Genomic DNA, 72,089 nt, shown 5'->3' with positions numbered 1-72,089 from the left:
GTGGCCAACAATATAAACACACACACACACACACACACACACACACACACATATTATCTTAATCTTTAGACGTCAATGGCTTAGTGTGGACACCAGGTCCATCTTACCCATCTTACCTCAAAAAGGTTAGGTTAAGGTTATTTGTTCTTGTGTATACACAGGCCAATAGGTTTAACATATTATCAAAACATTTGCACCTCTTAGTTATCACAATTAAAACACATAAGATTTTATCTATTTCATATTCCCATTGTATAGAACTATGAGGCAGACTGTATCCATATAGACTGAAAGATGCTGAGGGATCATGCCTAGAACTCCTGCATCTTCCTAAAGTTTCAGTTACAATGGCACACATACAATTCAAGCTAAACAAAGAATTCTCACCTGAGGAATACCGAATGGCTGAGAAGCACCTGAAAAAATGTTCAACATCCTTAATCATCAGAGAAATGCAAATCAAAACAACCCTGAGATTCCATCTCACACCAGTCAGAATGGCTAAGATCAAAAATTCAGGTGACAGTAGATTCTGGCGAGGATGTGGAGAAAGAGGAACACTCCTTCATTGTTGGTAGGATTGCAAGCTTGTACAACCACTCTGGAAATCAGTCTGGCGGTTCCTCAGAATATTGGACGTAGTACTACAGGAGGATCCCGCAATAACTCTCCTGGGCATATATCCAGAAGAAGTTCCAACCGGTAAGAAGGACACATGCTCCACTATGTTCATAGCAGCCTTATTTATAATAGCCAGAAGCTGGAAAGAACCCAGATGCCCCTCAACAGAGGAATGGATACAGAAAATGTGGTACATTTACACAATGGAGTACTACTCAGCTATTAAAAAGAATGAATTTATGAAATTCCTAGGCAAATGGTTGGACCTGGAGGGCATCATCCTGAGTGAGGTAACACAATCACAAAAGAACTCAAATGATATGTACTCACTGATAAGTGGATATTAGCCCAGAAACTTAGTATAGCGAGATATAAGATACAATTTGCAAAACACATGAAACTCAAGAAGAACGAAGACCAAAGTGTAGACACTTTGCCCCTTCTTAGAATTGGAAACAATCACCCATGAAAAGAGTTACAGAGACAAAGTTTGGAGCTGAGACAAAAGGATGGACCATCTAGAGACTGCCATATCCAGGGATCCATCCAATAATTAGTCTCCAAACGATGACACCATTGCATACACTAGCAAGCGTTTGCTACAAGGACCCTGATATAGCTGTCTCTTGTGAGACTATGCCTGGGCCTAGCAAACACAGAAGTGGATGCTCACAGTCAGCTCACAGTCACAGGGCCCCCAATGGTGGAGCTAGAGAAAGTATCCAAGGAGCTAAAGAGATCTACAACCCTGTAGCTGCAATAGTATGAACTAACCAGTACCCCGGAGCTCTTGTCTTTAGCTGCATATGTATCAAAAGATGGCCTAGTCGGCCATCACTGGAAAGAGAGGCCCATTGGACATGCAAACTTTATATGCCCCAGTACAGGGGAATGCCAGGGCCAAACATTGGGAATGGGTTGGTAGGGAAGTGGGGGGGAGGTTTTGGGGGACTTTTGGCATAGCATTGGAAATGTAATTGAGGAAAATACGTAATAAAAAATATATGTATTAAAAAAAAAAACGAAATGAAAAGAAGAGAAAAAAAATTCAGGACTATTCAGATCTGTTACCCTCACACTCCCAAGGGGGTAAAAAACAAATTAGAAATAAAAAGTCACAACTTTGTGTATGATTCAAATTGGTTATCAGATTATAAACTGGTACATCAAGTTGTCTAATTAAGATATTTTAACAATCATTTAAAAAATTCTTGGGCAAAATATACTAATTTTTAAAAACATCCCCAGATTTCTTTAAAAAAATATTTGTGCTATTCAACTTATCAGAACCCTAATATCACTTCACTGGGTTTTAACCAAGATATTTCTGTACCAAATAAAGCAAAACAAAACTAAAGGAAATGAAAGAAAGAAAGGGAGGGAAAAAAAGCCGAAATCTAACTTCCACTTACAATTTAGAACTTACTAATGCATCAAAGATTTGTATGAAATTAAATTAAGGCTTCCTCTATGTAGTCATTTGTGTCGTTCTCCTTTTACATGGCCAACTGTGAAGATGTGAAGTTATCAGTGTTAACACTGCTACTGAGCATTGCACTGGCAGCGAGCATGTTACTTGCCACCTCAAATAATTACATTGCTGCTACTTCTATGTTGAAGCATGCATTTGAAACACAGTAGTCATTCAATATTTACAACATTTATCATTTAAACTTCATGTAAAAGCACAAATATGGCTGTCTGACATTAATATAAACACCATACTTGGGATTCCCCCCCCAAATGAAATGTAATATACATTTTTGATAGCCAACACTTTTAAAGTTTTAAAAATATTTCTTAATATGGACCACCAAGAATCATTTGAGAAACTTCTATGATGCTGGTCCCTATTCAGGCTGCAAGCTTTCAGTCTGGCTTCATTTTTTTTAACATAAGAAAATAAAGTATTTCTTCCACAGCGATTCCCACATCATGGACTTCTTCTGAAATCACACTTTTACCTGCTGATTTCTATGTGGTTTACCTCACAGATGGGAGGGGAGTATCAGAATTCAGGATGAATGATGTGATTCTAAGTTTTTCAAGATACTCCCTTTTTTGCTCTTTTAAAAACACAGTGAGTTAAAATACTGAACAACAAGTTAAAAATGGAACAGTGTCTAAAGACCAAAGCATATTACCCATTTATCCTATTATATCAAAATTTATAGTGAGAATTTTCTTTATTGACTTTATTTTAGTTTTTTTGTACACAAAGAAAAGTCATGTTCATATCCATCATGATCAAAAACTTCAAAAGGCAGAACTAGAAGACACAAGTCCTTCACCAAGCTAAGCTGTGCTAAAGGTTCCAAACATTTCAATTTTTAAAATTAATATTTTCATTTTCTGATGTTTACTTTACATGTCTTCAGAGTGTGACAGGAGATTGCAGCCTGTGATGTTAGTTGTGTTTAGAGTCCCAGCTCACTGTGTAGGGAAACTTGACATTCCATACCCAGCTTGGTTTGGAGGAGGTATTATTACAGGGGGAGGAGCTTGTTCTTTCGGAGGCTGAGTACCAAATCTATCCATCCAAGCAGCAGAAGGTCTACTCCAAACCCTTGTTGGTTCCATGGCTGCCCATATACTCCATAGGGAGGTACTTGCTACCAATTTGCCATATACTGTCTGTACTGGCTAGTTTTGTGTCAACTTGACACAGCTGGAGTTATCACAGAGAAAGGAGCTTCCATTGAGTAAATGCCTCTATGTGATCCAACTGTAAGGCATTTTCTCAATTAGTGATCAAGGGGGAAAGGCCCCTTGTGGGTGGAACCATCTCTGGGCTGGTAGTCTTGGTTCCATAAGAGAACAGGCTGAGCAAGCCAGGAGAGGCAAGCTAGTAAAGAACATCCTTCCATGGCCTCTGTATCAGCTCCTGCTCCCTGACTGGTTTGAGTTCCAGTCCTGACTTCCTTTGGTGATGAACAGCAGTATGGAAGTGTAAGCCGAATAAACCCTTTCCTCCCCAACTTGCTTCTTGGTCATGATGTTTGTGCAGGAATAGAAACCCTGACTAAGACAAATTGGTACCAGCAGAGTGGGGTATTCCTGTGATAACCTGATCATGTTTTGGGGAGATCTGTGGAAGGACTTTGGAACTTTGGGCTTGAAGATCCATTCGTTGTTAAGAGCTCTGTCAGATGTGTAGGAACTTGGAAGATAATGTTGAGAACAGTGCAGAAGATGGAGGTCTGGTTTGTGAAATTTCAGAGGGAAAATTAATGACACTTTTCAGGACCATTGCTGTTTTGATTGTGAAGATTCTGTGGTTCTGGTTAGCTGGGGCTGAAGAATCAGCTGTGATTAACAAGACACCAGAACTACTAAAGCAAAAACTTTGCATTACTGGGACTGTTGATTCTGGTTAGCTGGAACTAAGAAATTAGCGGTGATTAAGAAGAGACCAGCATCATTGTGGTGACATTTGGGAAGTGTTTTCTGAAAGCACAAAGAGGCTGTGTTACAGAGATAGCCAAGGTTGTACTCCTACTGCAGCGGGATTTGGTAATATGTAAGCGTCACCCAGGTGGTACTGGTTTTGAAGGCATGAAGGGGTCACGAAGAGCAGCTGAGATTCAACACTCTGAGAAGCCATGGAAGGCCATTGGTGAAGGTGCAGCAGCAGTTGCAATTGAAGACCCAGGATTGAAGGGGTCATGCAGTGTTTTGGAGATGCCAGTACTATGAGATGACCACCAAGAGCAGCAGCAGCAGTGGAGTACAGGCATTTGGAGCCTAGAGGATGATGCGTGTGCTACAAAGGGCATGGCTGAAGAAGTGACCCAAGCCCTTGGAGGAGCCTAGAAGATTGTGAGTTGGATCCCAGACATGGGAAGGTTGGAGATTGATTTTTTTGCTTTTGATTGTGACTGTGCCCTGATATTTTCCCTCTTGAAGGAAGAAACTATTTTAGTGGAGCCCACAGTTAAGAGACTTTTAATTGTAAAAAAGACTTTGAATTTTAAAAGAGATGGATATTTTAAAGAGATTGAAAATTTAAGAATATGTAAAGCCTGTGGGATATTTAAAGTTATTTAGACCTTGGGGATGAATAAGAATGTAAGGGTTGAGGCTTACTAGTGATGTGTTTGTGTGTCAAGTTGACAAGGGGTCAATTGTACTGGATAGTGTTGTGTCAACTTGACACAGCTGGAGTTATCATAGAGAAAGGAGCTTCAGTTGAGTAAATGCCCCCATGAGATCCAACTGTAAGGCATTTTCTCAATTAGTGATCAAGGGGAAAAGGCCCCTTGTGGATGGGACCATCTCTGGGCTGGTAGTCTTGGTTCCATATGAGAACAGGCTGAGCAAGCCAGGAGAGGCAAGCTAATAAAGAACATTCCTCCATGGCCTCTGCATCAGCTCCTGCTTCCTGACCTGCTTGAGTTCCAGTCCTGACTTCCTTTGGTGATGAACAGCAGCATGGAAGTGGAAGCCGAATAAACCCTTTCCTCCCCAACTTGCTTCTTGGTCATGATGTTTGTGCAGGAATAGAAACCCTAACTAAGACAGGGCTAAAGCTGGGTGTGGTGGTGCACACCTTTAATCCCAGCACTTGGGAAGCAGAGGCAGGCAGGTTTCTGAGTTAGAGGCCAGCCTGGTCTACAAAGTGAGTTCCAGGGCAGCCAGGGCTATAGAGAGAATCCCTCTCTCAAAAAACAAAACAAAACAAAACAACAACAACAAAATGATGGGGATATATCCAGGCTGCAGGGAGAGCAGCTTATTTCTTTTGAGAAATAATTTTTGAGATAGTATGACGGATCTCAAAAATGAGGAGGAAGACTGCTTGAGGCTTTGACTAAGGGAAGGCTGTTTCATAGTGAAAAGCATTTCCCAAGGGAAAATGATAATCCCACAGGAATCAAGAGAAGACAACTGCTATACCTGTGTTGGAATGTGTGTGTGTGTGTGTGTGTGTGTGTGTGTGTGTGTGTGTGTGTGTAATTCTGTGCATTTGTGTATGTGAGTACATCTAAAATGGTAGGACCCACTTGTTCAACTCTCTTTTCTTAGGACTCCTTTCCTTAGCATGTAGTCCAATTCTATGATTAAAAAAAAAAACTACATAAAGGCACCTTGTGTGTTTTCTTTGAGGATGCCAGGACTGTGCTTAATGAGTCAGGGGCACACATGTAGTGGTGTATTCCTTGCTGGAGTCCTGAAACCTGGAGTCATACATGCTAGGCAATCACTCTACCAGTGAACTACACCCTCAGCAGATAACATTACATATAGAAGGTTTATAAATGCAGGCAGATTAATACTGACATTATATTAAAGTGCACAATTTTATTTCTAAAAGACTCTATACATCTTGGATAATGATGCCAAATTCATATTTAACCATCTCTTGCCACCACAGAATAAAACCTGAAAAGATCTGAGGATTAGACATGGGCAATATAATAATGGTATTGATGCTTTTAATATCATGTAAAATATTTGGTGTATTGGTTTTTAAAAACTGAAGCGGCTAACATTTCTATTAATATACGCTGTTTGGAAATGATATTTGAATGACAATACTGTGATTACTCTGTCAATTTAGAGCACATTAAACTAATGACACAGCTATTTCATATATCATATTGGTTAACTGTATTTTAAAATAATGCATTTTTTTCTGTGTAGTCTTTTGAGAAAAGCTCATTGACTATAGTTTCCAGTCATATGTTACTTTCTTAACTTGTGATTATTGAAATGTCCTCTCATAAAGAGTTAAATAATGTCCAAACCAAGAGTTCATTCCCACTTCTATAAGTTCACTTTCAACCATCATTTCTCTCAGTCTCTCTAAAATCAAAGCCATCAGTTTTCTGGGGTCTCTAAATGATTACAGCATTCAGCAAATCTGATTCTTCCAAAATGAGCACCTAATCTAGAAATCCAAGGAAAGGAAAAGCTGTTGCCAAGGCAATGGGATGGCTTCATGAGATCAATGTTATGTTTAAATGAAGACTTTGATGTGGCTCACCTTATGAGAAATTAATATTTAGACAGTCCTTTGTCCATTCACTAACCTGATATAGATACCAGTGATTGGTTCTAAATTGCTCAGTAAAATAGCTAAGTACTTTTATTTTCAATTTTGACACTCTTTGCTTTAGAAATTATTTTAGATTTAGCACTTCCTAGTCTGTGACCCTGACCTGACAAGGGCATAGAGTATTATTTTTTTTTTGATCTTTGACTTTAACTCTACATCCTTTGTATCAACAATTTTTCATAATTCTGAAGGTATTCTCCACCCCCTTTTGATGGATTTCTGAAACTGCTGTCTTGCACTTTAGAAGTCAGAGTAACTTCTAAAATAATCTTTGAGTCCATATTCCCACAATTTTATATTTACATCTCCCTGTTTCTTCTGTTTAGTGGACAAGCATTTGGCACTAACCTTCTCTGCTTCCTCAAAAAGGCTTTCAAAAATTATTCACAGTCCTTTGTTGATTATCTTTGAGGGGCAAATTATCTGGAAGTTCTGTTTCATGAGCCCATATTTCTTTTATACTTTCAAGATTATCTACTAATTTTTTCTTCCTGCTACTCAGAGTGTGGCTCTGTAGCCGAGTCTTCAGGCCACTGTAGGCAACAAATGACACCCTGGTTGTTAAGCTGAAGCCCCTCAGTCCAGGGGTGCCTAGAGACCCTCTTGGCATCAGCAGACTTGCAGCAGAGCCAGAGTTGATTTTTGAGGCAAATGATTTTATTGCATGCTGCAGCTCCCTTCCTTCTACATTCTTTGTTCTGTAGAACATTGGCTGCAGCATGGATACAATATCAGTATACCTTTTGCATCCTAACTTCCCTGTGCTTCACCATTGACGCTGGGGATAGGATGAGAGCTGAGGATCTTGAACAAATGCAAAAGTCTAAAATTTGCCAATATGAAGTCAGGCACTTGTGCACATCTTCTGCCTCAGGTTCTATTGTATTAGTTCTGAGGTTTCTGACCTATATTATAGCTAGGAATGGGGTTTCTTTAGTGTTATTGCATTCGTGGTTCTAGTGCACAGTGGAGGTACTATTTCCATAATGGAGTATCTTTATTCAATGCAAATGAGGACCCTCTTGTGCTTTTGATCCTTTGGGCAGATACTGTGTCTCAGGCTGGGGATCACACCTCTGCCTAGAAACAGCTAAGTTATTGTGTCACAACCTTGTGGCAGATAACTGCTGGAATTTTTTTTAAGGCAATACTGCACTAAAGTGGATTTTAATTGCTCATGCACTCAATAGATCCTCATGGTTTTCTTAGCATGCTTGTGAACCAGCCTACTATATTTCCTAAAGAACAGTGTAGTGGTTTCCTGCACTCTTTGGTGTCCTGGAGAGCCAAGGTCCTGATGACTAATGATGATCTGTGTCTGTAAGCTCCAGTGTCACTTAGGAATTCTGAGCTCATTACTTGTTAGAAAAAGGAAACATAGGAGACACTGAAATTCATATTTGGCATGGATATGAGTTGCTTACTGCCCAGGAGTCTGCATCTGGGCCTGAGACATATGGGGACTTGCATAGACTTCCTTCCTGTTATAAAAGAAAGCATGTGAGTTCCCGCTACACTAGGCTTTATACAACATTCCTAGATATCTGAGCCTCCTATGTAACCTCCTTTAGCCTAGATAGGCTGGTTCAGACCATATGCCTCTGAGGCAGGGCCACCTGCTGTGCTGCTTCTCATCACTCTCCTTTGATGTTATACTGCCTGCCACCTGTCCTGAGGCTGAACTGGTTCTCCAAGATAGACTGTTCTGAAAATTTCACATCTCTATATCAAGAAACTTGGCGTGACTAGGGATGGGCTTCCCTCTTTATAAACACAAATTTTATTATTAAACATTTGAACCTTGAGCAGACTAGCTTGTCTTGGTTCTATTATTTCTCTACCCACCTAGATTCCCTCTTCTCTTTCAGCTCCAAGATGCCTCCCAGGCTCGAACCTGGACATGAGAGCTGCAGGCCGGCCCCAACAATTTGGAAAACTAACACAGGACCTGGGAATAGCTGAGGATGCTGGAAGAAACACTGCTGGTATAGAGATAGAAAATTCATACAGGAACCTGGAGAAGCAACGGGCAAAAGGTTGCTAAGGTGTGGTATGGTCTGATCTGGATCCACTCAGATTCATCAGTGATATCAGGATCTAGGAACATAACAGGCAGTCGGCTGCAGCTTCCAGAAGCTGCTTTTTAGGTGAGAGAAATAAAAGGGTTTAATAAACGGGATTAAATAATCAGGCAGATTGGCTGCTGTTGGAAACTGCATCAGGTGGGAGGAAAATGTTCCAGAGGCAGAGAGAAATGTTAGGGGACACCCTGCCTTTTTCTCTCTAGCCCTTACAGTAGTAGCTCTCTGCTCTCTGTGTTGTCTAGTGTCTAATGTCTGGTGCACTGGTCTGTTCACATGTTCAATTCATGTGTGTTCTTGTCTAGTCATCTGAATGACTGAATGTTTTGTGTTTCATGTTGGAAAAATAAAAGATGGCTAAAAATTTCTCTGCTGGTATAGCAAAGCCGAGAGTGGCTGACACTTTGACTGAGAATCAGGTACAGCAGGAGGGCTCCTGCTGGAAAAACTGTTTTTTAAGAAAGGGAATCTGCAGCTTCATGGTTTGGGGTCGAAAAAGCTGATAGGTATTTTTTTTCCTAAGAAAATTTCTCTACAATCGTGATTATTGCATTTAGCTAATGACAAAGTGCTTTATATTTTATAATTATAGCCAGAAAAAATAAAATTCTCTGATTGGTCTAAGTGTAGCCAATTCATTTGGTATCAGCTCATAAGTTATTGGTTAGGATTAAATAATTGTAACATTGGTAACAGAAGGTTAGCCTTAAGTTGGCAACTCAAGAGTCTTGTCAAACACATGGCATAAACGGGCCAAAAAACTGGGCCTCCTAAGATTCTTCTAGCTGAGATAATATTTAATGTGATTTTTATCCCAGAAAGTAGAATTAGATAAATTTAAAGCAATGTCTCTTTAATGAATCATTAAAGCTTGCACTGTCATGCATTCATAGGTATAAGTTGGCAGCCAAATCTTGCAATGTGGTTGTGAAGATTTAATGCTGATTCTAAAGTGATATATTGCTTTGAAATTGGGTATTGCTTTCCCAAGGCTGTAGATATTATTCTAATGTTGCATAAGAAACTTAAAAATCATGGTTAAAAATTGCCAGTGTTCCTTTAACTGCAGCTGGCAGTTTGATGGCAAATTTAAGATTTTATACTCACCCATATACTGTTAATTAAGATAATTACAAGAGTAATTATCTTATGAGAGCACTAAAACAGCTCTCTGTGGCTATACTGCCATACAAAGCTCAGGGAAGCCTCAGCAAGGTTTGTGTGACTTTCTTTTGTTTTGAAAACGGTGTGCCTAAGGAAGTTCTTGAAAATTGCCTCTCCTTGCCTCCAGGGGAATTTTCTTTTAGCTAAAAGAGCACTTTTGCAGATCTAGCCAAATGCTGTTTTAATAAAGTTAAAATTCAAAGTTTATAAAGGGTCAATCAGACTATAGAATTTATAAAGGCATTACAGGGCTGGTGAGGTGGCTCAGTGGATAAGAGCACCCGACTGCTCATCCGAAGGTCTGGATTTCAAATCCCAGCAACCACATGGTGGCTCACAACCATTCGTAACAAGATCTGACTCCGTCTTTTGAAGTGTCTGAAGACAGCTACAGTGTACTAACATATAATAAATAAATAAATCTTAAAAAAATAAAGGCATTACAATCTGGCTTGCCTACTTCATGTAAAGTTATTATAGGTTTAAAGTAACTGTTGCTCCAGAAAAGATTCTGAGGTAATATCTTTTTTAATATCTAGGGTTTTAGTTTACTACAGAAGGCTTTGCAGAAAATGAAAGCTTTTATAATTGTTCTCAATTATAATCAATGGTAATTAAATATTAGCTGCCCATTTTAGTTAATGGTTATTAAATGTGCCCACAGCAATTCTTTATCAGGCTGCATTGTGACTAAATGTGTGAAATCCTTAGCTGTCATTAAGCTGACCCTAAGCGGAGCAGCTTTATCCTTACTGTAAACATTTATCTGGTTCCTGTACATCCTTTTGAAGTCATTTTTTTTTTGTTTGTTTGTTTCATGTCAGGTAACTTCAAGGTACTTTGCCTGCTGTGACTTCTTACCCCTTTTATTTTCTGTATTTTTGGCAAGAGAAGACATTATTCTTATCCTCCCGGCCAGCAGGCTACTGGCTTCTGCAGGGTGGGGCCTTGGGACATGCAGCTTTCCCTGAGCATGGTGGCGTGGGAGGCTGCCAGAAAGCAGGTGGCTTTGGAGCGAACTCAGGGGAGGGCCGAGCTTGCCATTGCCCCCATGAGACTCCTCCCGTCCCTGCCAGGGTAGCCGTATATTTCCCACTAAGACTCGGGGTGCTCTGCCGCCCTCGCTTGGGCTTTCTAGCCTACAACAGATTGGGCTGCCTTCATCCCCTTCCACCTGAGAGAAAGGCCAAGGGTAGGTGCGGCCAAGGTGGCGCTCACCTCAAAGCACAGTTTCAGCATGCTATTAAAACTGCTATGGTGCTAATAACAAATTGTAAGATATATTCGTGTATTTTAGAAAACTTATAACAAAAATTGTGTCTTAACAGCCTAAGTGTCTGTTCCTTGTTCAAAACAGCAATTAAATTGGTTATTACAGAATATTTATAATTGATCTAATGCATACCATCATTTTGAATAAAATTGACAATCAATAACCCAAAGGTAAGTTAAAAATTGTTTTTATGCATGCTTCTGTATCTTCTATAAATTCATGCATGCATGCATTCCATTTACTCTGTTTAAAAACAACCCCTCTATGAGAAATAAGTAAATGTGAATTAGATCACACGCTTATTCTTTTCAGCTTCCCCCTGTTTCAGCACAGATAATTAAGTTGTGTGCTGTGGATGGTATTTAAAAATGCTGAACAAGCAAACCTTAATTTGTATATTAATAGGCAATATATCTCAGAGCTCACAATTGCTTAAGATTGTTTGTCCCTTGGATGCTATTAATTCTCAAATTTGCAATTGCTTATGCATATACAACTCATAAGTAAAAATGCTAGATTTATATCTCAGGCAATCTATAGGACCTACATATAATATAGATTGGATATATAATATCGTTATTTATATATTCAAAACAGTTATGGTTTAAGATAATAATTTAGTATTCTTGGAAATTGTGCATGTCAAATCGTAAAAAATTCGTTGCTCTTAGTGTCCTCAGTTACTACTTGTTTCCACATAATAGTGTTAATTCTTAAGGACTTATACTTTATAAACTGCTGCAAATAAATGCTCTTATTTATGAGTTAATAAATAAATAAATTAGACACATGTAACTATAAACAACTTTTCAAGCATTCTAGTTACAACTGCTCTTCAAGAGAAACAATTGAAAGTGCAATTAGTCACTGCCCATGTTACATTAATACTGACTATAACAGTCAAGTATTTGAGATGTTTTGTCAACATATTACTAATTAATTCTCAAGGACAAGGTATTGTGGAACTTTAAAACTCTAGATTCTTAAAAGACAAAGAAGGGGGAAATTATATCCTTGTACATATTATTTAGTGTATTCCCGTGCACATTATTTAAATCATACTTTTATTTTAGAATTTTGAAATTTGGATGTCAAAGAATTTAATAAATACCTTATAGTATCTTAAAAGGATCTACTTATTGGCATATGGCTTGATCCTGAATAGTTACCTTATTAAGAAAGGGAAAAGCATAGGTTTTCTTCACAGAACGCTGCAGAAGCATGATGGCTAATTCGTGTGACAAGCTGAGAGGTAAGGTCGCTCAGTGCCCTGACTTTAGTGACAAGGAAGCTGAATTGGGTACATGTTTTCGACCCATCCTTGCTTGCCATTTTTCCAGTTTGGACAAGCAAAGCTGCCTTGCTTCAAGTTTTTTAACCTTATGGTAAAAAGAACATCAGAGACTGTGTAATCTGACTTAGATTAGTCATATAACAAGAGTCATAGTGATCCTTCTCTTTCCCTCATTGTGACTAGTTATTCTAACTCAATCTTAGACTGGCCTAGTAATAATTCCAATATTAGAGATTCCTATTGAAGCTAGTTAAAATTCTTAGTTACGTAGCACAGTTAATTTGGAGCACAGCCTCCACTTCCACAGAATCTCTGGCTTTTCTGCTAATTCTCAAAGCCAGCTCCCCCACACTCACTGGGAGGCCAGAGTTTGATCGTTTCTAATTTGAAACTGAATAAAGTACCTGGGCTTCCACAAAGAAGCTTTTATACTGTTGTTTTTCACTACCCCACCTTTGTTTCTCAAGCAGGTCAGCCACTCCATTCAGCCTGACTGCAGCAGATGTAAAGCTTCACCTCCAACAGTGCAGGTGGCAGTTATTAATCTTCATCAAGAAGCATTTTAAGTACATATTGTGGCCTTTGTCTGATTTGGGATTAAGGTGTGCTTTGAGGGTGGGTTAGTCAATGATGGGCAACCAGATTTTGGAGCCATACCAATCTAAGACAGAGGTACATTCCAAAAGGCCGAGGCTGTTGATAATACATCACAGAGCCATGTTTTGTGTGTAATAAACAAAAACTAGCTGCACATAGCCTCCAAGACGGAATTGGATGGTTCGGGAAAATCTGAGATCCTAAGGCAGGCACAGCTGCCAGCCACCATAACTCCCAGGCAGGACTATAGAGCATAAATAAATTTTATGCCTCAGTCCAGTTTTGTTTACTATTATTTAAAGGGGGCAAATGTAACCACCTTCAGCCTAGATAGGCTGGTTCAGACCATAAGCCACTGAGGCGGGGCCACCTGCTGTGCTGCTTCCCATCACTCTCCTTTGATGTTATGCTGCCTACCACCTGCCCTGAGGCCAAACCGGTTCTCCAAGACTTTCCGGAGTTAACTGCAAACTGTGAATTTGGCTAGTTTCTGCTAAAAGGCTCTTCTGACAACTTCATATCTACATCAAGAAACTTGGCATGACTAGGGATGGGCTTCTCTTTTTAAGCGCAGATTTTATTATTAAACATTTGAACCTTGAGCAGACTAGCTTGTCTTGGTTCCATTATTTCTCTACCCACCTAGATTCCCTCTTCTCTTTCAGCTCCAAGATGCCTCCCAGGCTTGAACCTGGACATGAGAGCCACAGGCCGGCCCCAACACTCCTCAACTCCATACACAGCTTACTTCTTGCAGTCACATCCTGCCTTTGATATTCTTGCTTCTTCCCAAAGGATTGTGAAAATACCGATTACCCCATGCAACTCTCTTAATTGCTTATCCTGCCTTCCTACTAATTTCTCATTCATTATCCATTCTTTATCTTTTTTCTACTACAATCCATATGGTTCCAACTTAATCCTCTGTGTTACCATGGCACAAGTACAGACACAACTACTGACAAGATAGTACCCATCTCCTCTTGGATGCTGACACTTCTTGCCAACTGTGCCCACCTCCAGCCATCCTGTCTGATGGCTATCACCCTCAAACACATCATCATCATCTGTAAGACCACATCTTGATCCCAATCTAAGTGAATTGGAAAATATTGCAATGATGGAATGAACCTAGATGTACACATTTCGTTGGTGTACAGCAGCAAGCATTAAAGCACAGTATCTTTACTTTGGATGAATATGCATAGAAGCAGCAGTGATTAAAAAGAAAACAAAGAAGAAATACCACAGTCTAGTTGTAACCTGCTGTGTCTGGCATGGACAATGACACTGACCATCTCTTTGGGATCTCCAAGAAACCACTATGGTCTTAGTTTATTTCACAATCTCTTACTCCTCCCTGCCTCAACAAATCAATGTTTTCTTTTTAATCTCTAGGTCAGGATCTTCTTCAGCAGTGGTTTTCATCCTTTCTAATGCTGAAGCCCTTTAATGAAGTTCCTAAAAAAATTAGTCCATAACCATACAATTATTTTGATTGATACTTAATCACTGTAAGATTTCTGCAACTATGAGTCATAATGTAAATATCTGTTATGCAGGATATCTGATATATGACCCCTAATGGGGTGGCAGAAGAACCACTATTCTACAGCTTGTCTTTCAGAAGATATAGGGAGCTAGGGTAGTTGGCTTCAGCTTTTAGCCCAGTTCTCAATGAAGTTACCTGATGGCACAGTCTGTGATCTGTATATAAGATGTCCAAATAGTAATGACTTTTCTCTGTCTGAACTCTAGACTCTTACCTGAGAATCTGAAAGCCGGAAAGGTACACATACCTGGGTAAGTTTTTTTTTCCTCTGTTCATATCAGATCTGCCATCTGCCTAGTTTGAAGGCATTATTGGAGCTAGCCCCATGTTTAGATGGGTGCTAGTTTCTCCTATAGCAGCTTTCCACATTTTTCCATGTCCTTCTCTCTCTAGAATCTTGGTTAGGGCATGAGTACAAAGTGTAAGTATACCCTTGGCAGCCCTGACCACCCTGTTTCACTCTTGAACATAGGTTCCTGTGAAAATGCCTATTCAGAATGTTGGCATGGTGCAGTGATAGTACCAGAGTTCATCCCTATGCCCAGTGCCCATTATTTTTTTTTTTATGCTTTAACATGACTTCAAAATATTTTAAGCATCCCATACTATATATAGTGATCTCTTACTAATCTGGGCTCAGCCCCTGAACCCATTGTTTTATCTCCCCTGGGTCACTGGATTCCTCTTTAATCTTAAGAAAAGGTTCCTTGTATGTACTTCTCTGTTGACTTGAGTCCAGTGAAATTGACCACCATGTGATATATTTGACCCATAGGCTGGATCCCTTGTTTAAGATTAGGGGGAATTATCAGGCCAAGGTATGCAAAGATATGGGGACCCAAGTGGGAATCAGATGGCAGGAAAAATTTAAGGTGTATATGTGCATCAAAGATCTTGGAGAGTGAACTTGGGGCAAGGGTAACTTGGCATTCTTGGTGCAGCAATGCCTTGAAGCAGCGTTGTCTTGATAATTTCCTACACACAATATATCTTTGTGATTTTCTTGGCAAGACCTCTGAGCTTAGTTCAGGATTCTAAGGCAAGTTTGGGAGGTTGAGGTGGGTCAGAGTTATATGAGATATCTGTGCCCTGAAGGCCTCCAGAGCTCTTGATCTGGATAATATCAGAAACTCATGCTTCTAGTTACAGTTCCGTTCTCTCCAATGTCTGGCAGGAACCCCAGGTGCTCACAGCCCAGGAATCTGTGTTTGATCCTCAGTGAAGTGAGTAACTTATCTGAATTATCTTCCCTTCTTCCTATCACAGTGATTCTTAACCTTCCTAATGCTTTGACCCTTTAATATGCAGTTCCTCATGTTGTGGTGGCCCCCCGCCCCATCACACAATTGTTTATATTGCTACTTTATAACTTTAATGTTGCTACTAATATGAAGCATAATGTAAAAGATATAATATGCAGAATATCTGATATGTGACCCCCGTGAAGCCCTTCACCCAAAATGTTGTGATCCACAGGTTGAAAAACACTGTCATATCAGCAAGCAAGATAATGTCTAAATATAGAGGCACAATATACAGTCCATAGCTGTTTTATGGACTTCTTATCTCCACACAAAGCATATTTTATGGAACCTGAAATATTTATGGGTCTTTGGTGCATGGTAGTCACTTGGGTTTTCTGCCATGTTCCTTCTGTAATCATAGAAAGAAGGGTGTAAAGAACCACTCAAAGAAGAAATTAAAGTATCAATTGGAGGGCAAGTTAAGGAAATAACAGGATCTAAACTGAGATAGAGGGCATGAAAGGATCATCCACATGACAATAAAAGTAGTTTAGATCATGGAGATCCCAAACAATAACAGTTACTGACGTGAGTCAGAGACCAATGTGACAGATAATTCAGAGTTCATTCAGAGACCCTTGGTGTCTTTTACATAGTAGTAACACTTATAGGCCTCACCCTGACAGTAAGTTACAGATTGAAATGGGGAAAATGAATGAAAATGAGAAACCATTAGAAGAGACAATGAGCTCCCACCAATGGAATGACAGGGACTCCAAGGGTGGTTCTCTGACCTGGCCAGGAGGGATATTTATAGGGTCCTAGGGCCCCTTCCCCCTCCAATTTCTTCCTTAGGCTTCCTTTGTACAGGTTCTATTTGAATGTTGACCATTTTATAACAGTTGTAAGTCCCTGAAGGAGTGGATTAACGCTAGATCATTGCACAAAGGGGCCAGAGAGAAGCCCAAGATTCCTTAACTCTGCTTCAATAGAGGGATAATTATATGTGGATGGAAGAGTGCCCAAAGGAGGCAAGCCAATATCAGTAGTTACGTTTCACTCTCTATGGCTCCAATACCAAACACACTGTAAGAGCTGACCCATGTATTGCTAATTATATGTAGAGGAGCACCTATTTCCTAGGTCATCTTGCTCACAGTCCCTGCTAAATGTCTAGATTTTCTTTTAGGAAAGACCTTCAACTCATCTTTCCCTTGTCAAGAAAACCCTGTTACTGAGCTGCTCTTGATCAGAAGTTGAGTAATGGGTAGGGGCTAAATTAAGCATGTGGAAGTGGCTGGAATTTAGTTGGTGACAAGAGGAAGGGCCATAGATTCTGTGTGTCATCCTGGGGAGGAAGTAAGGCCTCATAGAGTACAGAAGCCACAGCAGCAACATACCACATGCATAGAAAGAGTATAAAGACAGTCCTATGTTCACACAGAGAAGGACGTTTGGATTGTATTAGAAGCATTTTGAGACTCCCAACCAGGGGCCATTTGGGCAGAAGTGGAAATTAGTGCTTGGATTCCAGAGGATAGGCAACCAATCTTGCCAGTGAGTTGGTGTTTGTGCCCATGGCTAGGTTGTTCATGGTAGGCTGTAAACCACATGGGCTGTGGCAGGCCAGTCTACACAGTCTGTGGCATGTTGATGGTTAAAACTCAGAGGATATCGACTTCCAGAGAACATGTTTGTCAACACAAGAGGGGCTTAATGGACTGAGATTTATAGAGAAGAAGAGAAGTAAATCAGTGACCAGGCTGTCCCTATGCCACAGGGTTTTCCTCTGGATAGCAAACAATGTCACAACAATGAGAAGATAGAGTAAGCATCTTATTGAGTGGTAAAATGCATTTTCCAAGTGAAAATATTAATTATCCAGGAATCCAGAGAGGACTTTCTGCCCAGGTTATCACCCACAGAGATTCCATGTGTGCCTTAAAATGTATGTCTATCTGGTCAACAACAATCCAAAGTATGAAGTCACATCTGGAAGAAGGAAAGATATTTGTACACCAATTGCTTTCAATGACTATGTCCCTTGCCCATAGGGAAGAACACCTTGAGATAAAACTAAATGAAAGAAAACTTTTATGATTTCTTTGAAAATACAAATATTTGTAGGGAAAGGACAGAGTAATATAGAGAGAGATATACATGTGCTCTTGCGATCCTTGCAAGAGAAAAGAGAGCTAGGATCTCTGGAATATGTCTGTGTGTATGTCAGTCTACTTAAGTGGCAGCAGAATGCCTTCCTTTGTATAGCCATTGAACTGGAGACATTTGGAATAGGGTGACCCACAGAGGACAAAGATAGTTAGAGTTCCCAGAAGGAACTGGATTTCTTTGAAGAAATTAAATAAAAAAATATACTGAAGACCATGCATCCATTGACTGTGGTGATGGGGTTTAGAGAGGAGAGAGATTGTAATAGACAGAAAGATCACAAATGGTTGCCCAGTAATCTCAAGAAGATGGTTGGGGCCTATGTCCATGATCAAGCCAATGGTCTATATGAATGGTGCCAGCTTGAAATTTCTTGTCCCCAGATTACAATAATTTACAAGCTATAGTTTGTGCATAGACTGGTTGAGACTGCTTGGAAATCAGCCACAGCCTGAAAATTGTATGATGTTGGTTGATTTCATTTGAACCCATGGCAGTGATAATTGTCCAATATGTAGATGAATGTACATGCATCCAACACCATATTTGGCCACTATCTTCAAAATCGAGCTAAACACCCAAAGATATTGTTTAAAAAGCAACCACTCCCATCCAGAAGCAGAAAACAAAATAACCCTATTAAAAACGGGGTACAAGAGACAAAGTTTGGAGCTGTGATGAAAGGATGGACCATCAAGAGACTGCCATATCCAGGGATCCATCCCATAATCACCTTCCAAACGCTGAGACCATTGCATACACTAGCAAGATTTTGCTGAAAGGACCTAGATATAGCTGTCTCTTGTGAGACTATGCCGGAGCCTAGCAAACACAGAAGTGGATGCTCACAGTCAGCTATTGGATGGATCACAGGGCCCCCAATGGAGGAGCTAGAGAAAGTACCCAAGGAGCTAAAGGGATCTGCAACCATATAGGTGGAACAACAATATGAACTAACCAGTACCCCGGAGCTCTTGTCTTTAGCTGCATATGTATCAAAAGATGGCCTAGTCGGCCATCACTGGAAAGAGAGGCCCATTGGACATGCAAACTTTATATGCCCCAGTACAGGGGAATGCCAGGGACAAGAAGTGGGAGTGGGTGGGTAGGGGAGTGGGGGGGAGGGTATGGGGGACTTTTGGGATAGCATTGGAAATGTAAATGGGTAAAATACCTAATAAAAATATTTAAAAAACAGGGTATATAACTAAACAAAGAATTCTCAACTGAGGAACACTGAATGGCTCAGAAGCACCTGAAAAAAATTCAACATCCTTAAACATTAGAGAAATGCAAATAAAAACAACACTGAGATTCCACCTCACACCAGTCAGAATGGCTAAGATCAAAAATTCAGGTGACAGCAGATGCTGGCAAGGATTATAGAAAGATAAATACTTCTCTATTGCTGATAGGATTGCAAGCTGGTACAACCACTCTGGAAATCAGCTTGGTGGTTCCTTAGAAAATTGGACATAGTACTACCGGAGGATTGAGCAATACCTCTCCTTGTCATATACCCATAAGATGTTCCAACTGCTAATAAAGACACATACTCCACTACGTTCATAGCAGCCTTATTTATAATAGTCAGCAACTGGAAAGAACCCAGATGTCCCTCAACAGAGTAATGGATACAGAAAATGTGGTACATTTACACAATGTTTTACTACTCAGCTATTAAAAACAATGAATTTATGAAATTCTTGGGCAAATGGATGTATCTAGAGGATATCATCCTGAGTGTAACCCAATAACAAAAGAAGTCACTTGATGTGCACTCACTGATAAGTGGATATTAGCCCAGAAAGTTAGACTACCCAAGATACAATTTGCAAAACACATGAAAATCAAGAAGCAGGAAGATCAACGTGTGGATACTTCATTCCTCCTTAGAATAGGGAATAAAATACCCATGGAAGGAGTTACACAGACAAAGTTTGGAGCTAAGACGAAAGGATGGACCATCCAGACACTACCCCACCAGGGGATCCATCCCATAATTAGCCACCAAATGAAGACAGTATTGCACATGCCTGCAAGATTTTGCTGAAAGGACCCTGATATAGCTGTCTCCTGTGAGGCTATACCAGTGCCTGGAAAATACAGAAGTGGTTGCTCACAGTCATCTATTGGATGGAACACAGGGCCCCTAGTAGAGGATCTAGAGAAAGTATCCAAGGAGCTGAAGGGGTCTCCAACCCTATAGGTGGAACAACAATATGAACTAACCAATACCACCAGAGCTCATATCTCTAGCTGCCCATGTAGCAGAAGATGCCCTAGATGGCCATAATTGGGAAGAGAGGCCCCTGGTCTTACAATCTTTATATGACCCATTACAGGGGAACACCAGGGACAATAAGTGGGAGTGAGTGGGTAGTGGAACAGGGCAGTGGGCAGGGTATAGGGGACTTTCAGGGTAGCATTTGAAATGTAAATGAAGAAAATATCTAATAAAAATTGAAAAAAAGAAAACTTTAGACCACCTTCCCTTATGAACTTCAATGCAAAAATAAACAATAAAATCCTCACGAACTGAATCTAAGAATACATCAAAATGACCATCCGTCATGATCAAGTAGGCTTCATCCCAGGGATGCAGGGATGGTTTAATATACAGAAATCCATCAATGTAATCCACTATATAAACAAACTCAAAGACAAAAACCGCATGATCATATCCTTAGATGCTGAGAAAGCATTTGACAGAATCCAAAATCTATTCATGATAAAAGTCTTGAAATGATCAGGAATTCAAGGCCATAATAAACATAATAAAAGCAATATACAGAAAACCAGTAGCCAACATCAAGCTAAATGGAAAGAAACTTGAATCAATCCCACTATAATCAGGGACTAGACAAGGCTGCCCACTTTCTCCCTATCTATTCAATATCGTACTTGAAGTCCTAGCCAGAGCAATTAGACAACAAAAGAAGATCAAGGGGATATAAATTGGAAAGGAAGTCAAAATATCACTATTTGCAGATGATATGATTGTATATATATAAGTGACCCTAAAAATTTCATCAGGGAATTTCTAAACCTAATAAACAGCTTAAGTGCAGTAGCTGGATATAAAGTTAACTCAACCAAATCAGGGGCCTTTCTCTACACAAAGGATAAACAGTCTGAGAAAGAAATTAGGGAGACCACACCCTTCACAATAGTCACAAATAACATAAAATACCTTTGTGTTACTCTAACTAAGGAAGTGAAAGAGCTGTATGATAAAAACTTCAAGTCTCTGAAAAAAGAAATTGAAGATCTTAGAAGATGGAAAGATCTCCCATTCTCATGGATTGGTAGGATTAATATAGTCAAAATTGCTATTTTGACAAAAGCAATCTACAGATTCAATGCAATCCCCATCAATATTCCAACTCAATTCTTCACTGAGGTATAGAGGGAAATTTGTCAATTCTAGAATAACAAAAAACCTAGGATAGCAAAAACTCTTCTCAACAATAAAAGAACCTCTGGGGGAATCACCATGCCTGAACAAGTTGTACTACAGAACAATTGTGATAAAACTGCATGGTATTGGTACAGCAACAGACAGATAGATCAATGTAATAGAATTGAAGACACAGAAATTAACCCACACACCTATGGTTACTTGATCTTTGACAAGGGAGATAAAACCATCCAGTGGTAAAATGGCAGCATTTTCAACAAATGGTGCTAGCACAACTTGTGGTTATCATGTAAAAGAATGCGAATTGATCCATTCTTATCTCCTTGTACAAAGCTCAAGTCTAAGTGGATCAAGGAACTCCACATAAAAACAGAGACACTGAAATTTATAGAGGAGAAAGTGGGGAAAAGCTTCAAAGATATGGGCATAGGGGAAAGTTCCTGAACAGAATAACAATGGCTTGTGTTGTAACATCAAGAATTGACAAATGGGACCTCATAAAATTGCAAAGATTTGTTAAGGCAAAAGACCCTGCCAATAAGACAAAAAGGCCAACAACAGATTTGGACAGGATTTTTACCAATCCTAAATCTGATAGGGGACTAATATCCAATCTATACAAAGAGCTCAAGAAGCTGGACTCCAGAAAATCAAATAACCCCATTGAAATGGGATACAGAGCTAAAGAAAGGATTCTCAACTGATTAATACTGAATGGCTGAGAAGCACCTGAAAAAATGTTCAACATCCTTAATCACCAGGGTAATGCAAATCAAAACAACCCTGAGATTCCACCTCACACCAGTCAGAATGGCCAAGATTCAGAAATTCAGGTGACAGCAGATGCTCATGAGGATGTGGAGAAAGAGGAACACTCCTTCATTTTTGTTGGGATTGCAAGCTGGTACAACCACTCTGGAGATCAGTTTCCTGGTTCCTCCAGATCATTGAATGTAGTACTACTGGAAGACCCACCAATTCCTCTCCTGGCATATACCCAGAAGGTGCTCCAACTTTTAGTAAGGACACATGTTCCTCTATGTTCATAGCAGCCTTATTTATATTAGCCATAAGCTGGAAAGGATCCAGATGTCTCTCAACAGAGGAATGGATACAGAAAATGTAGTACATTTACACAATGGCATACTACTCAGCTATTAAAAATAATGAATTTATGAAACTCTTAGGCAAATGGATGGATGTGGAGCCTACCATCCTGAGTGAGGTAACCCAATCACAAAAGAACACACATGAAATGCGCTCACTTGTAAGTTGATATTAACCCAGAAACTTGGAATATCCAAGATACAATTTGCAAAACACATGAAACTCAAGAAGAAGTAAGACCAAAGTGTGAATACTTCACTCCTTCTTAGAATGGGGAACAAAATATCCATAGAAAGAGTTACAGAGACAAAGTTCAGAGGTGAGACAAAAGGAAGGACCATTCAGAGACTGCTTCACCAGGGATTCATCCCATATTCATCCACTAAACCTGGACATTATTGCATATGCCAGAAAGATTTTGCTAACAGGACCCTGATATAGGTCTCTCTTTTGAGGCTATGCCAGTATCTGGCAAATACAGAGGTAGATGCTCACAGTCATCTATTGGATAGAACACAGGTCCCCTAATGAAGGAGCTAGAGAAAGTACCCAAGGAGCTAAAGGGTTCTGCAACCCTATGGGAGGAACGATATGAACTAACTAAGCAGTATCTCCCAAGAGCTGTGTCTCTAGTTGCATATGTAGCAGAGGATGGCCTAGTTGGACATCAATGGGAGGTGAGGTCCTTGGTCTTGGGAAGATCATATGTCCCAGTACAGGGTAATTCCAGGTCCTGGAATTAGAAGTGCCTGGGTTGAGGACTAGTGCAGGGGAGGGTATAGGGGGCTTTGGGGATAGCGTTTGAAATGTAAATGAAGAAAATATCTAATAATAAAACAATAAAGAACAGCTGGGGGGAATCACCATCCCTGACTTCAGTCTTTATTACAGAGCAATAGTGATTTAAAAAGATTGTATTGTATTGAGACAGAGACAGACTTGTTGATCAATGGAATAGAACTGAAGACCCAGAAATAAAACCTTACACTTATGGTCCCTTGATCTTTGGCAAAGACATAAAAAATATGCAATGGAAAAAAAAAAGCATTTCCAATAAATTGTGCTGGTGTAACTGCCTGTATGTAGAGGAATGAAAATAGACACATATTCGTCATCTTGTACAAAGCTCAAGTCAAGTGGATCAAGGACCTCAGCATAAAACCTGCTGCAAGGTACAGCTGAAAGGGGTTGTCAAGAAAAACTAAGGGGAATCTGGGTCTGAAACATGAAGTCAAGTGCCTAGGAGATGAAGTAAAAGGACAGGATCTGTAGGCTGAAGCAAGATTAGTAAGTCTTCAGAATACATATGTAATGATGCGAGAAAAAGGAAAATATTTTATTTGAGTCAGAGCCTAGATGGGAGGTTGTGAGTGCCAGGTAGAAAAGGTTTATGGGTCAACAGAGTAAAAGAGGATAGAAGGAAAGGATAAACTTGGCAATCAGGACCAGATTGTCTATGGAAATTGAAGAATAAATGAAATCATTTCTATATAAAATACACTAAAGTAGTTCATTACTACAGGCAGCTCTACAAAGTCTGAAAAGAAGTATGAATACATAAGGATCCCAAAGGAATAAATAATATCACAACAATTAACCAGAAAGATCCAAGAAAACACCACAAAATTATTTGACAAGAACTCTGAATATTGATTACTAGAAGATTGCATTTGAAAACAGGATATCTTTTTTGCTGTCTCCAAGAAACTCATCACTGCCAAAGATAGATAGATAGTAATCTTAGGATTAAAAAAATACAGAATAGTTTCCAATCGAATATAACTATGTAGCCAGATTCATTAATAGCTGAAAAATATATTTCAATTCCAAAATTGTTACACGATATAAAATGTTCATTTTATACTCATTAACAAAACATTCCATGATGAGAATCTTACAATTCTAAACACATATGCAGTAAATATAGTCACATTGAATTTCATAAAATCAATACTACTAAATGTAACATTACAGATTATTACCAACACAGTGATAGTAGATGAATTCAGCACTACATATCACTAGTAAATATCCAGATAAATATAAACAGAGAAACACTGAAGTTAAATTACATCAGTGTTTACATCATGTAACAAATGAATATAACAGATATTTATATAATATTTAATTGAAACAACAAATAATAAACATTATTTTTAAAAGCAAATAGAATACTCTCTCAAACTGATGACATATCAGGACACAAAGCAAATAGCAACAAACATAAATCTTAAATATTATCATGTATTCTATCTAACAATAACAGAATAAAACTACCTATCAAAAGCACTTAAATTACAGATTGTGTATAAATTCATGGAGATTAAACCATACATTCTTGGGGCTGGAGAGATGGCTCAGTGGTTTAGATCACTGGCTGCTCTTACAGAGGTCCTGAGTTCAATTCTCAGCAACCACATGGTGGCTCACAATCATCTTCAATGGGATCAGATGCCCTTTAGTGGTATGTCTGAAGACAGCTATAGTGTACTCATATACATGAAATAAATAAATAAATCTTTTAAAAGCACGTACATTCTTGCATTATGTATGTGTCACTGGACAAAAAAGAAAGAACTATACTTAGAACTTAAAAAAAAAAATGAAGACACAGCATATTAACAGCCAATTGTCACAGTCCCATCCAAAAAGATTATAGATACTTATGACTACATCAAAAATTCAAAAGATCTGAAATGGGCAAATTGATGACACACATGAAAGCCTTGGAATAAACAAACACAAATATAAACCTAACCAAAACTCCAAAACAATTGATTGTAAGAAATGAACAAAATAAAGACAGAAATTAATAATACAGAAACAAATCATATACAAAATATAAGTGAAATAGTTTATTAGAATTTTAAACAAATTTGACAAATCATTAGTAAAATTATTCACAAATTGGAAAAAGAATTTTGATTTTAATAAAAATAGAAATGAAAAAGGAGACAATACAACACATACTTTATAACTCAGAGGTTCAAGGAAACGACTGTTTTCCAGAACATGTCAAATGCTCTATAAACTTACAGAGATTGTGACAGAGTATTCAAGAACATCATAAGCTCAAACATGAAGAAGGGGAAGTCGGTACAAAGTTCTACCCCTATGCGAGAAGCTATTTGTACTTGATAGCTTCTAGGAATATCAAAATCAGTTACTTCAACAGAGTGACATTGCGTTTGTTATCCACACCTCTGGGAAATTTTCATGCTTAAGAGTATTTGGCCAACACAAATCTTATTCCATGGAATTTTTTATTTTTATGTTTTGAAAGTATATTTTGTTTTGTTTTAAGAGAAAAAAACCCACAAAGCTACACCAACAGACTCATGGTAAAATATATGGATAGGAAAAGATTATGATCAAAATATAGTATATGACAGTCTCAAAAACTGTAATATTGATAAATGAGAGATTTTAATGAACCTTATATCTTAATGTTCCTCATGAATATGTGTAGAAGAAAAACAGGAACTATTTATTTAACTTGAGTTGACTGTGAGAAGTTTCTCAGTCTCTTGAAAAAAATCAATGCTATTCTCCATGGTGTATGCTTCACATGAGAAAATGATGACAAGGAAATATTCATACTTTAAAATCTGGATAGGGGATTCTGGGTGATTTTGTACATGTTGTCATTCTCTACTGAAAAAAAAGTGGGCTTAATTTTACTTTAATCATAGTTTAAGGAGGATGTTTGTTATTCTAACTTTGTTACAGATATTAGCTTACTCATATAAAACATTATTGTTGAAGCAACAATTGGGTCTGGCAACCCAATTCTACACAACAAAAGTCCCTCAGGATACTACAGATATTCTGCAGTAAGCTCTTTTCTCTATGATTCATGTCATAAAACATCACCAATTCTCAGTAGTAAGTGACCACAATGAATCTTTCCCAATTCCTAAGAGTAATTGATGTCCATTTCAAAGAGGCACAACTAAAGTAGGGTCAGATGAAAGTGGGGTGATCTGAAAAATATGAATGTGCCTCTTTTAAGAGGTGGTGATTCTTGTTCCCACTAATATTAATCCCTGGAACTTTTGTAACAGTTATATACTGATAAAGGCAAGAATGTGGACAGGTGATAGAAGAGAGGGGAATAAACCAGGAAGGAGGAGGACCACATTGGCAAAATCAAAGAGGCCTTCTGTTAAATTGGGACCACCCTAGGCTATAACAGTGTATAAGGATGGGTGTAATTCATGCTTGGAGTAAGCTAAATACATATTCTGCCAGTGAACTGTACTTTATCTTCTGAGGTAAATATCAGTGTTGCATTCTTTAAAAGTTAATGTAATGATGTTTTCATACCAGTGCCTGGAAATTTTCCTTCCTAATCAATGTCAATTGGGCACTATAAAAAGCACTCATTGGAGGCAAGTATAAAGTACACAGTAAGACACTCTTCCAAAAAAAAAAGTATCTAAGCTGTATGCCTCTGAAACTGGACATCCAGAAATGCCTCTAATTTTTTCATGTGTCTAATACAAATTTGTTATTAAAGTAGTTTTGTGTTTTGTTCTGGTTTAAATACTATGCCAATACATACCCCAAGCGGTCCTGAAACTTACTGTGTAACTCAGGATAGCATCAAAGAAACTGTGCTCATACCATAGCTTCACAAGTTCTGGCATTCCAATTTTCAAGGGCCCTTCAGAGCTAGAAATATGTGTCAATATATGTTCTGCAAGAAAAAATATGCATCATAAAGAATGAGGTTGTTTATAGTGTCTTGGAAGCCCAATACTCTACTTTTTATCCTGAATGCCTTAAGAAAACAAAACAGGACCACCTGGGGTACAGCAGGTAATGGTGAGCTACAGGCTATTCTCCAACCTCTAGCATGTGGCACAGATGTCAGCCCATATTACTATACCCAGCAAAACTTTTAATCATCATAGATGGAGGCAACAACATATTTCTTCCATGAGAAAAACCAAATTTAAACGTCTATCAACAAATACATACATACAGAAGGCACTAGAAGGAAAACTCCAACCCATGCAGGATAACTACACCCAAGCAAACCACCAAGCAAACACAGGAAATAAATAATCACACACGACCAAACCAAAGGTAAGGTAAACACACACACACACACACACACACACACACACACACACACACAGAGAGAGAGAGAGAGAGAGAGAGAGAGAGAGAGAGAGAGAGAGAGAGAGATTATCACTAACACCAAAATAACAGGAATTAACAATCATTGGTCATTATCATCTGTCAACACCAGTAGACTCAATTCCCCAATAAAAAGACATAGGAGCATGGATATGAAAACAGCCCATCATTCTGTTGCATACACAATACACAACTCATACACAATACACAAGCAATAAATATAGTTATTTCCTCAGAGTAAAGAGCTGGAAGAAGGTATTCCAAGAAAATGAACCCAAGAAGCAAGCTGGAGTCAATATTTTATTATTAAATAAAATAAAATTTAAATTTAATATTAAATAAAATAGACTTTCAATTAAAGTTAATTATAAGAGATTGGAAGAACACTACATAGTCATCAAAGGAAAAATCCACTAATGTGACATCTCAATTCTGAACATCTATGCCCCAAATGCAAGAGCACCAACATTTATAAAAGAAATGTTACTAAAACTTAAATCACACATCAAACTCAAAATTAATAGTGGCAGACTTCAACACCCTACTGTTTACAATGGGCAGGTTATGGAGACAGAAACTAAACACAGAAACAATGAAACTAATAGACGTTATCATTCGAATGGACTTAACAGATATCGACAGAACATTTTACCCCAACATATAAGAATATATTTTTGTCTGAGCAACTCATAGAATATTCTTCAAAATTAAAAATATACTTGGTCACAAAGCAAGGCTCAACAGATATAAGGACAATGAGAAAACCCCCTTGCATCTTATCAGATCTCCATGGGTTAAAGGTGGATATCATCGACAAAAGAAGCAACAAGTATCCTAAAAACTCATGAAAACTGAACAACTCTCTACTCAATGATCATTGTGTAAGAGAAGAAACAAAGAAAGAAATTAATACTTTCTAGAATTAAATGAAAATGAAGGCACAACATATCCAAAATTATGGAACACCAATGAAAGCAGTGATAAGTAGAATGTTCATAGAACTAAAATGCCTTCATAAAGAAATTAGAGAGTTGATCATACTAGTAAATTAAAAGTGCATCTGAAAGCTCTAGAAAAAAGAAGCAAACACATCCAAGAGGAGTATGTGGCAGGAAATAATCTTAACTGAAATCAATACATTAGAAATGAAGATAACAATACAGAGAATCAAAAAACCATGACCAAGAGTGGATTCTCTAACAAAATCAACAAGATAGCTAAACCCTTATCCAAATTAACTAAAAGATAGAGAGATAATATCCAAATTACCAAAATGAAAAGGGGTATATGGGGCTGGTGAGATGGCTCAGCAGGTAAGAGCACCCGACTGCTCTTCTGAAGGTCCTGAGTTCAAATCCCAGCAACCACATGGTGGCTCACAACCATCCATAACAAGATCTGACTCCCTCTTCTGGTATGTCTGAAGATAGCTACAGTGTACTTACATATAATAAATAAATAAATCTAAAAAAAAAAGAAAAGGGGTATATAACAGACACTGAGGAAATCCAAACAATCATTATGCCTTATTCAAAAGCCTGTACTTCACTAAATTGGAAACTCTAAATGAAATGGATGATTTTCTTAATAGATACCACTTACCAAAATAAAATGAAGGTCAGGTAAACAATTTAAACAGTCCTATAACCCTGGAGGAAATAGAATAAGTCATTAGAAGTCTCTCAACTGAAGTTAAGGCCACAGGTCCATTCCAGCCTCTTAGTGACTGGGAGATCTCTAAGGTCTTCCCTGTTGAGGACAGCAGATCTGCAGACACCATGAACTTCTCTAACCTTTTCCCTAAGCCTCTGAATAAAGTATTTTAACAACAACAAACAACAACAACAACAACAACGTCTCTCAATCCTCCCTCCCCCCAAAATGACGAGGGCCAGATGATTTTAGTAGAGAATTCTTCCAGGCTTTCAAAAAAAGCTAATGCCAATTCTCCACAAACACCCAAACAATTCTACAGGAATAGAACAGAAGGAGCATTGCTGAACTCATTCTATGAGGCCACAGCCACACTTATAACTCAACTACCCAAATATTCAACAAAGAATGAGAATTTCAGGTGATACAATCCTCAGACACAACAAAGCTAAACAAAAATGAATGCCCAAGTGAAGATTCTTGAATCTCAGAAGGTGGAATTAAATAACCATAGGAAGCAGATGGATGGAGGGAACTGGGTGGGAAAGGTACTGGGAAGGGGAAGGGGGGGCCAGAATCTGTTGTGGAGTGTGACAGGAGAGGGGGCCCAGAGGGCAATGAGAATGAATGGAAATCTGAAGCTGGTAGAATTCAGGGATGGGGGTCATCTCTAGGACAAGCCAGAGATTTCCAAGGGAGAGGCTTCCAGGAGTTAATGTGGGTGACCTTAATGGTGGTGCATAGTACTGGAGATATGGTATCTGAAGAGGCCACCCCCTATAGCCAGGTAGGACCCATGGTAGAGGGATAAGGACAGCAACTACCTTGAGATTCCATAAAAATATAACTTTTGACCAAAAATTTGCCCTGTCTAAAAGAAATGCAGGGACAAAAATGGAGCAGAGACTGAGGGAATGGCCAACCAATAACTGGCCCAACTTGATACCCATCCCATGGGCAAGCATCCTTGACACTATTAATGATACTCTGTTATGCTTGCAGATACAACTTTAGCATATCTGTCCTCTGAGAGGCTCCACCCAGCAGCTGACTGAAACAGATGGACATCACCAAACAATGGAAAGAGCTTGGGGATTGTTATGGAAGAATTGGGGGAACAATTGAGGCCTCTGAAATAGATAAAATTTCTACAGGAATACCAACACAGCAAACAGACCTGGATCCTTGGAGACTATCAGAGACTGAGCAATTAACCGAAGAGCATACAGGCTGAACTGAGGCTCTTGGCACATATCTAGCAGATGTGCCACTTAGTCTTCATGTGGCTCCCCTAACAATAGGCATAGGGGCTGACCCTAGAGCTGTAGCCTGACTGTGGAGTCCATTCTCCTGACTGGGATTTCTTGTCTGGCAACAATGGGAATGGATACAGAGACTTGATATGCAAAAGTAGGGGAATACCCAAGGGGTCCCACCCTCTCAGAGGAGAAAGGGATGGGGCAATTGGGGCAGGAACTATGTGAAATGGGGACCAGGAGTGGGCCACGGCGATGGGGATATAAAGTGAATGAATGAATGAATGAATGAACAAATAAATAAATGTAAAATTAAAAATAACTATATTTTTTAATATTTCTAATTTCACATAATAAGAATAACTTAGAAGTATTTAGAGATAAAGTATTTAAAACAAGAACTATAACTACTTTTAAACAAGATGATATAAATGGACTTTAGGCATATAAAAACAAAGCTGAATGAAACAAGGAATTCAATAAAACATATAAAAAATGAATCAAATGAAGAGATAGAACTGATGAATAAAAATCAAATGCTTGAAATAAAAAAAACTCAAAAGTACATATTAAAAGATTAGTGGAAAGCCTCATTAACAGAATGGATAACATATCAAATGGTATCAGCAATAGAAGAATAGGTATGGGAACTGCATCATTTATTCAGGAAATGTAAGGAAGTAAAATATGAATGTAACTTTTGAGAGTGTTGGGACACCAGTAAACATCCATATATTTGAATGATGGCTTAGAAATGTGGCATCATCCATTTGGCTAGGAATTTCATAAATTCATTCTTTTTAATAGCTGAGTAGTACTCCATTGTGTAGATGTACCACATTTTCTGTATTCATTCCTCTGTTGAGGGGCATCTGGGTTCTTTCCAGCTTCTGGCTATTATAAATAAGGCTGCTATGAAGATAGTGGAGCATGTGTCCTTCCTACCAGTTGGGGCATCTTCTGGATATATGCCCAGGAGAGGTATTGCTGGATCCTCCGGTAGTACTATGTCCAATTTTCTGAGGAACCGCCAGACTGATTCCCAGAGTGGTTGTACAAGCCTGCAATCCCACCAACAATGGAGGAGTGTTCCTCTTTCTCCACATCCACGCCAGCATCTGCTGTCACCTGAATTTTTGAACTTAGCCATTCTGACTGGTGTGAGATGGAATCTCAGGGTTGTTTTGATTTGCATTTCCCTGATGATTAAGGATGTTGAACATGTTTTCAGGTGCTTCTCTGCCATTCGGTATCATCCTGAGTGAGGTAACACATTCACAAAGGAACTCACACAATATGTACTCACTGATAAGTGGATATTAGCCCCAAACCTAGGAATCCCAAGATATAAGATACAATTTGCTAAACACATGAAACTCAAGAAGAATGAAGACTGAAGTGTGGACACTATGCCCCTCCTTAGAATTGGGAACAAAACACCCATGGAAGGAGTTACAGAGACAAAGTTTGGAGCTGAGATGAAAGAATGGACCATGTAGAGACTGCCATATCCAGGGATCCACCCCATAATCAGCATCCAAATGCTGACTCCATTGCATACACTAGCAAGATTTTATCGAAAGGACCCAGATGTAGCTGTCTCTTGTGAGACTATGCCGGGGCCTAGCAAACACATAAGTGGATGCTCACAGTCAGCTAATGGATGGATCACAGGGCTCCCAATGGAGGAGCTAGAGAAAGTACCCAAGGAGCTAAAGGGATCTGCAACCCTATAGTTGGAACAACATTATGAACTAACCAGTACCCCGGAGCTCTTGACTCTAGTTGCATATGTATCAAAAGATGGCCTAGTTGGCCATCACTGGAAAGAGAAGCCCATTGGACATGCAAACTTTATATGCCCCAGTACAGGGGAATGCCAGGGCCAAAAAGGGGGAGTGGGTGGGTAAGGGAGTGGGGGTGGGTGGGTATGGGGGACTTTTGGTATAGCATTGGAAATGTAAATGAGCTAAATACCTAATAAAAAATGAAAAAAAGAAATGTGGCATCAAGGGTAAAGAAAATATTTTTAATAAAATCATATAAAGAAACTTCCAAAACTTACAGTGAACTGCCTAGCCAAATACAATAAACTTACAGAACAGCAAATATAATATAATAGATTTCTATCAAATGAAGCTACTTTGATCTTGAAAATTCCCTGATATACCACTTCAGACTCTTTGTCCTTCCACATGGTTAGCTATTACTCCAGATGTGCATCACGTCAGAAAATGTGACTGTCCAAAAATATTCCAAGGAGTTACAGAGGATTTTGCTTTTAATTTACACTGAGATAGTCCCTGTTTCTCTTATCCAAAGATGGTATTGTGGTCTCTAAAATGATAGATGTATAACATGTGGATAATGGAATTTTGTTTGCCTGTTTGCATCGTTTCAGGATTTTAGTTAAGCAAAACAATTTGTGACACTCTAGTAGGCTTTAAGTGAATCAAATGTAATTTTGATTTTTCTGCCCATTCCTTGCTTGCCTGTTCCATGTTTAATTAGCAAAGATATAAGAATTCCAGAGAGTGTACATATCTCTGTATATACTGGTGATATTTAATAAGAAACAATGTGGTTCTAATAGTTGTCCTTTGGCATCCATAGGAGTGGACAAAGCTGTGGAACTCTGTATATACACTGAGCTTGCTTGAGGTCAGCTATTGTGTGTTTACCCTAGAATCCATCATGGAAAATGTGTAGACTTCGTAGTCAGGCCTTATCAATAAATCTTCATGCTTACTTTTAACAAAATACTGTCTCTTCAAATGAATGGAGATGGTTTATATTTCCTCCATAGCATCTTTATAAAAGAATCAAAGTGTGAGTGCTGAATATATAGCTCATAGGAAGAGGATATGAGCATAATGCCGTGGGTTTAAACACCAGCAACACCCTCCTGGTCAAACAACAGTATGTGAAACAATGCACTGAAAGCCCAGTCCTTCTATGCAAGCCCTTGATTTACAGGGAAAGAATCAGTGCTGGATCTTCAAACACAGCTTGGGGTACATTGGTACACATTGTACCAAATAGAGGAAGAGGAGATATAAGAAGGGAAAGAGAAAGAGAAAGACCCCAATCATCTGATATTAGATTCTTAAATAATTTAGACAACTATGAGGGACAGAGTTTGTATTGGCTAGCTGTCATTCAAAATACTATGCATCACAGTTATAAAATCTCATCAGCTAAAAATGAAAAATATTACTTGGTCATAATTTTTTATGTCAAATAAATAGTCCAGGTTCTGCTCTGTGCCATATTCATCTCATTTTCTTTCTGAGTATAGCCATGTGATCTGGGCATGTGATTAGCTGGTGCACAAGAATCAAGTTAAACAGACTTGCCATTCTTTGGACACATTATACCTAGTGACCCTCCTTCACCTAATGGAAGCCCAATGGTCAAGGGCAAAAGCATTCAACCTCCTGAGCAGCTATCCTGGTGCAAAGCCCCTTTCACTTCATAGTTGCATGGCCTGAGAAAATGATTTAGAACTTCTAATCTGATGTGTTCTTCATTATAACTGAAGGTGAGCCATTGTAAGGTCAATGACTTGGATCAATGTGCTTGGAACCCAGGCCCTGTGCAGACAATGCATGTAAGCATGGAGTATAGTTCTCTTTCTTGAAGGGAATATGATCTAGGATACCCAGTGAATATCTGAAACTATACATAGTGTTTTACATAATGGAAGGTAATTAATGTATCTTTTTTTTTCTATTGTGACAGGTATCTAGGAGTCAGGGTAGAAATGTAAGTAACCATATAACAGAATATTAAAAAAAAACCTATATCTATGTAATCACTATCTTATTTTCATATGTTTGCTGTTGTAGTTTAAATGAGATGGATCCCACATAGGCTCACATATTTTAATACGTGGTCCATAAAATGTGGTGGTGTTTGGGGGAAGTTGTGGAAACTTTAGGAGGCTTGCTGAGGCAAGTCACTCATCCATCCATGCCCTGATTTTGAGGGCATAGAGAGTTCATAGCCTTGTCCACTTTTAGTTTGGTGTCTCTGGGAAACAGATTGAGGTCTCATTTTGCTGACCTGGTTTCCTGCCATCATGTTTTTCCTGCCAATTTGTAATGTACATTTGAAAACATAAGTCCAAATCATCTCTAACTTCTATAAAATTATCATAGTATTTTATCACAGCAATAGAAAAGTAATTAATGCAAGTGTTTAGCAGAATTATTGTGCCTGAAATACCAGTTCCCTGCAGTCAGAGAGGGGATGAGTTCAAGTTCAAGGTGACCATGAGCTATATGTAGAAACTGTCTTAAAAGCAAAACAAAAAAATAAGAAAAATACCATATGGCTAGTAATTTCATCATTCCTTATTTTCCTTAACTTCTGTTCAGCCTCCATTTATCCCTTTCATTTTATATATTTTTAGAACTAAAATTGAGCCAATTATATAATTTTAAAATGAACTATTCATCAAGCAACAATGAGACACATTCTTCAGTGTTTCAACATAATGTGTAGCTGTATAATACTCTTTTACAGTATAATATTCTCTATACAGTGGTATACTGAAAGAGCTTTCTACATGTGATATGGGATATTTTTCCTTTAATCCCAGCTATCTTATTGACTGTTATATACCCCTGGATGTTTGTGAACATCTTTGATGAATTAACCAAGATTTATCCCAGTGTGTTGATTCCACTTCTGCCAGCACCTGGATATATACATGGCAATGACTCTTTTAAAATGTCACTACTTCTGATTACAGAGTTAGAAACTATGCCTCAAAGAAAATAAAACAAGGTAGGGACAGCAGACAGGGATGAATCAGTCAGATAGGACTTGACTATGAGCTGGTAAACACTAGTAGACACATTATACCCTGCAAATATTGTATATAAAAAAATATGACAAATTGAAAACCTTGTGTGATTATCCCCCAAAGTGTCATTGCACTCCTACACTAATGGCTAAAGCTTGGGAGATGATCTCAGTGAATGTTGGCATTTGATGACATAATAAAGGTCTCAGAACCCTCAATAAGGCTAGTTACCACACAGTTGACTGTAAAGTCACTAACCAGGCTTGAAGGACACTAGGGAGGTTGTATTCTCCTTAGCACTACCCGTTGAGATATCTCCAAATTCTGTCACATAAGGAGCCACAAATCCACTTGGAGATAGCAACATAGGCAAGTAGAGGCTATATCCATCTTTGTTGTATATGTAATTAATATTGGTAAATAAGATATCAGAATTTTTGACTGACTCTGGAAAAGTAGGTTCATGGCTGTACGTATATTTGCAGTGATGTGCAAATGTCACCACTGTTCATATGCCTCAGGTGAAATGCTATCCTCATTGAATGTCATCTAACATTTCTCACTGTTCTGACTACTAGAAAAAAAAAAGCCAGTATACTGTTTCCATCTGGATGTGACTTACCAGGATCCATTTTAGTGAAATCACATATTGATTGATCTTTGGGACTGGCATATTAGTATAATGTATATAAGTCAGACTCATTTACCACTCATCTGAAAATTTCTCTCCTGGAATCTACAAGTAGGAATCATACTATCACCTGCATCTGTATGTTTAGTCTCTAATTTAACATGGTATTATCATTTCAGTATAGCCTGTATCTGCAAAAGGCTCTTGTGTTGAATAAGTCATATGTAATTGTTAATGCTGACTTGAAAGGATCTGAACACTTAAGTAAATGGGATGTTGGGTAGGAAGTAGTTCCTATGGAATGTGCCTATGAAGACAGTTCCTCATGTCTACTTCCTTGTCTGTCTCTGAAAATGAATTTTCTGTTGGTAAATCACTATAGGATATAGTCTCAACTCTAGTGTGTGGTTGATACATCCAGCAATACTCTATTAAATAAAACTTATTTTCCCTATCCTAGCAGGTATAAATTGCAAATAACTGTTTGGTTAGGAGTCAGACACTATGTCTACCTCTTCTTCTCTGTATATATGCACATTTTAACTTATGCAGGCCTTACACATGCTACCACAGTCTCTGTAATTTCATGTATGCATCAGCACTGTTGTGTATACAAGACGCTGTTTTCTTGGATTCATCCATCACCTCTAGCTCTTAAAAATCCTTCTGACTCCTCTTCCACATAGATCCCTGAACTGTGTGAAAAGGGGGTTTTATAAAGGCATCCAATTTAGTGCGAATGCTCTAAAGTCTCTCATTCTCTGTGCATTGTTCAGTTTATAGTCTCTGTATTATTACCATTTACCTCAAAAAGCTTTTTGATGAATGTTGGGTGAGATACTGATCTATCTGCATAACATTATATAATTAGGAGTCATTTTATCACTATGTTTCTTTAGCAGAATGATAATAGGAGATTTTCTATTAGGCCTGTGACCTTATCCCAGGTTTTTGCCAGGGGTGTCAAATAGGGTCCTTTTTCATAGAGTGAGTTTTAAATCCAACAGAGTTGTTGGTTATCCATACAACATTTGTGCAACTATTATATCAGTATACTTTAAAAACATGTTTCTACTGTATGTCTTGGGATTTGAAGCTGGATGAAATGGATGATTACTTTCTTTTCTGGTAGCATGCAAAGTACCTTCTAGCTAGGCAGTATGGGTGAATCTTACAAGTCTGATGTAAGTAAGTCGTGTCTTCAAGAATAGGACCTTACTGCCAGGTTATAGAGAGTAATCAGGAGTCTTGGCAGTAATTTTGGGGTCTGTGAAAAACTTTTGCACAATGGCTCAACAAAACATAATCCATTTATGGCACTGGATGTTTTACTTTGTGGCATAAAGTATATAAATGAAATATTGTTTCTTCCATTATAAGTGACTATTTAAATTTGTCAAATATATATATATTTCAGGAATCTTCTCCAGCAGTAGGCTTCCATAATTTTTTCAAATATGCATTAGTGTTATCATGTCTCCCTGAACCCAAGTGCCCTTTAGCCTTGCCTAACATCCCTCTCTCCATTTAATCTTTCTATTCTAGTTTCCCCTTTACCTCTAAATGACATTCTTCTCCATTTCCCTTTCCTTTGGGTACAATCTTCTCTTTCCTTGACCCAAACAGGCTACCTAATCATTGTGATTATTCTAATTCAAATGCACTCTTTTTGTCCTTTGTTTTTGTTCTACTGATGTGAGTAAACTCCATTATGTAGGAAACTGTTATGAAATAAAGAATTTAAATGAGGTCACAGCTTACAGTTTCAGAGGCTTATCCATTATCATCATGGCAGGGAGCATGCAGGATGTGTGACACTGGAGTCTTATCAGCTACATCCTGATATGTGCACAGGTGGAGAGGGAGAGGGAGGGAGAGGGGAAGGGAGAGAGGGGGAGGGGGAGGGGGAGGGAAAGGGAAAGGGGGAGGGAGAAGAGAAGGGAGAGAGACAGAGGGAAACAGAGAGACAGAGAGACAAATACAGACAGACACACACACAGAGAAACAGAGTGACAGAGAGAGACTGCCTGGCTTTTGAAACCTCAAAGCCCATCTTCAGCAACCCACTACCTCCAATAAGTCCACACCCACTCCAACACAACTACACCTCGTAAACCTTCTAATTCTTTTAAATAGTTTCACTCCCTGGTGACTAAGTATTAAACTATATAAGCCTATGGTGGCTATTATTATTTGAACTTCTACAATATATATCTACAGCTTAAAACCAAATTTATATACATAAAGGAAAATGTGCAATAGTTGTCTTTTGAGGTTTGAGTCATCTCACTTAGGATAATATATTTCTAGCTCCTACCAAGCAAACTTCATAATTTTATTTTGCATAATGACTGTATAACATTCCATTGTGTAAATTTACCACATTTTCATTTTCCATTCATCAGTTAATGGACATCTATGCTGCTTCCATGAATAGGCTATTAGGAACATGGATTACAAGAGTCTATGTAGGAGTGCTTTGGGGATATGCTCAAGAGTGGTAAAGCTGGCAATTATGATAGACTAATTTTTCAGATTTTTGAGGAATAACCACACTGAATTTTATAGGAGCTGTACCAGTTTTAATTCTCAACAGGAATGAGTAAGTGTTCCCATTTCCCTACAGCATCACTGGTATATCATCTCATTTGTATTATTAGTATTGGTTTTTCTAACTAGAGTAAGATGTAATCTCAAAGTAGTTTTAATTTGAACTTCCTTGATGACTAAAAATGCTGAACACTTTTTAAGTATTTGAGAGCCACTCATGTTTCATCTTTTAAGGATTCTGCATAGATCTGTGTCTACTTTTCAGTCAGGTTATTTGTTTTGTTGATGCCAGTTTTTAAGTTTGTTTTTGTATTCTAGATAATAACTCACAATCTCATGTATAATTGGTAAATATTTTTGCCCATTCTGTAGGCTTTCTCTTTGCTAGAATCAATGGAATCTGTGGAGTAAGGTATCTTGTCCTTTGAGCACATATCAAGGAGAGGTATAGCTGGGTCACATGGTAGATTTAGTTTTATGAGAGTTCTCCTAATTAATTTTGATAGTTGCTTCACAGATATACAATCTTAGCAAGTATGAATGAGGACTTTCTTTTTCTCATATTCCCCATACATTCACCTCACATTCAGCAGTGGTTGTCAGTTTTGTTGATCTTTGGCATTTTCACTGTAATAAAGGTGAGTATCAAAGCTGTTTTGATTTGCATTTCCCCAGTTGCTAGGAATAGTGAACAGTTTTTGAGATATTATGTGACCACTATTTTTCTTCATTTGAAAACTCTCTGTTCAGATTCTTGGTCCGGTATTTGAATGAGTCTTTTGTTCTTTATTTTATTGGATATTTGCTTTATTTATTTTCTTTATTTACATTTCTTTTTTTTCTAGGTTGTTCAGTGCAAAGCACTCATATACAATGTTCTACACTGTGCATTTCCCATTTTCTATGTTTTTCAGTGCAACTCATTAACATCCTGTGTTTTACAATGTGCATTTCACACTATGTTCTACAATGTGCCGGTCTGATTTTCTAGGTGTTTCAGTGCAACTCACTCATATATTGGGTTCTACACTGTGCATTTCCCATTTTCTGTTTTTCAGTGCAACTCATTAACATACTGTGTTTTACAATGTGCATTTCACACTATGTTCTACAGTGTGGCGGTCTCATTTTCAAGGTGTTTCATTGCAACTCACTCATATATTGGCTTCTACACTCTGCATTTTCCATTTTCTGTTTTTCAGTGCAACTCATTAACATACTGTGTTTTACAATGGGCATTTCACACTATTTTCTACAGTGTGCAGGCCTTATTTTCTAGGTTGTTCAGTGAAACTCACTCATATACTGTGTTCTATACTGGGAATTTCAAATTTTCTATATGTTTCGGTGCAACTCACTCATATACTATGTTTTACAATGTGCATTTCACGCTATGTTCTACAGTGTGCCGGTCTGATTTTCTTTTTTTTTCTTTTTTTTTTTAATTAGGTATTTTCCTCATTTACATTTTCAATGCTATCCCAAAGGTCCCCCATACCCGCCCCCCCAATCCCCTACCCACCCACTCCCCCTTTTTGGCCCTGGCATTCCCCTGTACTGGGGCATATAAAGTTTGCAAGTCCAATGGGCCTCTCTTTGCAGTGATGGCCGACTAGGCCATCTTTTGATACATATGCAGCTAAAGACAAGAGCTCCCGGGTACTGGTTAGTTCATATTGTTGTTCTACCTATAGGGTTGCAGTTCCCTTTAGCTCCTTGAGTAATTTCTCTAGCTCCTCCATTGGGGGCCCTGTGACCCATCCAACAGCTGACTGTGATCATCCACTTCTGTGTTTGCTAGGCCCCGGCATAGTCTCACAAGAGAGAGCTATATCTGGGTCCTTTCAGCAAAATCTTGCTAGTGTATGCAATGCTGTCAGCATTTGGAAGCTGATTATGGGATGGATCCCTGCATATGGCAATCACTAGATGGTCCATCCTTTCGTCACAGCTCCCAATTTCGTCTCTGTAACTCCTTCCATGGGTGTTTTGTTCCCATTTCTAAGAAAGGGTAAATTGTCCACACTTTGGTCTTCGTTCTTCTTGAATTTCATGCGTTTGGCAAGTTGTATCTTATATCTTGGGTATCCTAAGTTTCTGGGCTAATATCCACATATCAGTGAGTACATATTGTGCGAGTTCCTTTGTGATTGGGTTACTTCACTCAGGATGATACCCTCCAGGTCATTCCATTTGCCTAGGAATTTCATAAATTCATTTTTTAAATAGCTGAGTAGTATTCCATTGTGTAAATGAACCACATTTTCTGTATCCATTCCTCTGTTGAGGGGCATCTGGGTTATTTCCAGCTTCGGGCTATTATAAACAAGGCTGCGATGAACATAGTGGAGCATTTGTTCTTCTTACCGGTTGGGACATCTTCTGGATATATGCCCAGGAGAGGTATTGCGGGATCCTCCGGTAGTACTATGTCCAATTTTCTGAGGAACCACCAGACTGATTTCCAGAGTGGTTGTACAAGCTTGCAATCCCACCAACAATGGAGGAGTGTTCCCCTTTCTCCACATCCTCACCAGCATCTGCTGTCACCTGAGTTTTTGATCTTAGCCATTCTGACTGGAGTGAAGTGGAATGTCAGGGTTGTTTTGATTTGCATTTCCCTGATGATTAAGGATGTTGAACATTTTTTCAGGTGCTTCTCTGCCATTCGTTATTCCTCAGGTGAGAATTCTTTGTTCAGCTCTGAGCCCAATTTTTTAATGGGGTTGTTTGATTTTCTGGAGTCCACCTTCTTGAGTTCTTTATATATATTGGATATTAGTCCCCTATCCGATTTGGGATAGGTAAAGATCCTTTCCCAATCTGTTGGTGGCCTTTTTGTCTTATTGACGGTGTCTTTTTTCTTGCAGAAGCTTTGCAATGTTATGAGGTCCCATTTATCGATTCGTGATCTTAAAGCACAAGCCATTGCTGTTCTATTCAGGAATTTTTCCCCTGTATCCATATCTTCGAGGCTTTTCCCTACTTTCTCCTCTATAAGTTTCAGTGTCTCTGGTTTTATGTGGAGTTCCTTAATCCACTTAGATTTGACCTTAGTACAAGGAGATGGAAATGGATCAATTCGCATTCTTCTACATGATAACCACCAGTTGTGCCAGCACCATTTGTGGAAAATGCTGTCTTTTTTCCACTGGATGGTTTTAGCTTCCTTGTCAAAAATCAAGTGACCATAGGTGGGTGGATTCATCTCTGGGTCTTCAATTCTGTTCCATTCATCTACTTGTCTGTCACTATACCAGTACCATGCAGTTTTGATCACAATTGCTCTGTAGTACAATTTTAGGTCAGGCATGGTGATTCCACCAGAGGTTCTTTTATCCTTCAGAAGAGTTTTTGCTATCCTCGGTTTTTTGTTATTCCAGATGAATCTGCCAATTGCCCTTTCTAATTCGTTGAAGAATTGAGTTGGAATTTTGATGGGGATTGCATTGAATCTGTAGATTGCTTTTGGCAAGATAGCCATTTTTACAATGTTGATCCTGCCAATCCATGAGCATGGGAGATCTTTCCATCTTCTGAGATCTTCTTTAATTTCTTTCTTTAGAGACTTGAAGTTCTTATGATACAGATCTTTCACTTCCTTAGTTAGAATCACGCCAAGGTATTTTATATTATTTGTGACTATTGAGAAGGGTGTTGTTTCCCTAATTTCTTTCTCAGCCTGTTTATCCTTTGTGTACAGAAAGGCCATTGACTTGTTTGAGTTAATTTTATATCCAGCTACTTTATTGAAGCTGTTTATCAGGCTTAGGAGTTCTCTGGTGGAATTTTTAGTGTCACTTATATATACTATCATATCATCTGCAAAAAGTGATATTTTGACTTCTTCCTTTCCAATTTGTATCCCCTTGATCTCCTCTTGTTGTCTAATTGCTCTGGCTAGGACTTCAAGTACAATGTTGAATAGGTAGGGCGAGAGTGGACAGCCTTGTCTAGTCCCTGATTTTAGTGGGATTGCTTCCAGCTTCTCACCATTTACTTTGATGTTGGCTATTGGTTTGCTGTAGATTGCTTTTATCATGTTTAGGTATGGGCCTTGAATTCCTGATCTTTCCAAGACTTTTATCATGAATGGGTGTTAGATTTTGTCAAATGCTTTCTCAGCATCTAACGAGACGATCATGTGGTTTTTGTCTTTGAGTTTGTTTATATACTGGATTACATTGATGGATTTCCGTATATTGAACCATCCCTGCATCCCTGGGATGAAACCTACTTGGTCAGGATGGATGATTGTTTTGATGTGTTCTTGGATTCGGTTAGCAAGAACTTTATTGAGGATTTTTGCATCGATATTCATAAGGGAAATTGGTCTGAAGTTCTCTTTCTTTGTTGGGTCTTTTAGTGGTTTAGGTATCAGAGTAATTGTGGCTTCATAGAATGAGTTGGGTAGAGTACCTTCCGTTTCTATTTTGTGGAATAGTTTGTGAAGAACTGGAATTAGGTCTTCTTTGAAGGTCTGATAGAACTCTGCACTAAACCCGTCTGGTCCTGGGCTTTTTTGACTGGGAGACTATTAATGACTGCTTCTATTTCTTTAGGGGAAAAAGGACTGTTCAGATCATTAACCTGATCTTGATTTAGCTTTGGTACCTGGTATCTGTCTAGAAATTTGTCCATTTCATCCAGGTTTTCCAGTTTTGTTGAGTATAGCCTTTTATAGAGGGATCTGATGGTGTTTTGGATTTCTTCAGGATCTGTTGTTATGTCTCCCTTTTCATTAGTGATTTTGTTAATTAGGATGATTTCCCTGTTCCCTCTAGTGAGTCTAGCTAAGGGTTTATCTATCTTGTTGATTTTCTCAAAGAACCAACTCCTCGTTTGGTTAATTCTTTGAATAGTTCTTCTTGTTTCCACTTGGTTGATTTCACCCGTGAGTTGGATTATTTCCTGCCTTCTACTCCTCTTGGGTGAATTTGCTTCCTTTTTTTCTAGAGCTTTTAGATGTGTTGTCAAGCTGCTAGTATGTGCTCTCTCCCGTTTCTTCTTGGAGGCACTCAGATCTATGAGTTTCCCTCTTAGAAATGCTTTCATTGTGTCCCAAAGGTTTGTGTACGTTGTGGCTTCATTTTCATTAAACTCTAAAAAGTCTTTAATTTCTTTCTTTATTCCTTCCTTGACCAAGGTATCATTGAGAGGAGTGTTGTTCAGTTTCCACGTGAATGTTGGCTTTCCATTATTTATGTTGTTATTGAAGATCAGTCTTAGGCCATGGTGGTCTGATAGGATAAATGGGACAATTTCAATATTTTTGTATCTGTTGAGGCCTATTTTGTTACCAATTATATGGTCAATTTTGGAGAAGGTCCCATGATGTGCTGAGAAGAAGGTATATCCTTTTGTTTTAGAATAAAATGTTCTGTAGATATCTGTCAGGTCCATTTGTTTCATAACTTCTGTTAGTTTCACTGTGTCCCTGTTTAGTTTCTGTTTCCACGATCTGTCCATTGATGAAAGTGGTGTGTTGAAGTCTCCCACTATTATTGTGTGAGGTGCAATGTGTGCTTTGAGCTTTACTAAAGTGTCTTTAATGAATGTGGCTGCCCTTGCATTTGGAGCGTAGATATTCAGAATTGAGAGTTCCTCTTGGAGGATTTTACCTTTGATGAGTATAAAGTGTCCCTCCTTGTTGTTTTTGATAACTTTGGGTTGGAAGTCGATATTAAGGAAAGGTAATTGTTGCTTCCTGTTATTTTTGTTGTTAAAGTTGGCATTCTGTTCTTGTGGCTGTCTTCTTTTAGGTTTGTTGAGGGATTATCTTCCTGTTTTTTCTAGGGCGTGGTTCCCATCCTTGTATTGGTTTTTTTCTGTTATTATCCTTTGAAGGGCTGGATTCGTGGAGAGATAATGGGTGAATTTAGTTTTGTCGTGGAATACTTTGGTTTCTCCATCTATGGTAATTGAGAGTTTGGCTGGGTATAGTAGCCTGGGCTGGCATTTGTGTTCTCTTAGTGTCTGTATAACATCTGTCCAGGCTCTTCTGGCTTTCATAGTCTCAGGTGAAAAATCTGGTGTAATTCTGATAGGCTTGCCTTTATATGTTACTTGACCTTTTTCCCTTACTGCTTTTAGTATTCTATCTTTATTTAGTGCATTTGATGTTCTGATTATTATGTGTCGGGAGGAATTTCTTTTCTGGTCCAGTCTATTTGGAGTTCTGTAGGCTTCTTGTATGTTCATGGGCATCTCTTTCTTTAGATTTGGGAAGTTTTATTCAATAATTTTGTTGAAGATGTTTGCTGGTCCTTTGAGTTGAAAATCTTCATTCTCATCCACTCCTATTATCCGTAGGTTTGGTCTTCTCATTGTGTCCTGGATTTCCTGGATGTTTTTAGTTAGGATCTTTTTGCATTTTCCATTTTCTTTGATTGTTGTGCCGATGTTCTCTATGGAGTCTTCTGCACCTGAGATTCTCTCTTCCATCTCTTGTATTCTGTTGCTGATGCTGGCATCTATGTTTCCAGATTTCTTTCCTAGGGTTTCTATCTCCAGCGTTGCCTCACTTTGGGTTTTCTTTATTGTGTCTACTTCCCTTTTTAGGTCTAGTATGGTTTTGTTCATTTCCATCACCTGTTTGGATGTGTTTTCCTGTTTATCTATAAGGACTTCTACCTGTTTGGTTGTGTTTTCCTGTTTTTCTTTAAGGACTTGTAACTCTTTAGCAGTGTTTTCCTGTATTTCTTTAAGGACTTGTAACTCTTTAGCAGTGTTCTCCTGTATCTCTTTAAGTGAGTTATTATCTTTCCACGAATCCAGCCCTTCAAAGGATAATAACAGAAAAGAAGCAATACAAGGACGGAAATCACGCCCTAGAACAAACAAGAAAGTAATCCCTCAACAAATCAAAAAGAAGACATCCACAAGAACAGAATGCCAACTCTAACCACAAAAATAATAGGAAGCAACAATTACTTTTCCTTAATATTTCTTAATATCAATGGACTCAATTCCCCAATAAAAAGACATAGACTAACAGACTGGCTACAGAAACAGGACCCAACATTCTGCTGCTTACAGGAAACCCATATCAGGGAAAAAGATAGACACTACCTCAGAGTGAAAGGCTGGGAAACAATTTTCCAAGCAAATGGTCTGAAGAAACAGGCTGGAGTTGCCATTCTAATATTGGATAAAATCGACTTCCAAACCAAAGTTATCAAAAACGACAAGAAGGGACACTTCGTACTCATCAAAGGTAAAATCCTCCAAGAGGAACTCTCAATTCTGAATATCTACGTTCCAAATGCAAGGGCAGCCACATTCATTAAAGACACTTTAGTAAAGCTCAAAGCACACATTGCACCTCACACAATAATAGTCGGAGACTTCAACACACCACTTTCATCAATGGACAGATCGTGGAAACAGAAACTAAACAGGGACACAGTGAAACTAACAGAAGTTATGAAACAAATGGACCTGACAGATATCTACAGAATATTTTATCCTAAAACAAAAGGATATACCTTCTTCTCAGCACCTCACGGGACCTTCTCCAAAATTGACCATATAATTGGTCACAAGATAGGCCTCAACAGATACAAAAATATTGAAATTGTCTCATGTATCCTATCAGACCACCATGGCCTAAGACTGATCTTCAATAAGAACATAAATAATGGAAAGCCAACATTCACGTGGAAACTGAACAACACTCCTCTCAATGATACCTTGGTCAAGGAAGGAATAAAGAAAGAAATTAAAGACTTTTTAGAGTTTAATGAAAAGGAAGCCACAATGTACACAAACCTTTGGTACACAATGAAAGCATTCTAAGAGGGAAACTCATAGCTCTGAGTACCTCCAAAAAGGAACGGGAGAGAGGACATACTAGCAGCTTGACAACACATCTAAAAGCTCTAGAAAAAAAGGAAGCAAATTCACCCAAGAGGAGTAGACGGCAGGAAATAATCAAACTCAGGGGTGAAATTAACCAAGTGGAAACAAGAAGAACTATTCAAAGAATTAACCAAACGAGGAGTTGGTTCTTTGAGAAAATCAACAAGATAGATAAACCCTTAGCTAGACTCACTAAAGGGCAAAGGGACAAAATCCTAATCAACAAAATCAGAAATGAAAAGGGAGACATAACAACAGATCCTGAAGAAATCCAAAACACCATCAGATCCTTCTACAAAAGGCTATACTCAACAAAACTGGAAAACCTGGACGAAATGGACAAATTTCTGGAAAGATACCAGGTACCAAAGTTGAATCAGGATCAAGTTGACCATCTAAACAGTCCCATATCCCCTAAAGAAATAGAAGCAGTTATTAATAGTCTCCCAGCCAAAAAAAGCCCAGGACCAGACGGCTTTAGTGCAGCATTCTATCAGACCTTCAAAGAAGATCTAATTCCATTTCTGCACAAACTATTTCACAAGATAGAAGTAGAAGGTACTCTACCCAACTCTTTTTATGAAGCCACTATTACTCTGATACCTAAACCACAGAAAGATCCACCAAAGATAGAGAACTTCAGACCAATTTCTCTTATGAATATTGATGCAAAAATCCTTAATAAAATTCTCGCTAACCGAATCCAAGAACACATTAAAGCAATCATCCATCCTGACCAAGTAGGTTTTATTCCAGGGATGCAGGGATGGTTTAATATACGAAAATCCATCAATATAATCCATTATATAAACAAATTCAAAGACAAAAACCACATGAACATCTCGTTAGATGCAGAAAAAGCATTTGACAAGATCCAACACCCATTCATGATAAAAGTTTTGGAAAGATCAGGAATTCAAGGCCCATACCTAAACATAATAAAAGCAATCTACAGCAAACCAGTAGCCAACATCAAAGTAAATGGAGAGAAGCTGGAAGCAATCCCACTAAAATCAGGGACTAGACAAGGCTGCCCACTTTCACCCTACCTTTTCAACATAGTACTTGAAGTATTAGCCAGAGCAATTCGACAACAAAAGAAGATCAAGGGGATACAAATTGGAAAAGAGGAACTCAAAATATCACTTTTTGCAGATGATATGATAGTATATATAAGTGATTCTAAAAATTCCACCAGAGAACTCCTAAACCTGATAAACAGCTTCAGTGAAGTAGCTGGATATAAAATTAACTCAAACAAGTCAATGGCCTTTCTCTACACAAAGAATAAACAGGCTGAGAAAGAAATTAGGGAAACAACACCCTTCTCAATAGTCACAAATAATATAAAATATCTCGGTGTGACTCTAACTAAGGAAGTGAAAGGTCTGTATGATAAAAACTTCAAGTCTCTGAAGAAAGAAATTAAAGAAGATCTCAGAAGATGGAAAGATCTCCCATGCTCATGGATTGGCAGGATCAACATTGTAAAAATGGCTATCTTGCCAAAAGCAATCTACAGATTCAATGCAATCCCCATCAAAATTCCAACTCAATTCTTCAACGAATTAGAAAGGGCAATTGGCAGATTCATCTGGAATAACAAAAAACCGAGGATAGCAAAAACTCTTCTCAAGGATAAAAGAACCTCTGGTGGAATCACCATGCCTGACCTAAAGCTTTACTACAGAGCAATTGTGATAAAAACTGCATGGTACTGGAATACCGGATGGCAGAGAAGCACCTGAAAAAATGTTCAAAATCCTTAATCATCAGGGAAATGCAAATCAAAACAACCCTGAAATTCCACCTCACACCAGTCAGAATGGCTAAGATCAAAAATTCAGGTGACAGCAGATGCTGGTGTGGATGTGGAGAAAGAAGAACACTCCTCCATTGTTGGTGGGATTGCAGGCTTGTACAACCACTCTGGAAATCAGTCTGGCGGTTCCTCAGAAAACTGGATATAGTACTACCGGAGGATCCAGCAATACATCTCCTGGGCATATATCCAGAAGATGCCCCAACTGGTAAGAAGGACACTTGCTCCACTATGTTCATAGCAGCCTTATTTATAATAGCCAGAAGCTGGAAGGAACCCAGATGCCCCTCAACAGAGGAATGGATACAGAAAATGTGGTACATCTACACAATGGAGTACTACTCAGCTATTAAAAAGAATGAATTTATGAAATTCCTAGCAAAATGGATGGACCTGGAGGGCATTATCCTGAGTGAGGTAACAAATTCATAAAGGAACTCACACAATATGTACTCACTGATAAGTGGATATTAGCCCAAAACCTAGGATATCCAAGATATAAGATACAATTTCCTAAACACATGAAACTCAAGAAGAATGAAGACTGAAGTGTGGACACTATGCCCCTCCTTAGAAGTGGGAACAAAACACCCTTGGAAGGAGGTACAGAGACAAAGTTTGGAGCTGAGATAAAAAGATGGACCATGTAGAGACTTCCATATCCGGGGATCCATCCCATAATCAGCTTCCAAATGCTGACACCATTGCATACACTAGCAAGATTATGCTGAAAGGACCCTGATATAGCTGTCTCTTGTCAGAGTATGCCTGGGCCTAGGAAACATAGAAGTGGATGCTCACAGTCGGCTATTTGATGGATCACATGGCCCCCAATGAAGGAGCTAGAGAAAGTACCCAAGAAGCTAAAGGGATCTGCAACCCTATAGGTGGAACAACAATATGAACTAACCAGTACCCCGGAGCTCTTGACTCTAGCTGCATATGTATCAAAAGATGGCCTAGGCGGCCATCACTGGAAAGAGAGGCCCATTGGACTCGCAAACTTTATATGCCCCAGTACAGGGGAACGCCAGGGCCAAAAAAGTGGAGTGGGTGGGTAGGGGATTGGGGGTGGGTGGGTATGGGGGACTTTTGGTATAGCATTGGAAATGTAAATGAGCTAAATACCTAATTTAAAAAAAAGATATTGTGTGAATTTGGTTTTGTCGTGGAATACTTTGGTTTCTCCATCTATGGTAATTGAGAGTTTGGCCGGGTATATTAGCCTGGGCTGGCATTTGTGTTCTCTTAGTGTCTGTATAACATCTGTCCAGGCTCTTCTGGCTTTCATAGTCTCTGGTGAAAAGTCTGGTGTAATTCTGATAGGCCTTCCTTTATATGTTACTTGACCTTTCTCCCTTACTGCTTTTAATATTCTATATTTAGTGCAATTGTTGTTCTGATTATTATGTGTCGGGAGGAATTTCTTTTCTGGTCCAGAATATTTGGAGTTCTGTAGGCTTCTTGTATGATCATGGGCATCTCTTTCTTTATGTTTGTGAAGTTTTCTTCAATTATTTTGTTGAAGATATTAGCTGGCCCTTTAAGTTGAAAATCTTCATTCTCATCAATTCCTATTATCTGTAGGTTTGGTCTTCTCATTGTGTCCTGGATTTCCTGGATGTTTTGAGTTAGGATCCTTTTGCATTTTGTATTTTCTTTGACTGTTGTGTCGATGTTCTCTATGGAATCTTCTGCACCTGAGATTCTCCCATTTCTTGTATTCTGTTGCTGATGCTCGCATCCATGGTTCCAGATCTCTTTCCTAGTGTTTCTATCTACAGCGTTGCCTCGCTTTGGGTTTACTTTATTGTGTCTTCTTCCCTTTTTACTTCTAGTATGGTTTTGTTCATTTCCATCACCTGTTCGGATGTGTTTTCCTGTTTCTCTTTAAGGACTTCTACCTGTTTGGTTGTGTTTTCCTGCTTTTCTTTAAGGGCCTGTAACTCTTTAGCAGTGCTCTCCTGTAATTCTTTAAGTGACTTATGAAAGTCCTTCTTGATGTCCTCTATCATCATTATGAGAAATATTTTTAAATCTGGGTCTAGATTTTCGGTTGTGTTGGGGTGCCCAGGACTAGGTGGGGTGGGAGTGCTGCGTTCTGATGATGGTGTGTGGTCTTGATTTCTGTTAATAGGATTCTTATGTTTGCTTTTCGCCATCTGGTAATCTCTGAAGCTAGCTGTTATAGTTGTCTCTGTTAAGAGCTTGTTCTTCAGGTGACTCTGTTAGCCTCTATAAGCAGACCTGGGAGGGTAGCTCTCTCCTTAGTTTGAGTGGGCAGAGTATTCTCTGCAGGCAAGCTCTCTTCTTGCAGGGAAGGTACCCAGATATCTGGTGTTCGAACCGCGCTCCTGGCAGGAGTTGTGTTCCACTCACTAGAGGTCTTAGGATCCCATGTGGAATCCTGTGTGGGCCCTTGCGGGATTTTGGGCGACTCCGCTGGCAAGGTACCCCGGGGCTCGAGTGGAGTGGAAGGGGCTTGTGCCCCAGGTCAGGCCTGGGTAGTCTGCTTTCCTATTTACCGCAGTCTCAGGTTCCGCGCGATTGGATTAGGACAGGGGCTGTGTTCCACTCACCAGAGGTCTTAGGATCCCGTGGGGAATCCTGTGTGGGCCCTTGCGGGTGTTGGGCGAGACTCCGCTGGCAAGGTACCTCGGGGCTCGAGTGGAGCGGAAGGGGCTTGTGCCCCAGGTCCACTTTCTTGCTTTTTCTAGGGTGTAGTTTTTGTCCTTGTGTTGGTGTTTTCCCTATATTATTCTTTGAAGAGCTGGATTTGTGGAAAGACATTGTGTGAATTTGGTTTTGTCATGGAATACTTTGGTTTCTCCATCAATTGTAAATGAGGATTTTGCTTGGTATAGTAGCCTGGGCTCGCCTTTGTGTTCTCTTTGGGACTTTATAACATCTGTCTATGATCTTCTGGCTTTCGAAGTCTCCAGTGAGAAGACTGATGCAATTCTAATAGATTTGCCTTTGTATGTTGCTTGATCTTTTTCCCTTACTGCTTTTAATATTGTCTTTATTTAATGCATTTGTTGTTCTGATTATTATGTGTCAGGAGGAATTTCTTTTCTTGTCCAGTCCATTTGGAGTCCTTTAGGCTTCTTGTATGTTCATAGTCATCTTTTTCTTTAGGTTAGGGAAAATTTCTTCTATTATTTTGTTGAAGATATTTGCTGGCCCTTTAAGTTGGAAATCTTACTTCTCATCTGTACGAATTATCCTTAGGTTTGGTCTTCTCGTTGTGTCCTGGATATTTACTGGATGTTTTGTGTTAGGATCTTTTTGAATTTTGCATTTTCTTTCATTTTTGTGCCCCTGTTCTCTATGGACTCTTCTGCACCTGAGATTCTCTCTTCCATATCTTGTATTCTGCACTGATGTTCTCCTCTATGTTTCCTGATTTCTTTCCCAAGGTTTCTATTTCCAGAGTTGTCTCCCTTTGGGTTTTCTTTATTGTTTTTACTTTACTTTTTAGATCTTGAATAGTTTTGTTTAATTCCATTACCTGTTTGGTTATGTTTTCCTGCAATTCTTTAAGGCATTTTGTGTGTGTGTGTGTGTTTCTTGTTTAAGGGCTTCTAACTGTTTAGCAGTCTTTTCCTGTAATTCTTTAAGTGATGTTTGTGTTTCCTCTTTTAGGCCTTCTTCCTGTTTAGCTGTGTTCTCCTGTAATTTTTTTAAGTGAGTTATTAATTTCCTTCTTAAAATCCTCTAACAGCATCATGAGATATGATTTTAAATCTGAACCTTGCTTTTTGGGTGTGTTGGGGTATCCAGGGCTCAATGTGGTGGGACTGCTTTGTTCTGATGATGGTGAGTGATCTTGGTTTCTGTTAGTAAGATTCCTATGTTTGCCTTTCATCATCTGGTAATCTCTGGAGTTAGTTGTTATAACTATTTCTGGCTGGAGCTTTTTCCTCCTGTGATTCTGTTAGCCTCCATCAGCATTCCTGGGAGTCTGACTACTTCCTGAGCCTCAGTGGTCAGAGCAATCTCTGCAGGCAAGGTCTCCTCTTACAGGGAAAGAGCACAGAGTTCTGGAGCTCAGCTCTGCCTCCTGGCTGAAGATGAAGGCACAAAATTGGCCCTGTCCCAGAAGCTATGTTGCTTCAACAGCCTGGGTGCTCTCCTGCGCAGACTGATCTCTGAGGGACCCGGGATAAAAGGTGGCTCTCTCACCTGCTCTGGGGGGGCAAAGCCCTCCCTGGAAGCCACCTCTCCTCTTGTGGGGAAAGTGCTCAGATGTCTGGAGCTCAGTTCTGCTCCCTGGCTGAAGATGCAGGCCTGAATGGGGCCCTTTCCCAAAAGCTATGTTGCTTCTGCAGCCCGCATGCTCTCCTGAGCAGACTGGTCTCTGAGAGACACGGGATACAAGATGATGCACCTAGTCTCACTCCCAAGACAACTCTTATAAAGAACAACATTTCATTGAGTTTGGCTTATAGGTTCAGAGATTCAGTCTATTGTCATCAGGGTGGGAAGCATGGAGATGTCTAGGGAGGCTTGGCACTGGAGAAGGAGCTGAGACTTCTATATCTTGTTCCAAAGACTCTGTCTATTTGAGACAGCTAGCAGAAGAGTCTCCAAACCTGCCCCACAGTGACACACTTCCTTCAACAAGGTCAAAGATACTTCACCAAGGCCACACCTCCAAATAGTAGCAACCATATTCAAACCAACACAGTTCATCTATATAGTTCTCATTAGCAATCACTTGTACAGGTTTGGTAGTTTTTTTGATAGAATACACTAGCTTGATCACTCATATTGGTTGTATTTTGTAATGAAATCTCAGCATGCCTCTTAGGTTTTTTGTTTGTTTATTTGTTTTTCTTATATGGACAGAGCAGATTGAGTCAGAAGAGAGGATGTGCAGAGCGGGTATGTTAAACCTAGAGGTTGGAAATGGCTAAGAAGAAATGAAATCTACTGAAAATAGTCAGCTATCTGTTTATATAGGATATACCTCCTGTTCTAAGCCTTGAGTGTAAGATTAGGTCTGACTGGATAAAATGGTTCAAAATGTTGTGAGTTGTGTGACAGGAGTTCTTGAGATGGTAGGGCAAGTAGGATGGTTCCTTGCAGAAGCCTAAAGGTTTTTTGAGGTTCAGGGAGTGATGGATAGACTAGGCTTGGTTATGAATGTAGGTCACAGGTGTAGAAAGTAGGAAAGTTTGTGCATCTGAGGAGGTTAATGAAGATTCACTGGTTAGAAGTCAGAGAAGAGTGAATGAGATAAAGCTGGGTTGAGAACTTGCATGATGTGTACCTAAAATATCCTTCTTTGTTTCTTTTCTTTTCTTTTCCTTTCTTTTCTTTTCTTTTCTTTTCCTTTTCTTTTCTTTTCTTTTCTTTTTTCTTTTTTTAAATTTTGGAGTATATTTCCTGATATTAGGACAAAGAAAACTACTCATTTGTTGTTGGCGATACAGTCTTCATCCTTTCAACTTTGAAGTGGCTCCTAAATTTAAAAATAAGACAAGTTCCTTGCAGACCACACCAAGATAGATCTTGTTTCTTTATTCGGCTTGAGTATTTTTATTGGGAAGTAGAGGTCAGTGTACGTAAAGTTATTATTAAAAAGTTTTATTTGTTGCAGTCATTTTGTAGTTTTGACAATTGTATTCTTATTTGTAGATTAAGGTTTGGTTATTATGCCCTCATTTGCTTTCTTTATATAGTACATTTTCTATACTTATTCCTATCTTCAACTTAGTAAATTCTAAATACACACTAGACATGATACTACACAAAGATATTTCTTCTCCTTAACATAAAACCAAGAAAATGAGAATTTATATCAATATAAGCTTTATATATACCTATACGAAAAAAGAAACACTTTTCTGTGACTGAATTTTCTTTTGGTCATAGATTTTATTTCAGCAATAGAAAAACTTACTAAGAGACTTTGAATGATTCTGTCACTTGATTGATGTTTTACACACACACACACACACACACACACACACACACACACACACACACACTATGTACAATGCACATGTCCCAATTTATAACAGGTAAAGGTGGGTATTAATCCAGATATCAAAACTTGATCATGAAGCAGAGAAAGCACAGTTCATCAACACTTTGCAAAACTAGTCAATATAAAAGAGGAGAAACACTTTAGGCTTGCTATAGCATTAATAGACTTTGAAGACATGGTGTTGATAATTTTATGCTGTTCAAGCCTGGCATGACCTTAGTAGGCATGTGGAGAGCCTTCGTTTACTACCAGGAAAGCAGCATTTGGGAAACAGAGGCAGCAGGATGGCCTCTAGATGAAAGCCAAATGGGGATGAGGGCATAGTTCTGGTTCAGTCAGGAGTGTAGAGCCATACAACATTTAAAAAAAGCATCCAAGTGAAATGTGCCATGCTCAAAATACCACAGTGTTAATATATGGTATTCCTCTCTTGAAGGTTGGCATATAACTCCATGGTATGTATTGCATAAATTACCCAGTTGTTGTGCTTGAAGTGGCTTACTATTTTCAGTATGAAATTTCATGCTCTGATGAATATTTTGGTGACTAAATATCCAGTGCCAAAGTTTATTGGGATTCTGTAAAGAGTGGAAAAATAAAATCTTATATCATCTGTGGATTATCAATATGCAAGTAAATGATGCCACAGAGTTGGTCCTTCTCTGGGTTTGATCAAAACACAGTCCCTGCAAGAGATTTCCTGGTCAGAGGCCCACTTCCTCAACATACCCCTTATCTTGTGGTATTGAACCCATAGAGGACATTCTCCTAGGCCTAAAGAGTCCAATCTTATGTTTCTCATTCATCCTGTGTTTCTTTGCAGTTTCCAAGAGATTACTGTCACCGTGATAATGGCCAGAAAGCATGCCAAATGGCAGATAGGAGGTTTTGCTGCAGGCGCCATAGCATGGTTCCTTTGTATTGTCTCTATGGGCCTCCCTCAATGGCGAGTATGGTTCTTTCAAGATCCCATGGATTCCAAGCATGGCATGACCTTAGTAGGCATGTGGAAAACCTGCATTTACCACCAGGAAAGCAATTCCACCTTTAACCGGATGTGTTACAAATACACCTACCAGGATGACTTCATCCCTCTGGATATTCGAGTTGCCCAACATCTGCTACTCATCGCAAGCTTTCTTGGCATTATTGCCACAATCTCTGTCATCATTGCTCTTTGGAAATTGAACTCAGGGAGACTCCGGAAGAAAGCTACCTTCAATCCATTCCGTCTTCCAGGAATTCTGAACATCATTGCTAGCAGCTTTGTCTTTCTTTCCATCTTGTACAATTACTTATCGATCATTCGCAAGGATGGGATTGCCTTCCCCCCGTCTTTCCACACACCCTCCTTCCCAGATCATCAAAAAATTGGCACTGCACTGGCAATGGCAACTCTATCCTGTTTCTTATTTCTAGTGGGTGGAATAATTCCCCTTTCTTTCACTCTTCCCCCACGTTCCCGAGTGCGCTATACTATTTAAAAGTAAATTTGCAACTTAAAGACTTGAAAATCTAAAATTACCAGGAGTTATCGCAGGCCTTCTTCAGATACATACTTAAAATTTCCAGATTCAAAACCATGCCCAATGATGACAAGTGGCCATCCTATTATTTCCTGCCTTGTGGTAGCTTCAGTAGTTCAATTGGCTTATGGATTTTCATTAAATAAAATATTTCCCAATTAGTTTTATGAGTTCTGGATTTTTTTTCTGCTGCTGAGGGTAAGTAATCAAGGCACAGAGTAGATGTAGTGTTAGAAATCATAGATGACTTACATCATCCTTTATCTTTATCTGAATTCATGAAAATTAAAGCAGGCCTATTTCCCATGTGATAATTACAGCTCTCCACCACTGCAATTTCCCAAACTGTGGTACACATTGTTGTAATGAATATCCACAATGCTTTTGTCAAAATACCTGTCAAGGTTTTCCACATATTTCCTTGCTTTTTCTTTTAATCTTTTAAGTAGAGGTTTCGTTTTCCAAATTTTTGTAATAGGAGACATCTCATCCAAGCCTTTCTTCTCCATGTACTCCACTTTTATTGTTTACAAACCATTTTCAGAGACACAAACTCTGCAGCCAGTTCCACAACACCCAAAGGAGGCCCCATTCCCAGGTGCTCTAATATGCCCAGGATCATAGGATCAGAGGTGAGGAGGGCACAACATCTGTTCCAAAACCAAGGGGAGTAACTGGGACCAGCGGGATCCAGGGACTCAGGAACCCACCCAACAAGTGGCTCCAGTTCGGTGCTGGTTTACCTTGGATGCAATCTCTGTAGCCAGTCTCAAAACACCCAGAGGAAGCTCCACTCCCAGGCCCTCTAACAAGGCCAGGATGGCAGGATGGCAGGATGGCAGGATAACAGGATCCCAGGGGCTTGTTCACACTAGGATATCAGGGTCCCAGAGGCAGCTTGACTCTGAGGAACTCTGACAGAACCAGGATCTCAGGATAACAGGATCCAGAAATCATAGTATCACAGAGACTCTGAGAAGTTCTGACACAACCAGGATCACAGAAAGGATAGACTCCAGTCAGATACAGTGAGGATGCTCATTTAGGTGCTGATAAGGAGGAACTGGGACAGGATGCTTCCAGTTTCCTTCTGTGCCCTGAGTTGATCCTATGTCACAAAGCTCCATACCCAAATTCTGTTGGGATAGAGCTGGCCTCCCAGAAGTGGAGACACAACTGTGAGCACAGATAGAAACTGGAAAGATCCTGTCCCACTTCTGCTTAAAGGGATCTTCCTGGAGCACTCAGGACACTGGAATTGAGAAGCAGCCTGGGACAGGATCCTCCTGGTCTGGTTTCCATCTGCACAGGGAGCTGATCCTGTGCCACAGCTCTCCATACTGAAATGCCACCTGGAAAGAACTGGTCTCCCAGGAGTGCTGACACACCTGTGAACACAGGGAAGACCAGCACTTCTCCTCTAATTCCCAAGAGGGAACCACCCAAAGCCATGGGACACATGAACCAAGGAATAGCCTGGGACAGTATCCTTCCAGTTTCTATCTGCATCACAGAGCTGACCCTGAGTGAGCCACAGCTCACCATAGGCAAATTACTCTCAGAGAGAACTGGTCTCCCAAGAGTACTGACACGCAGGCTTGCAGGAGGGACATGCTACAGTCAGAGACAGCAAGATCAGCTAACACCAGAGATACCCATATGCCTAGAGGCAAGAGCAAGTACATAAGCAACAGAAACCAAGGTTACTTGGCATCATTAGAACTCTGTTCTTCCACCATATCAAGTCTTGAATACAACATCACACCGGAAAAATCAAGATTCATATCTAAAATCACTTCTAATGATAATAATAGAGGATTTTAAGAAGGACATAAATATCTTCCTTAAAGAAATACAGGTGAACACAGGTAAACAGCTAGAAGCCCCTAAAGAAGAAACACAAAATTCCCTTAAAGAATTCAGAAAAACACAATCATACAGGTGAAGGAATTGAAAAAAATCATCCAGAATATAAAAATAGAAATAGAAACAATAAATAAAGCACAAAGTGAGACCACCCTAGAATTAGAAAACATAGGAAAGAGATCAGGAGTCATAGATGCAAGCACCACCAACAGAATACAAGAGACAGAAGAGAAAATCTCAGGTGCAGATGATATCATAGAAAACGTTGAAACAACAGTCAAAGAAAATGAAAATGCAAAAAGCTTCTAACCAAAAACATTCAGGAAATCCAGGACACAATGAGAACACCAAACCTAAGAATAATAAGTATAGAAGAAAGTGAAGATTCCCAACTTAAAGGGCCAGTAAATATCTTCAAAAAAATTATAGAAGAACACTTCCCGAACCTAAAGAAAGAGATGCCCATGAACATACAAGAAGCCTACAGAACTCCAAATAGACTGGACAAGAAAGGAAATTCTTTAAGTCACATAATAATAAAAACACCAAGTACACTAAACAAAAAATATTAAAAGCAGAAAGGGAAAATTGTCAAGTAATATATAAAGGCAGACCTATTAGAATTACACCAGACTTCTCATCAGAGACTATTAAAGTGAGAAGATTCTGGGCAGATATCATACAGACTCTAAGAGAACATAAATGCCAGCTCAGGCTTCTATACCCACCAAAACTCTCAATTATCATAGGTGGAGAAAACAAGATATTCCATAGCAAAACCAAATTTACCTAATATCTTTCCATAAATTGAGCCCTACAAAGGATAGTAGATGGAAAACAGGAACACAAGGAGGGAAATTACACTCTAGAAAAAGTAAGAAAGTAATCTTTCATCTAACCCAAAAGAAGATAGCCACACAAACGTAATTCTACCTCTAACAACAAAAATAACAGAAAGTAACAATCACTTTTCCTTAATATCTCTTAATATCAATGGACTCAATTTCCAAATAAAAAGATATAAACTTGATATGTAAATAGGACCCAGCATTTTGCTGCATTCAGAAAATGGTACAACCCCTCTTGAAATCAGTGTGGCAGTTCCTCAGAAAATTGGACATAATACTACCTGAGGACCCAGCTATAAAACTCCTGGGCATATACACAGAAGATGCTCCAATATGGAATAAGGACACATGCTCCATTATGTTCATAGCAGCCTTATTTATAATAGCCAGAAGCTGGAATGAACCCAGATGCCCCTCAACAGAGGAATGGATACAGAAAATGTGCTACATTTACACAATGGTGTACTACTCAGCTATTAAAATTTATGAATTCATGAAATTCTTAGGTAAATGGATAGAATTAGAAAATATCATCCTGCATGAGGTAACCCAACCACAAAAGAACAAACATGGTATGGACTCACTGATAAGTAGATATTAGCCTAAAAGCTTCAAATATCCAAGATAAAATTTACAGACCACATGAAGCTCAAGAATAAGGAAGATCAAAGTGTGGGTTCTTTGATCCTTCTTAGAAAGAGAGCAGAATACTCACAGGAGCAAATATGGAGATAAAGAATGAAGCAGAGACTGAAGGAAAGGCTATCCAGAGACTTTCTCATAAACAGTTACCAAACCCAGACACTATTGTGGATGCCAAGAAGTGCTTGATTACAGGAGCCTGATAGGTTTGTCTAACTGAGAGGCCCTTCTGGAACCTTACAAATACAGAGACAGATACTCACAGCCAGCCATTAGATTGAGCACACGATCTCCAATAGGTGAGTTAGAGAAAGAACTGATGGAGTTGAAGGGGTTTGCCACCCCATAGGAATAACAGCAAGATCAACCAACCAAAACCCCCAGAGCTCCCAGGGACTAAGCCATCAACCAAGGAGTACACATGGCTCCAGCTGCATAAGTATCAGAGGATGGCCTTTTCAGGCATCAATGAGAGGAGAGGTCCTTGATCCTATAAAGACTCAATAAATGCCCCAGTGTTGGGTAATCAAGGGCAGGGATGTGGGAGTGTGTGTGTGGGTGGAGGAACACCCTTATAGAAACAGGGGGAGGGAGGATGATCCCAGGGGTTTTATGGGAGTGAGGGAGATCCCAGGAAAGGGAATAACATTTGAAATGTAAATGAAAAAAAATTTAAAAAGAGAATGAGATTTGCTTAAAAATAAAAAATCAAACAAACCATTTTCAGATTATCTGACACCTCATTAACTAAACAAGTATTCTTTGTTAAGGTTCCTTACAATTTCCATGCCTTTCTATGTTGTGATATATTTCCTAGGGAAATCTGAAAGTAAAAAATTCTGATAAGGTCTATCTTGGATCAAATGGACTGGCTTGAAAGACTCTTTGATCAATGCCACAAATTTATTCTTGAAAGAAGAGTTAATTTTGGCTGTAAATATGTGACCCAGTCTATAGTGGTATGGAAGTCATTGGGGCAGGATAGCTAGTTCCATTTTATCCACAGTGAGAAGCCAGAGAGAGGCAAATGCTGTGTTTTGCTCGTTTTTTCTTTTCCATGCAATCCATGACCCAGGCTCAGAAAACAGTTCTGCCAACTTTTATTCCAGGTCTTCCAAAATCAAATAATCTATGCAAAATAACCCCATATAGCCATTCCCAGAGGCTAATAAAATCTATATAATCTCTCACATGTGTGTTCAGAAATTTATTATGTGTGACTCTAGATCAGTGATTCTTAACCTTGTGGGTCATGATCTCCACAGAAGCCCCATATATGTTGTCCTTCATATCCGATATTTACATTACTGTTCATAACAGCATCAAAATTACAGTTATGAAGTACCAACACAATAATTTTATTGTTTGTGTCACCACAACATGAGAAACTATATTAATGGGTTGCAGCTTTAAGAAGGTTGAGAACTACTGGTCTAGATCCTGTGAAATTAACAGTGAGTATAAATTATCATGCCCTAATAATGGTAAAACTATAGTGAATAAGTCTGTCTCACTTAGTAATAAGAACCTAGAAATTCAGAGGAGAGTTGGTTTAATAATTGGAGTAGTCGCATCATAAATGAAGGAAATAAGAGAAGATATGCAATGATTATCCAGAAAATGGTAATTGAAGTTTTACTTAAGTGCGCTTCCATGAGTATAGATTCTGATGTTCCTAAGAGACAAATTTCACAGCAAACTGCCTTTTTCTCTGGCTGTTAGAATAATTCTGTCCTCTCTTCAGCATTATGTCCTTAGCCTTATGTGTAGGAATATTTTATAGGTGCACTTGTTGGGACTGGACTCTGCATATTGATCAGTTGTGGTTTTCTACAGTGGTCTCTGTCTGTTGCAACGAGAAGTTTCCTTCACAGGATATGAAATTGTTAGTTACCTCTGGGTATAATGTCAAATATTTATGGTTTGGTGTTAGAGATTATGCTGATTTAGTAAATTAGTGATTGTAGATTATCATCCAATAACCATGACTTCAATAGCACTGATTATCTATGTTTTTAGTACCAAGCATAGAACACAGTTATTAAGCAAGTCTTTAGTATAATTAGAGACCTATTAGTTAATGGCAAGGTATCACTTATAGCTTGTCATTCCTCAATAATCCCTAACCAGCCTTAATTTCCATCCTTGCCATTCCCAAAGGAACCCCCACTTTCCTGTTTTTCTGATCATATTACTTTTACCTCACTATTCCTCTTTCTATTTCTCCTTACCACCTCCATTCTGGCAATGGTCTCAATTTGCTTTTCTACTTACTGTAGATACTGCAGGATATATACTCAATCTGAAGATTTGGAGCTAGGAGTCATCAATAAGAAAGAATATCTGATGACTTTCTGATTCTGGGTTACCTTATTCAATATGATATTTTCTAGTTTTATGCATTTGCCTGCACAATTCATAATTACATTTTTATTTATAGATGAATAGTATTTCAGTGTATATGTAGCACATTTGCATTATCCATTCACCTGTTGTAGGAAACTTATGTCACTTCTATTTCCTATCTATTATAAGTAGAGCAGCAGTGAATATGACAGAGCAAGTATCTGGGGAGTATGATGTAGAGTTTTTTGGAATATTCCAAGGAGTGGTAGAGTAGTGAATAAGTATTCATTTTCCCCCACAACACAAATAGCATTTTTTCCTTCTTCTATTAATTTTGTCACTCTGACTCAGTAACATGAAATCTCAAAGTTGTTTTGATTTGCATTCCCCTAATTGGTAAAGATATTTCTTAGCCATTTTGGTTTTGATTCTTTTCAGTCCTCAGTCCCTTTGTTGAGATGGGTAATTTGGTTTTTACCCTTGATTTAGAGTTTTTGTATACTCTAGGTATCAATCCTTTGTTAGATGTATAGCTGGCAAAAGGATTCTCTCCAATTCTTAGGCTTACTCTACTAAGTTGAATGTTTCATTTGCTATTTGAAAGCTTTTTATTTACACTAAGTCTTACTTGTCAAATTTTGGCCTTAATTCTTGGGCAAATAGAGTTCTTTTTTTCATAAAGACCTTTCTGACACCTACAACGTGTAGGGGACTGCCTATATTTTCTGCTAGGTTTTAGGTTTGATTTGTTTGGTGTTAGTTTTTATGCAATTATTATTATTATTATTATTATTATTATTATTATTATTATTATTATGTTCAGGATCGTTTTGGCTATCTGGGATTTTTGTGCTTCCATGTCTATTTTAGGATATATTTTTTTCTATCTCTGTAAAAGGAGATTGAATTTTGTTTAGGGTTTCATTAAATATGTACATAAGTTTTATGGTCAAATGGATTTTTTTTGCAATGTTAATACTACCAAACTTTGAGCATGATATATCTTTATATTCTCTAGTCTCTTTCTCATCAGAGTTTTAAAGTATTCAGTATAGAGTCCTGCCCCAACCTGCAGGACTAAACAGCAAGGTTTTAGAGGGAGGGACAGAGAATGGAAGGGACAGGAGATGCAAAGGAAGGAGGCAAGACAAAAATCTGATCAAGTCTCATTTACTCTTGGAAAACAGAGGGTTTATAAATCTGCAAACCACCAATGGTATTTGCCCAGGTGCACAGGCCAAACCGGTATTATCACTTGGTAACACATTGACATTAATGGAATGTTCCCATCATAAAATGTCTGGAGAGCCCTTATTACAAAATATCCTGGGTGCTCCTACAGTAAAACGTCTCAAGTCAGTTATAGGAACAGAAGCCAGGTAGTAGAAGAAACAAAAGAGTGTTAGTAATAAGATGTGACCCAGGGACAAAATGTAGACTGAGATGCCAGGGGGTTTAGGCTCCAACTAGTCACCCTTTTTTACAGAAACAAGGCATACTTAGGATGGTAATGTCTTAATCATCTTGACCCTAGAGTCTCTAAGGGGACTGTGCCTGTCTTAGATCAGAAAGGTTGCAAGGACAGTCACACCCAAAATGGTCTTACCTATTATAGGGGGTACCCCATATCTTAGCAGGGTTCCCTGTTAGGTTGCCATTCATACTAAGGGCGGCTTCCTCCTCTCAGTTGCCCATCACTGGCTAGTCCATCACACTGGAAAGATGAAGGGCCAAGCATGAGCTGGGTTATTTTAAGGGACATTTGTAAGCATGTCATCAAAGCTATCTCCCAGATCTGACATTGTCAGCTGGTAGTAATGAATCTGCAAGGATTGGGCCTTAATTGCATCTATTTGTCCCTTAATAAAGGCCATAAATATATTAAAAAGAAAAGGTTCTAGCGATAGTAGAATTAGTAAGCCAAGCACTGGGTCAAGGAAGGGGAGAAGGTAGGGCAAAATTCCATCCCAGGTGCTCCACATTGGGTTATCGAAGAGTTCTTGGTGTTTCTTCTCTAATTCCTGTTAGTGCCTTCAGATTTGGTCATGCACATTCACCAACTTGTTCACATAGAATCAGCAGTTTTCTTGTAAAACTAAGCAGATGCTTCCTTGTCTTTGGTAAGTAAATAGAGGCCACATCTATTTTGGAGGACCACCTCAACCAGAGAATCTGCCTGATCCTGCAGATCATTGACAAACTTGTAATCCATATTGACATCTTCTACCAGTCTTTGGGATAGCTTATTATAGGTATCTATGATTACCCCTATGCCAGATGAGCCACTGGCAAGAGCTCCAGATATCCCGAGACCTATTAGAAGGGGGACAAACTGAATTGCCCTCCTATGCCTGGGTGGAAAGTTATCAAATCTTATTAAAGGACCATGCTGATCTCCTGGGAGTATCTTAATGTCTAAGAAAAGCATCGCAGGGACACAGGACCCAGTCCCATTTAAAGGGAGAAAAGGGCAGGGCATGTTGTCTCCACACACAAAGATCCTACCTTGCCCAAGCAGATTGGCTCAGAAATATTAATATAATAACTACAGGAGGTAAGCACTGCCAAACCAAGATCTATATCAAAAGAATTATTTTTATAGGGGCTAAAGAAACATGTAAACACATTAAAACCATTTGGTAGTATTTGGAAGATCCTTAGAAAGCTACAATTTTCTTTTTAGAAATAAGGTCAGAATCACTAAGCAAAGGAACTACTAGGGGCCAAGGGTTATCCAATGCAAGGCACAACCAACAGTCATTGGCCAGGAAGGGATTGGAAAAATTTAGGGTGATATGTGTAGCTTCAAGGATCTCAGAGGTTTGAGGGTCCACATCAATGCCTCTTAGTTTGGGCAATAAAAGGGGCTGATAATGAAGACAGGGTAAAAGGATATCAGTTTGGGCTTGGACCTGCTCTTGCACCATCAGGTCTCAAACCTGGTCATTAGGACCCCCATCTGACACATGTATAGGGGCAGATTGTGGCCAACAAGCCCGTCTGTATGGTAAGAAGCTTGTGCATACTTATGGCTTGAGCAGAGTACCTGAGGAATAGTGGACCAATCTCTGAAAAAGGAGCTCAAATATTTTCTATGAGGTATAGTCATAAAATAGGGCACACCATCTCTGAAACATTCTGTGAACTATGTATAACAGATGGCATTCATTTGATCCACAAAAGTACAATTCTTAAGACATTTACTCTCTGATGGAGCAGGCAGAGACACACGCATGTGTCTTGCATTTAGCTTTGAGACACAGACCCACCTTTGGTGAAGGCCTCCCAACATGGAGCTGCAGACACCCAAACAGTTGATCTTATCTCCACAGTCAGTGGATTGATAATAATGTGGGGGAGACGTCTGACCATCTCCTTGAAAATCGCAGGGGTTACCATACAAGGAGTTGCTGTTTATCAACGGGTCTATCAAGTCCACCCTGAATCTGTTTTATCATCCGAGGATAATCAGCATTCTCATTTTCTTTTGCTTTTCCTGTAGAGCGAAGAAGAGAAAGGTTTTCAGAGGGAACTTTTTTCCCACTGGTATGGGCTTATCAAATTTTTTCATGAGTCTTTCAGGGAGCCATCTGGCAGGATGTGCCTCTTTAGAATAAACACAAACAGACCCTCTTCCCTAGATGATCACTGGATCTGGGCAATTCTAGGAATTATCTAAGGGATCCCTCCACATAACTGTGGAGAAGTCACTTTTGAGATCTCTCTGCCAAAACTGAAAAGCAGCAGATTTTCTTTCCTGGTCCAAAGTCAGGACATTTATGATAAATAATGCATGTGCCATAATATTTTGTGGCATTCCTCGGGTTAGATACCATTCTCCTCCCATTATTTTGTTAATGGTGTTTTTGAGGGTGAGATGGGCTTTTTCAACCATACCCTGTCCTTGTTGATTATATGGAATGCCCGTAATATGGGTAATGTTAAATTGTCAACAAAACATCTCAAATGCTTGACTGTAATAGCAGAAGCCAAAAACTTATATTATTTATTCCAGTTCCATTATCTGTTTTAATCTGATTTGGAACACCAAGCATATAAAAAAATAATGCAGGCATTGACTAATTACATTTTTAGTTGCTTCTCCTTTTAAAGTGGTTGCAACTAGCAAGCCTGAAAAGATATCAATCGTCACATGTGCATATTTTATTTTTCTAAAATTAGAAATATAATTATCTATTTGCAATAATTGATTAAGTCCTCGAGAATTAACACCATTATGTGGAATAGGTAGAAACTGAGGACACTGATAACAAGACTTTACAATTTAACATGCAAATTCTCTAAAATTACCAAATTGTCATCTCAAGCCATTACTATTTTGATGATGTAAAGAGTGAGATTTTATAGACAACTGTACTTGTGCACGGCCTATAATCTGCCTGGGATACAAGTCTGCTGTGGCACTGCCTTAAGTGGGTGTTGTCCAGGCAGACCAAGATGAGTTTTTAAATGTCCAAGGAAGTCCTTTAAAGGAATAGTATTTTATATATACTTATTATATATATATATATTCTATCAGTATACAAATTAATGCTTGTTTTTTAAAAATTTTTTTAACATTTCAAAAATAGTGGCTACACCACGTGGTTCAATTATCTGTGCTGAAGCAGGAGGAAACAAACAAACAAACAAAATACATGTAATCCAATCACACATACCTCTCTTCTGTAGGAGGACTGTTTATAAATACAGTAGATGTATTCTTTATGGGATGCATTGTGGAAAGCCTTTTGGGGTGCTGCTTGGCAGGTATCTGACACTGGCCAAGGACAAGGAAATAGTCTTCAATCTTTAGGCTATAATAGTGAAGCAAGCCAAGGCAGGAACTTCAATCCCAGGGTGGAACAAACGAAGTAGGCTTCAGGCAAGATCCCAGACCCAGACAAGTAAGTAGGCCCAAGTATCTTGGTCATTATGAAAAGCCCTTTAAACAACTGTCACGGGAGTAGTCACAGGACTTTACCTACTGCTTTGCTAGTTCCTTATTGGACTGCTCACCCTCAATACCTGCATGCAATCAAAATGGCACAAAAAGCAGATTGGGAAAATTAAATTTACCGTCAGTCTCAGAATTGACTGGGGTCATGCCACAATGCTGTCTAACTGTACCCCCTCTCTTCAATCCTCACTCCCACACTGGAGAAACCACTGACTAACTGAACAGGCCTAGTCAAATGCATGCATAAATTTACAGGAAATGCAAAGGCATGCATAGAAGCACAGTTTAACAACTTATCTTTTAGATAATGATTATCAATTTTGCCTAAGAAGTTTGCTATGTAATATGTGAAAATCAGTATTCTTTAATAGACAATTTATTTGCTGTTTGAAACAAGAAATAGATGTCTCATCAGGTTTTTATGACATTCTTTTCAAAATACTTTCATGATTCTATCCTACAATTTTTATTAACACTACAACAGCTTCATAACAGGATGTTAAGGCTTTGCTTGTAGATGAAGAAAGATTAATCCTTATTAACCCTCTCTTTTTCCAAAAAAATTGCTGTAGGCACATAGAGTAACAATAACTAAAATTTTATTACAATTGATTACAATCGATAACAATTGATTACAGAAGCTTCCTCTACTTTCTACAAAGGTATTTGTCTCTCCCCAATTAATTTGTATCTCCCTTAATAACATCCAACAAAGGCTTAAGTCCTCCTGTGGTGAGCTTAAGGTGAGGTCTTAGCCAAAAACATCTCCGGGAAGCTTTTAAAAATAATTCGAAGTAAATCATCTTTTCTTTCTTGAGTTTTCTGTGCCACAATTTGTCTAGCATATAACTGAGGCCCCAAGCATTGAAAAAGACATTGTCTTTGAATCTTTTCTGGAGCAACAACTACTCCCCAAAATTTTAAAGCTTGTTGTATAAGAGCAGAGGTTTGCAGTAAATCTCCTTCAGAGGAATCAGCTAGTAAAATATCCATATAAAGAATAATATACACTGAAAGATTCAAAGTCTTAACTTCTTGTAATGATAATTTTTTTACATAAAATATTGCTATTAGCTATTCTTTGAGACAAAACTTTCCAATGATGTCACTTCATAGGCCCTTTAAAATTACAAACTTATTAAAAGCAAATCCTATACAATAATCAGGATGCAAAGGAATGAAGAACAATCCTCCAAATCCATATTAATTCTATATGGAGTAGGCAGGCCATATTGTAATGCCACTACAAGTTCCATAGTTTCATTAACCTTTCACAAACCCTGCAATAATCTCCACCTGTTGGATTTTTTACTAAATTACAAATATGTGCAAGTCAGAATCCTGAGCCTGTACTCAAACTACAAACTGCAGCCAACAAAACACTGGCAGTTTAACTCTAAGTTTTAAGTTTCTCTTGTAACATCAGAGCATAACCACAATTTTGGATCGCAAAACCCAATTTTAACAGTGTAAACAATCCATTTTCTTTAAAATCAACACCAAAAACATTTTTTCACATTAGAAAGTTTTTGAGTGTTTTGAGTGTTTTCCTACTTTTGAACTGCATTATGCAAGCCTGGATCATTCTGAGACGGCAGCCTAGAGCTCGCCAGAACTTTGGAAAGAAAATCTCAACCTCCAACAATCTGGTCTCTCTAAAAACACCAAGTGAATCACCTCCATGCTACAAAGTTTGGCTGCCCATTCTTGCACATGAACGGAACATGGTGCAGCCTCCATTACCTCAAAGATACACTGCCCTAAATCTTATTTTTATAAGTCTGGTTTCTAGGATAAGAATTACATAGAATGTTAGCCAATATAGAGGTATCTTTAGAGACCTCTTTCCCTGGGTTGGCTCATGCCACATGTTGTAGGTCTGAATTACTCCAACCTGGAGTTACCAGTTTTAAGCCAACTTTCTGTTATGAATGTTACAAATTTTTAATCATACCCAATAACTTATAAGCCAATAATTTATAAGTAAGACATGCAGAACATACTTATACTTTTAAAACTAGTCAGAAACAATAGTGAAATGGCTACACATTTACTTATTTAAACCAGACAAAATTCTTAATTTTTCTAGCTATAATTTCAAGAGAGGAGCTCCTTGTCACCTGCTGAACCCAATAATCACAAGCACCTCAATAGACCTTGAGAAGATGCTGGCCCCTTTAAGAGTGGATTTTCAGAGAAGCTCCTGGCAAGGCTTCTCCAGCTGTGTTAGGCTCCTAACTAATGGGGCAACAAAGGCCATTTGAGACTGTTTTTTATTTATTTTTCTTTTTCTCTTTCTTTTAAGTGAATTAAAACTAAATCAACGGCTGAACAACCAGCAGATAAAATATTAACCATTTTTTTTTCTTTTGAACATGAAACACAGAGCAACAAAACACCAAATGAAAACATGAACTTAATATAAAACAGTTTTGATGGACATGGACAGATTGGTGCACCAAGGACAGACAATAGACAGAGAGAGAAGAAAATTAGATGTCCCAAAGGGACCCAGATATCCTACCAAAGAGTCCCAGAACAAAACATTCCTCCAGTAGGTAACAGAGAGGAGGCAGGACGTCTCCTGACCTCCTCTTGTCCCTAGGAGAGGTCTGAAACAGTTTACATTCATTTTCCTTCTCTTTTGCCAAAGCATCCCCAGATAGTCAGAGAGAATTGTTTTTCTTAAACCGATTCTCAGGTGTAAGCTGCCTCTAGTCCGGGTCCAAAGACTAAAAGCATGTATGAGAATTACCTTTGCTTCTTTTATCCAGAAGGCAACCAAATTTAAGTTTTCTTCTTTTTTTTCCCATTTAAGTTCATTTTGTCTTTCTCAACTACTATTAGAAGTGTTGTTGATTTAACAACGGGGATCATAATATTAACCAAAAAAATGACTATGTTCCTGTAAGAGCTAAAATTTTCCAATAGCTTCTCAGGTAGATGTAGGATTTCTTGACAACTTTTTCCCTGATATGGTGAGCTTGTGTATTGACTTGAGTTTATTTGAGTATTTTATATCCTGTCACAATCACTGTGATTTTAAATATGCAATTGTTCTGTTGTGTCTGGAAAAAATATTTTTTAAGTTATCTACCTATTCTGGCTCTTAAAAATCTTTGCATCACTTCTCCTGTGATGATCCCATAACCCTGGTGTGCTTGTGTGTGTGTGTGTGTGTGTGTGTGTGTGTGTGTGTGTGTGTTATAATCCAATTTGGTATGAACAATCTATAGTCTCTCATTTTCTGAACATTGGACACTTGAAACTCCAAGTGATTTTCCAGCTACTATAGGAAGCATGCTCTGATGATGTTTGATATATTCATGGCTCTATGTGTATATTTTTAGGTGATTAGGAGTTATTTTAGTAATATGTCAATTTAGCAAAATAAAAATATTATGTTCTCCCCTAGAACTTATTTAGGTAGAGGATCTTGGCCCCATTAACAGTGCCAGGGATGGGTTTTAGCTCATGAAATAGGCCTTAGATCTGAGAAAAAAAGGTTTCCTTACTCATATTACATTCATACAACTATTACATATGTATATATTTCTTAGCCAGTTGTTACTGTAGCTTACAGGATTCACAGATGGAAAGATTGATGGTTACCTTTTTACTCTAATAGTATGTATATCTTCTTCTAGCACAATGAAATCTGTCTAATAAGCATGGCACGTTCAAGAACCAGCTTTATTCCTCCATGTTTTGGAACTTCAATGTATGCTGCCTTTGTCAGGTGGGGTGGTGGTTGGGGTAACCAATAAGCAGGCAGGCAAGGGAATTGGCCTTGGTGACCCACCAAGAGTTCTGGGTTAGACTCTATATTGTCAGTGCCAGAAAGGGTGATAGACTGGGTGACTGATATGTAGGTCACCTTTAACTTAGCACTCTGACCTTCAAAATTCTAACAACAACAACAACAACAACAATTCATTAAAACCCCAAGTATTCAACAGCTTTCAGCTCAAATCTCTTAAATTTTCTATAATCCTCCAAGAAAATAGACCAAACACTCATATTGTTTGTTAAGTCTATCACAACAACACCATCATCTTCTTGCTACCAGATTTTTTTGTTTTGCTGTATAAAACACTGTCACCAAAAACAACTTGGAGATCAAAGAGTTTATTTGGATTACACTTCAAGTCCATCGCTGAGAGTGTTCAGATTAGGAACTCAAGGAAGGTGCCCTAGAAGAACATTGCTTGCCTGGTCCCTTACTGGCTAAATAAAACCTCATCCCTATCCAATTTTCTAATACAGCCTAGAACAACCTGCCTAGAGAAGGTGTCAACTAAATTGGGCTACACTATCTTGCATCAATTAATAATCAAGACAATTCCTCTCTGATATGTCCACTGATCAATCTGATAAAGACATTTACTCAAGTGAGACTTTTTTCAGTGATAAGGCTGTGGCAAGTTGACAGTCACTACTAACTAGACAGGCACTAATTTGGGTAAGTACTATTAAATACTAATGTTTCTGGGTGACATCTTCAAAAGTCTATTTAATTTTGTGGCCACTATCAGTGCTAGAGAAAAGCAATACATACCATGACTAAAAAAGTTACTGAAGTGTCACAGGTCCTCCTAAAAGAAAATAGCCCAAGAATTGATCTTCTATATTCATTACATATGGGTAATGGATCATCTTTCTAGATTACTTTTCTATTTCTGTGACCAAAGGTAGCCTATAGAAGGTTTATTTGGGCTTTCAGTTCAAGGGGGATAAGAGTCTACCATGGTGAAGAAGTAGCAGCAGACAAGCATGCATAGTAATTAGAGTAACAACCTGAGAAATTATATTGAGAACTGCAAACACAAAGGGAGAAAGAGAGAGAGAGAGAGAGAGACAGAGAGACAGAGAGAGAGAGACAGAAAGAGAGACAGAAAGAGACATACAGAGAGACAAACAGGGAGAGACAGAAACACAGACAGAGACTGATAGATACAGGGAGAGAAAGAGATGGAGAGAGACAGAATCAGAGAGAGAACTGAGAATAACATATGGCTTAGTAAACTCAAAAGTAATCTCCAGTACCATCTTTTTCTAACAAGGCCATGCCTTCTAAACCTAACCAAACTTCTCCACCAACTAAAGACTAAATATTAATATTTGCCCCTATAGGGCACTCTTATTCAATCTACATAACATCCTTTACATCTACAATTTATATCCTTTACATCCTTCAATCTACATAACATCTGTGACTCAGCAGATGTCTAAGAACCAAGAGATAAAATATTATCAGCAAGGAGCAGGTGGGAGAGCCATCTTGGGTCCCGGATCCCTCAGAGACTAGTCTGCACAGGTTAGAGTGTGGACTACAGAAACTACACAACTTCTGGGACAGGCAGAAGCAACACAGCTTCTGGGAGAGACCCAATTATGAGCTCCAGACATCCGAGCTTCTTTCCTGCCAGAGAAGAGGTGTCTGCCATGGAGGGCTCTGCTGGAGCCGATTGGGGAGCCATCTTGGGACTTGGATCATTTAGAGATTAGTCTGTGCAGGTGAGAGTGTGGACTACAGAAGCTACACAGCTTCTGGGACAGGCCCTGTTTCTGGCCTTCATCTTCAACCATGAGGCAGGT

At 38.7% G+C, this 72,089-nt stretch overlaps 1 protein-coding gene and 1 pseudogene across 1 annotated transcript; one reads left to right on the top strand and one right to left on the bottom strand.

Annotated features, from left to right (window-relative positions):
* Gm14716 (predicted gene 14716) lies at positions 6,444–7,163 on the bottom strand (annotated as a pseudogene).
* Positions 35,675–55,989, top strand: Cldn34d (claudin 34D). The gene is made up of 2 exons (NM_001201395.1): positions 35,675–35,814; positions 55,127–55,989. The coding sequence occupies exon 2, from the start codon at positions 55,155–55,157 to the stop codon at positions 55,785–55,787; it is 633 nt and encodes a 210-aa protein (NP_001188324.1). The 5' UTR covers positions 35,675–35,814; positions 55,127–55,154; the 3' UTR covers positions 55,788–55,989.
* Positions 55,990–72,089: the final 16,100 nt, after the last annotated feature.

This window comes from Mus musculus, chromosome X (genome assembly GCF_000001635.26).
Source record: "Mus musculus strain C57BL/6J chromosome X, GRCm38.p6 C57BL/6J".
Taxonomy (NCBI): Eukaryota; Metazoa; Chordata; class Mammalia; order Rodentia; family Muridae; genus Mus; species Mus musculus.
Note: the sequence above shows the minus strand (reverse complement) of the source record. Positions and strands in the feature narration are given on the sequence as shown.

Coding starts and splice junctions, on each gene's coding strand:
- Cldn34d (NM_001201395.1), top strand. CDS start 55,155: ATGGCCAGAAAGCATGCCAAATGGCAGATAGGAGGTTTTGCTGCAGGC.